The sequence below is a fragment of the Watersipora subatra genome, chromosome 11 (assembly GCF_963576615.1).
Source record: "Watersipora subatra chromosome 11, tzWatSuba1.1, whole genome shotgun sequence".
Taxonomy (NCBI): domain Eukaryota; kingdom Metazoa; phylum Bryozoa; class Gymnolaemata; order Cheilostomatida; family Watersiporidae; genus Watersipora; species Watersipora subatra.
This window is the reverse complement of record NC_088718.1, coordinates 45,975,331-46,047,419: the sequence shown is the minus strand read 5'-3', so window position 1 is coordinate 46,047,419 and position 72,089 is coordinate 45,975,331. Positions and strand designations below refer to the sequence as shown.

At 35.4% G+C, this 72,089-nt stretch overlaps 2 protein-coding genes, 1 long non-coding RNA gene and 1 pseudogene across 3 annotated transcripts; 1 reads left to right on the top strand and 3 right to left on the bottom strand.

Annotated features, from left to right (window-relative positions):
* Positions 1 to 5,718: 5,718 nt before the first annotated feature.
* Positions 5,719 to 6,727, top strand: LOC137408856 (uncharacterized). Its single transcript, XR_010980152.1, has 3 exons — positions 5,719 to 6,033; positions 6,341 to 6,515; positions 6,621 to 6,727. It is a non-coding gene; the product is annotated as an uncharacterized lncRNA (long non-coding RNA).
* Positions 6,728 to 11,849: 5,122 nt separating this feature from the next.
* On the bottom strand, positions 11,850 to 12,434 carry LOC137408141 (uncharacterized). The gene has a single exon (XM_068094530.1). The coding sequence runs from the start codon at positions 12,432 to 12,434 to the stop codon at positions 11,850 to 11,852; it is 585 nt and encodes a 194-aa protein (XP_067950631.1).
* A 1,138-nt stretch (positions 12,435 to 13,572) lies between these two features.
* LOC137408651 (gastrula zinc finger protein XlCGF57.1-like) lies at positions 13,573 to 14,688 on the bottom strand (annotated as a pseudogene).
* A 5,875-nt stretch (positions 14,689 to 20,563) lies between these two features.
* LOC137408140 (zinc finger protein 569-like) lies at positions 20,564 to 37,882 on the bottom strand. The gene is made up of 6 exons (XM_068094529.1): positions 37,798 to 37,882; positions 36,687 to 36,743; positions 36,515 to 36,577; positions 26,669 to 26,725; positions 26,495 to 26,557; positions 20,564 to 22,357 (listed from the first exon to the last, which is right to left on the bottom strand). The coding sequence occupies exons 1-6, from the start codon at positions 37,880 to 37,882 to the stop codon at positions 20,901 to 20,903; spliced, it is 1,782 nt and encodes a 593-aa protein (XP_067950630.1). The 3' UTR covers positions 20,564 to 20,900.
* Between the last annotated feature and the right edge of the window lie 34,207 nt (positions 37,883 to 72,089).

Below are 72,089 nucleotides of genomic sequence, written 5' to 3'. Positions count from 1 at the left end.
TGGGCCCTTTGATTTTTCTGATATATATCAATGACTTACCATCTTGTCTTCAATCACAGTGTCGTCTTTTTGCCGATGATGCAATACTGTACAACACGAGTGACAAATTAACGCTTTTAAAACAAGACCTTTCTGCATTAGAGGCTTGGGTCTTTAAGTGGCGAATGAAATTTAATGTTGACAAGTGCACGTTCTTAAAAATTGGTAAAAGCATTAATAGCCACCCTGGATATACTTTCCATGGACAAAATCTAAATAAAGTGTCTTCTTTTCCTTATCTCAGATTACAACTACAAGCAGATCTAAAATGAAATGAACACATACACAAAATAACAACTAAGTCTACACAGAAGTTGGCAATGATCAGAAGGGTGCTAAAATCTGCAGATACCCCTACAAAAAAAATTGCCTATTTTTCTTTAGTAAGGCCAACACTAAAATATGCCTCACAAATCTGGGATCCCTATCAAAATAAACTTGTCAAACAGCTTGAAAAGTTGCAAAATAAAGCACTACGATTTATTTTTAACATTAACGGCGAGATAAGTTTTACAAAATTACGAGAAGATACAAGTGTTGAATCCTTACAAGAGAGAAGAAGAGAGGGTAGGCATAAACTGTTTGTAAGATGTGCTGTCGAGGGCATAGAACCACCATTCAAATGCGAAAACATAAGATACAATACCCGCCAAAAATCAAACACCTATACTCCATATATAAGAACTAATGTATTCTACCAGTCCTTTTGGCCCCGTACACTAAGAGAGTTAAGATCCTGATAAGATGAATATCTTATTTTGAAACCACTTATTAGTGTAAACACACAGTGTTCCCAGCCCCTTACACACCTGCTGTGCGGTCTGAGTGGGAAAATATAATAATAATTTAACCGCATCCCATGTAAAATCTGTTCCGTGATGACATTTGTTAGTTGCTTAGAATTTATTATCAGCCAATAGTGATTGAATCATCATATTAATATAAACATCGTTCTTGATATTCAATGACAATGAAATAATGGCTATCGCGGTGAATGAACAAGGTCTTCGGTTTGATCATAAAAATAATTAGTTTTGCTTACCTAGCAATAGTTGTAAATGGTTCAGAATGGTTGAACTTATAATGGTCAACACGATCAGTTACTGTTTTTATTTGTTGAGGTGATAAAACTACTAATTAACTGAGGTTAGTAGCTCAGGCACACAGCTCATGCTACTAGTTTGGGCCGCTATTACTAAGCTTTCTGGCGGACTATGACGTTTAATTTCAATTATCCAATCACAGTCTGTGAAATTCCTTGTCACAATGACAACAGTGATCGACTTGTTTATTATGCCTCCGCCATTTGATGAGTATGTAATTTAAACAAGAAAGTCTATAACTAACGACATTACAGAGTGCCACGTTCAAACATGCAATACATAAATATTGAAGAATCTTTTGCACACATCATATTGCACAAGTTGAGAAAAGTAATAGAATTTATTTCTATGACAGATAGGGTTGTCCTACTCTCTGACTATAACCCATCAAATACCTTGATAAATATGCATTGGGAAGCCGAGATATATCTCTACCAGTTGATATATATTGCTTGCAACAAACATGTGATGATATTATAGCCTAAGGCCATGTGCCTAGCCTGTCTTGACAAGCTGTTGTTTTTGCGTAGTTGTCTCACCGTCAAGCGGCGAGCAACAACAGCTTGTCACAAGACGTACTGCACCTGATGCATCAGGTGCACTCATTGAGAGTTGTCCTCTTCCGTCTATGTGGTTAAAGCATCAGACTTGTAAGGCCGGCGGCATACTTTCGGCACATTAGCATGGCTTGACCTCTTAAAATGTTGTGGCATTAGCGATCGTAGTTGTATGAGAGAGATATTGCGAGCCACAGATCCCAAAATCAAACGAGCTTACTTTGACGATTCGATATGCGAGTAAGGTTCTGGGTTACATAACATTTGTAATTACATGTGGCTTGCGCGTTAGACGGAAATTATCGATGGTTAGTTAGGAAAGTCGTCAGCTGGCTCTACCAGTGTCGTATAGGGAGAGTTACATCATTTTCGAGAGTTCCAAACAAACTTGCTTTGCTATACATGTATGAAGTTCTGTTGAAAATTAAGGTGCCGAATCAGAAACACGACTTATACACAGTCGAATCACCATTTTTTAGCCTTTTTATATACCACAAAGATCGTCAGAATTTTTTGATTTTTTCATGTATAACATGAAGAACTTATATGTGGTTAGTTAGATTTACACCAGGCTAAACGCAAAATTCCGTTTATCTGACAGCATGGAGTTATTTCGATCTTTTCCCCTTAATTTTTTATCATTTGAAATCTAATTGTGTTTTCTTGGTCTTGGTCAATCGAACCCTAAGACCTCGATCCCTGAGGGAAAAAAAGGCCATCATGTACGTATCAAGATCTAGTTCAAATGTTTTCAATAAAAGTCAAGTAATATTCGAAGTAAGTAAAATCATGACTATAAAAAGTGCGTTAAAAATTTCCTCGTAGGTCGCGAGAAGTTCTCGGTAAAAAACTGTTATGATAAAATGTTTTGCTGGCTGGAACAGCCCTAGGTACGTCATTGGATACCGATCTGGTATGATGTGAGTGTGTGTCATTGTGTATATTGTTAAAATTATTGATTAAAGACTCATGCACACTGCTGGAGAGAATTTTTATAAGTAAAACCATTCGAGCCGACTTCCGTCTGTTCTTAAGCAATTCCAACCCTAATTTGTCTCTGGCCATAATTATGCTTTCCACCCCTTTAAGATCCGCAATAAAACGCACAGCGCGCCTCTGGACATTTTCCAGTTGTGTTTCATGTTTTATGAGGTATGGATCCCATACCTCACAAGCGAATTCCAAAACGGGCCTGCACAGACTAAGATATGCAATTTTTTTGACGTTTCTGGGTGCTCCGTGTAATACTCTCCTCAACATCCCTAACCTTTGATATGCTCTAGAGGTAATGTCATCTATGTGTATGTCCCATTTAAAGTCATTAGAGACATTCACTCCCAAGTATTTTAAAGATTCCACAATCTCCAAGTGTACGCCATAAAGGGTATACGATAAATTAACTTGGTTGATTGGTGGCTTCCAGCCAAACAAATTTACCTGGCATTTTTTAACATTAAACTCCATTTTCCATGTGTTAGCCCATCGCTCAAGAGATAAAAGATCTTGCTGAAATAAAAGCGTATCACTAAGCGTTGTAATTGGACAGTATAAGAGAGCATCATCAGCAAAAAAGCTTATAGAAGAATGTTGAAGAGAACTTCCAATATCATTAACATAAACTAAAAACAGTGAAGGGCCCAAAACAGAACCCTGGGGGACTCCGGATGTAACTGCCAAAAAGCTTGACCTACTTCCTTGGATAACCACTCTCTGAAATCGATCAAACAAAAAATTTTCTATCCATTTGATTATTGACTTGTCAATTGTAGTACGAAGCAATTTATCAATTAACAGACCATGGGAGACTTTATCAAAAGCCTTGGAAAAATCCAAGACTGCTGCATGTACTGATGTTTCATTATCAACAGCCGCCATTATTTCATTTGATGTAGAAACAAGCTGAGTAGCACAGGAGAGTCCTCTCCTGAACCCATGTTGGTCAGGGCTTAAAAACTCCTCAAGTATTGGGCCTATATTGCTAAGAATAATATGCTCCAAAAGTTTGCATGATATACATGTTAAAGACACCGGTCTAAAATTTCCAGGGAGCTCTTTGTTCCTTTTTTTAAAAATTGGTACAATATTTGCAGTTTTCCAGATGTCTGGCAAAACTCCAGTATCCAAAGAGTATTGATAATTAGTGTTAAAATTTCAGCGGTATTATTTATATCAATACTAAGATCGTTTTTTGTCAAGCCATCTGGGCCCGAAGCTTTGCCATCTTTAAGACCTTTCAACATTACTATGACACCATCATTAGAAACAACTATCTGTCTTTTTGCTACCCCATCACTATAAAAAGTAGACCTGTGGTCTGTTTTTGAAAATACGCTTTGGAAAAATGTGTTAAAAATCTCAGCTGTCTCTGAGCAAGACTTGTCCTTAAAAGCTAACGTACCGCTACCACCACTCCGGCCACAGTTTCTTCGGTGAAAAGAATAAAAAGGCTTACTGTCCCCCTTGCTTAGCGGTTCAAAAAGAGTTCTAATATAATGCTCATGTTCCATTTTTCTGAAAACCTTTTTGTTTGTTCGTCTGAGTATCTTGTACTCTTCAAGGTCCTCTAGCAAGCCCGATCTTTTAGCTTTGTTATACATCTTTTTTTGTTGCGTAACAGCTGTTTTGGCCTCTTTATTAAACCACATAGGCTCATTTGGTTTCGAATTTTTGATCTGGTATTTGGGAACAAACCTTTCAATTGCCATCTGTAAATCACTCTGAAAACAGTTCCAAATCACATTTATATTTGCATTATCCCTAATTAGATCTTTTACTTTCACCAGTGTATTATCCAGATGTTTTATGACAGCTGGGGTATTAGCCTTTTTGTACAAATTTAAAAACTTTTTTGAGGTAGTAAGATGGCTTTGGACTGACTGGAGCTGTAACTCCACCATGAAATGGTCACTCAGGCCAGGCTCAACAATATTCAGATTGTCAACCAGCTTCTCATTATTAGTAAGAACAAGGTCCAAGATATTTCCTCTAACGTGAGTCGGCTGTGTCACCAATTGGTGGAGCCCATAAAACAAAACTAAGTTTAAAAAACATTTGTGTACTTCTCTTTGATTTGAACCGGGCCTAACGGCCATATGCTCCCAATCTACATCTGGAAAATTAAAATCTCCAACTATCATCACAAAGTCACCAGCAAACTTCTTGAATATAAAATCTAACAAATCACTCAAAGGAACGATCGAGTCTTTTACCATGATAGGTGGAATATATACGCAAAGTATAATTAATCTAGAATTATTATGTGAGTCCAGTTCTACTTGGACACAAACGGCTTCCACTGGGAAAATCTCGAAATCAATACTGAAATATTGGTGAGGCAATGAGGGCTCAACCGCAATCAAAACTTTACCCCCGTGTATACTTCTATCCTTTCTATAAATTGTTTTGTTTGATGAGAATATAATTTCATCATTTGTAAATGTACTATCAATTTGCGTCTCCGTGAGACAAAGTATATTAAATTGATAAGAAAGGATATGCAGTTCGTTTAACTTGCCCTTAATGGATCTAGCATTTGCCAGCACCAAATTTAGATGTTTGTTTGCACAATTTTCTTTTTTACTATCTTGTATGTGTTTTCGGGATTTTCTTCTCGAGTCTTCATCAATGTCTTGTATAATTGAAAATCCTCGGCCCTTTCCTCCTTGGTCATGTCAAGCTTAGCAAAAAGACCCCCCTTTTTAAGACCATTTATCCTCCTGACTATCTCCCATTTTTCCTCCTTGGAGGTAGTGCTTATTTTGATAGGCCTAGGCTTACTATTTTCGTGTTGACTCTGATCAGCGCCCGAAGTTACCTTAGGTCTACCGAGTCGGTACATGTTTTTCTGATCTATGCATTTTGATAGATGACAGTCTTTGAGAAGATTTTGCAATTCCTCAACTGTTTCCTCCTTGGTCTTAAATTCTCTGATACCAAAAATTATGAGTTTTAAGCAGCATCTTCGTCATAATGGTTAATTGTTGGGCTGTGAGATACTCAAGGCAGATCAGAGTTAGGCTTACAGGTTTTCAGTTCTCAAAAGATCCTAAAAGAAGGAATGCATGGATTGTTATAGTGGGCAGGTAAGATTCACGTTGTTTTTAGTGTTTGTATAGATTTAGATATTACTATTAATTTAATGTTTAACTGATTAGTAGGAAAGCTAAAGATGGTTGTAGACTATTATTCACAGCCATGGCTGGCCTATGTGAACAGAGTAATTTTTTATTATTTTATTTAAACAGTGTCGATGTGAAAATTACAGGTTGGATTATGGAAGTAGCAAAAGGAATCCAAAACTTCTGCGGCAAACTGTTTCTTCTAAACTTTGTGAGGTTAGCCAAAATATAATATAAAACTATCTTGTTATACGTATATCGGTTTTTAAACCATGTTGGTATTCTTATTGTCATTGTAATTATTGCTGTTAGTTGTTAGAATACATTTTATAATTATCATATATGCTATTCATAAGTTTAGTTGTTTGTATAGTACCACTATTGTTTTTTGTCATGTTTTTTTATTGGTATATTACCAAAGTTTTCTTATCTGTTGTATTGCTTTGCATTTGTGTTATTATTGAAGTTAATAAAATAGCATATAGTATTTTGCATATTGCATTTACAAGCTTCCTTTATTCAGGCTGCGAGTATGGATGAGAGGGGTCGACAGTGTTGCCTTGTGTTGGATGAGATGGAGATTACTGAAGCCCTTGAGTATGATGCTAGCAACAGCTCCGTAATAGGAGGAGTGACATTACCTGGCCATAGTGGCCTTGCTAGTCATAGTTTAGTGGTTATATTTGGAGGTTGGTGAGGTTAGTTTCTTGTTGATTGCATTTATTACTTTCTTTTTTGTGTCTGCAGTTTTACCACTAATATTACATGTACTTTGAATCCAAGTGTTGGCTGTATCTTTGCAGGAATTACTGAAATATGGAAACAAATTATCGCATTCCATCTCACTGGTGAATCTATTTCCGGGACAGTTTAGTTTCTCTTATTATTGATGTCATAACACATGCAAGCGATATTGGTCTGAAAGTTGTTGCTGTTACTTCAGACACGGGGTCAAGCATTCAAGCGATTTGGAAGATTGATATTGATATGCCATTTATATTGAATATTGATATGCCACGTCAACTGCCCACTTGTCATCCTATATTGCAGAAATTAGTGAGGAAGTTTGTGAATGTTAGACTTCATATTTTATGTCAAAAACATACCTCCACCTCACAGTCAGTGTAGTTTGGTAGCAAAAGCATGGCCATGTGAACATTAGCTCAGAATATTCATCAGTTGTTGACATCAGTGTTGTTGAAATTTGATGCTTTCTGTATTTTTACGGTACTCATTCTTGTTGACTAGTATAATATGTATATATGTTATAAACATGTGTAAGTCAGCCATTGCACACAAAATACTACTTTGGCGTACCTTATTATAGTACTAGTACTGTAACAGCTTAGCTTCTTTGACTTGTTTATTCGAAGTTAATAATTTGTTATTGCAACATTACTATGGAAGATTTTTTATGTAGTTTAATATGCCCTTTTAGTATTCAGTTTTATTATAGAAAGCTGTTCAATTTTTATGTTGTACTTCATACTTCTTGCACGTTTAATTAAAATCATTGTCCGTAATAAATTTGCGGTTGGCCATTAATTTGCATAAAACAAGCCTGTTTATAATTTTTATGAACAATAAATTGGCAAGTGATGGTATTATAAATATAATTATCATTGTGAATACATTAAATTGTTTGTTTGGCCGCCCAAAGTTGTGAAATTGCAAGTGCACACAATTTAGCTAAAACATTCTAGTGCAGATAATAGGAGTTATTTACTATGAAGCTCGAGCGCTAATAATTAGTAAAATGTAGTTGGAAATTCCAAGTGAATGAGTTTAGACTGCAATTCTCAGTACTCAGCCGCCGAAAATTACTAAAAAGTTGGGGGGGGTTCAGCCACACTAGTAAATACGGGCCTGCTACCACTACCACTGACCAATAGAGCCAGCTGACGACTTTCCTAACTAACCATCGATAATTTCCGTCTAACGCGCAAGCCACATGTAATTACAAATGTTATGTAACCCAGAACCTTACTCGCATATCGAATCGTCAAAGTAAGCCCGTTTGATTTTGGGATCTGTGGCTCGCAATATCTCTCTCATACAACTACGATCGCTAATGCCACAACATTTTAAGAGGTCAAGCCATGCTAATGTGCCGAAAGTATGCCGCCGGCCTTACAAGTCTGATGCTTTAACCACATAGACGGAAGAGGACAACTCTCAATGAGTGCACCTGATGCATCAGGTGCAGTACGTCTTGTGACAAGCTGTTGTTGCTCGCCGCTCGACGGGGAGACAACTACGCAAAAACAACAGCTTGTCAAGACAGGCTACCATGTGCCGTGCTTAGCAAATTGTTGGTGCTTTCAATTTAAATTTTAAGGTGCATTTTCATTTTATAGCTATGTTTAACGATGTTGCTTAATGCACTCATTGACATGTTTGTTACAGTTTGCAGCTAACACTAGCTTTTTATAATTATACGGTAAAAGAGGAGTTATGAAGGTCGATCAGTTGTAAGCTGTGTTAAGATAACTGCAAGCATTCTATCAAATAATATATAATAATATTCATCTGCAAATTTTATGTTGCATAATGATAATCTATCAAATACTACAGATTTATATTCAAGAACAAGCTACATAAACCAACCATACTTATAATACTACTATAGTACAATCAGAAATGAAAATTAACAATTTTGAAACAAAAGTATTTGCATCGCTTGCTTGGCCAGTTGCATTCTGTTTGTTGCTTTCGATGGTACGAACATCTTCTGGCTATTGTGGCTTTTACCTGGTTTCTGTGGCTTCAACACCTTCCACATGGGTTTTCGACCTCAAATATTCTTCTGCACCGCGGGACTAGTCGATATTTGTGTCCAAACAATCTTTTGCACAAATGTTGAACTTTTGCTGCATCGCTAATCACAACTTTTAGCCTAAAAGTAGTGGTTCATATGCCATCGTATATCTAAACTGTCTTTTCGCATACATGGACGCCGAAGTATCAAGTTCGCGTCAAAAAATCAACTTCTACTAGCCTGATACCGTTACTAATGTCTATACAGTGTTGATTTCAAAATTTTGATAAAAACATGAACACCTTCAGAGTTGGAAAACAAATTTCGATATGAACATAAACAATGAAAGAATTAATTTTCATCGATGTAACTGAGTCATTATTACCACCATTTTGGGGACGCTTTTCGACTGATCAATTGCTATTATGGGTTCGAAAAGATCAAAGAATGTCGAAGAGGCATTCATATGTAAGTGGCGTTCAAATAGAGGTTTTACGGTGTATTAAACGAGTGGAAAAACAGTGGGCACAGCTTATACACTCTGTATAGCTGTAACGGAAAAACAGTCTTCAAAGCTCGGGTCTAGCCTATACATGTTGTCAGCTTATAGACAATATTTTCCATAATTAAACAAGTATTGAAACCAGAATCTTTATAGTTATCTTCAGTTGTTATTACTACAAAATTGTGTTTTAACTTTAAAGCTGGCCAGCAAGATACACAATGAGGCTGGATTTCAACAACAAAATCTAATAATAAACGCAACAATAAACCTAGTTGTTATGTGAATTATTGCACAGCAGGTATGTAAGAAATTTCATGCACTATAAAGGTTAAACCTTTGCAGCAAATATTTAATTCAAAAGTAATTGATTCCATGTATTCTAAATTATTAATTACTAATTAATTAAATTATTAATTACTACAGTAATTGCTTCAATGTTTCCGATGTCAGTAGGTTTGGTCAGGAGGATCAGCCAATGTACCCATCTCCAAAATGTTGCAGTTGTTAGTCATGTTCACATCGGTTCAATCAAACTGAAAAACTGAACAGAGGCTTGTCATTCAATAGAACACAGGCATGCAATTTATTTTTGACCACAAAGCTGCGTATATTTTACCACAACTAGATGAGTAAATAACTCAATGTACAACAGATGCAAATACGCATAGAAAAAGACACTCCCTATACAATTTTTACATAACCAAATAAGAGTATACGAGTGTACCAAGTACAGTTGAACATGTACAGCTGTATGTCCTATAATGAAATGGTTTCTATCAAGTATGAGTCTTTACATGACTTCTTAAGCCCGGTTCCCATATACACCGCAAAGCACCGGCGACAGCACCGCAGGCTATTGCGGTAAAATGGGAACCTACACGCCGCGGATCGCAGTGCACCGCCGGTGGATGCCGGCGGTCAACGCAAGAGTTTGCGCGTGTTCAAATTTCGCAGAGTCGCAGGCAAAATCTGACCCAAAATGCATTGTACAGGTGAAGGTCATTCCTTTCAACACGGCGTAGCAAAGAGACAAGCAAGGCTAATGCTTATGAGGAATGTCAATTGATATCGTTGGTTCAGAAGTACCCAGCCTTATTGGACAGACAAGGTGAATGTAAATTATTATAATAGTATGTTGATTAATTTATCGTAGTGGTAGAAAGTAATTTATTAGTATGTATTTATGAAACTACTTAAATTGGTGATATAGCTTTCAGCATCACTAAATAACTTGGTGCGATAAATAAATTTAACTCTTTTTAAAATAATTATTCGTTTGAGTATACATTGGTTAGTTTTATTTCAATAGTTTATTTATTTTAACCATTCTAGCGATGGATGCACAAAATATTCGATGGAATATCTGGGAGTGCCAAATTTACTGATGTAGTATGCGCTCACACGTAGATATATATATATATACTATAATAATGCACTATAATAATACTGCTATGTATTATTAATAAAAAATACTTGTATGTGTTATTATATATAACTGCATTTTAAGCTGCTTATATATGTATATACATTCTATGGTGTATGTATGTAGAAGTATTTGCTGAATATGTGTGTATAGTATGAGACATTTTTGTGACTTGAATTTATTATTGCAGACCAGTTCTACTAAAGGCCAAATAACAAGGCAAATGCCTGGCAAGAAATAGCAGCACAGTTGCCTATGAGCGCGCAGGAGTGTGAAGTGAAGTTTAGAAACTTCAGGACAAGGTTCTCAAAAGACTTAAAAGACAGAAGAGGTAATTGAGTGTTGTGGACTAGCATGCTTTCTTTAACTTGAACATTTTCAATATTGTTTTTAAAACTAAATATCAACCAGCTGAATTTTAAATCTCTCTAGGTGCTTCTGGATGTGGAGCAGCAGATGTGGGGCCACCAAAGCCAGAGTTTGAGGTGGCAAGATTTTTCATAACCTACATCAAACACCGAGAGCCGAAATCAAACTCAGCTGTAAAAGTCAAGGCTGTTGCTGATTTATTGACAACAGAGTCTGCTGACCCCTTATCACTTGACCCTTTGACGACAGACCCTTTGACGAAAGACCATTCGACGACAGACCCTTCGACGACAGAGTCGCCCTCGTCCAACAGCAGTATTTTTTTCACCAACCCAAGCCAGGAAAAGACCCTGGCAAAAAGCTACAGACAGCCAAGAGGTAATATAAACTATTTGACAGAGCCTTTTGTGTTAGTTCTTCACAACTGCTCACAGAATACTTTTTTAGTCTTTTCTAGCTAACAAATATTAATCAGATGAGCAATTTATTTACCCGATTGATCGGGCTATACTTGCTGCAATACAAGAACAACAGCAGAACGACAGGGATGAGGACATGCTCTTCTGCATGGCACTAGTTCCGAAGCTGCGGAAATGAAAAGGGCTCACAAAATCAAAATGTCATCTGGACATATTGACACTTGTTGCCAATGCAGAGATAAATGCTGATAAAGCATCAACCACACAACAATGAACCGCTACATCAATCATTTGCCTCTCCACTTGATATGCAATTTTGTAATAAGTATTTATGGTATCACAATATTTATTTACATATATATCATATTTATCGATATACATGTATATTATTTATGTATTTTGGTGTCATAATGAAAAGAAAATAATAATTACATTACTATACTTTACATCATAAAAAATATAATAACTACATATATAATAAGTTGCTTAGTCAAGCTTTTTCCCGCAACTATTTACATATTCCACTTGCCAGCTCAGGCTGCCTTCAGCGCTGTTGAACTAATTTTTAAACTGCTCCCTTACAAGTTTTGCATTGGTTGTGTAATTAGGGCCAGCTATGCAAACTAGGTTGACTAGTGTGGTCTGTTTCACTTCTTTCCAGTCTCCCGGGACTACATCGCCAATGCTATCATAACTGTCAACAAACCCGGTCGGTATGTAGGTGGCATTGTTCGTTAAGCCTAAGTAATTGTGCAGGCAAACGCAAGCCTGCACAATTTTGTCGACTGTTTCTATTGCTGCCCTGATTGGCCTGCGGAAAATCCGCCAGCGAGCGGACATAATGCCAAAAGAGTTTTCGATGGTGCGCCTCGACGCTGACAGACGGTAATTATACACCTTCTGGTCTTGTGTGAAGTTTCTACCTGGATATGGCTTCTTCAGCCACGATTTCAGTGGAAGTATGTCATCACCTACTAGTGTGTATGGTAGCAATGTTCCATTCACCGATTTTGCTGAAGGGAGGTCGTGGTTCGCATCATTGAAGCCGTTGAAAAATGATGACTGGATAAAAATGGCGGCGTCGTTATCTCTCCCAAAACTGCCAATGCTCACATATGTGAACAGATCATTGGCATCACACATCGCCAGCAAAATAGTACTATGGAAATGTTTGCAATTGTAATACAATGATCCACCACATTTAGAGGAATCTATCATAACGTGTTTTCCATCTATCGCCCCCCAACACATTAGGGAAGTGCCACTTCTCTGTGAATTGTTCACCGATGGTGGCCCTATCTTCCTTGGTCTTTGGCGTACAGAGGTAGGTTGAATAAAGACCATCCCATATGGCTCGGCAAACTTCTTTGATAAATTTGCACACAGTGCTACGTCCAATTCGAAAATTGAATGACTGCGACTGTTGTGAATCACCTGTAAAAGAATTTGCAGCAGTAAGTTTTATGTTGACGACCCAACAGATATACATGATATATTATCAATAGTGCTGATTGCTTCGGTAATAAAATCTGTTCACATAAAAAACAAAGCAATACATAAAATAAACCTTAATAAGAACTGGTTGAACAAAAATGATAAATATGGCCACCTGTAGCTAGATACCGGATGGTAAGTGCAAGTCGTTCCTTGTGGGCGATCACCTTTCGACTTCGGCATCGCCTTTCTTTCATATGTGGTGATACCAAACTGAGCAAATGCTCAAACCGTTTTGGTGACATCCGCATATATCTACAAGTACGGCAGATATAAGCGCAGTTCAAGTTAAAATAGAGCCCATAGAACACACGCAGGTGGAAGCGAAGATCAACAGCTTCGTACAAGCATCTATTAAGATATTCGCATATTTCTGGTTGTTTTTAGTATTAAACTGTTAAAATACTCATTTCGGTTGGATGAGATGGCTCTTGGCTGGCCCAGAGTCATTTATCTGGTGTCGCATAGTCAGGAGGGCTTTCATGATAAGAACGACCATATAAAGGTGAATAATACACAATTAATTGCCATCAAAAGGTTATTTTCACGAATAACAAAGCGACCAAACATTTTTTTTTATAAATACATCTACGTCCTTCATACCTAAAGAAACACTATCTGTCGCCACTTGCCAGTTCTCTAAACAGAAAATGAAACTGTCAGTGTGTTTTTCGGCGTTTACATATACTTTGAACCTAAAAGCTCCGCAATTGTGGCTGTCTTCTTGCTTTTCGTCTCAAATGAAGTAGTACGAGCAATTTTAACCTCCCTTTGAGAGCGGCCATTTTTAAGAAGACCTTGACATTCCGAGGCTGCCTGACCATACGGTCACCAGCGACGCAGTTTTATGTGAACATAGAACCGCGCTGAGCACCGCAAGTGTTTTGCTGCGCAATTTTACCGCCGGAGTATCGCAATCGATATGGGAACCAGGCTTTAAGTTATAGCGTTCAGCAAACCGTCTACTGCAAGTTTTACACTGAAATGGCTTCTCTCCAGTATGAATCCTTACATGATTTGTTCGATTACGGCGATCAGCGAATTTACTACTGCATATCTTGCACCGGAAGGGTTTTTCTCCAGTGTGCGTCCTCGTATGATCCGTTAAAGTACAACATTGAGCAAACCGGTTAATGCAAATCTCACAATGAAATGGCTTTTCTCCGGTATGAGTCTTCATGTGTGTTGTTAAATTACACCGTTGAGAAAACCGACTACTGCAAATCTTGCACTAAAATAGCTTCTCTCCGGTGTGAGTCCTCATATGACTTGTTAGATTAGGGCAATGAGCAAACCGTCTACTGCATATCTTACACTGTAATGGCTTCTATCAAGTATGAGTCTTCATGTGTATTGTTAAATTAGAGCGTTCAGCATACCGACTACTGCAAATCTAACACTGAAATGGCTTTTCTCCAGTATGAATCCTCATATGACTTGCTAGATTACGACGATCAGCAAGTTTACTGCTGCATATCTTGCACCGGAATGGTTTTTCTCCATGCGTCCATGTGTGTCCATAGCTCCATGTGTGCATTCTCATATGATCCGTTAGAGTACTACATTGAGCAAACCTACTACTGCATATCTTACACAAAAATGGCTTCTCTCCAGTATGAGTCACTATGTGTCTTGTTAAATGATGACGAAGAGCAAACCGACTACTGCATATCTTGCACTGAAATGGTTTTCCTCCAGTGTGTGTTCTCTTGTCTGTTGCTAGATGACTGCGGCGAGCAAAGCTAGCACTGAATACCTCACGCTGAAGAGGTTTCCTTGCAGTGAGACGTTTTATCTTTGTCTTTACAGCGGTAGTGCATAACAATCTTCCAGATACATCATTTTGATCTCTTGGAAAGGATTTCTGTCCACATTTTTTACCTACTAGAAATTCCACTGTCATACAGCCCACGACCAAAGTGATATTGGAAAAAAGAAAGGGTACTGATGGTTGAGAAATGCAATATTAGCAGTCAAATAGGATAACTGCAATGGTAGCTGTAATGTACAGGGTGTTATTATATACAACAAATAGTAATAATGAAAGGAAAAGATTATATGTTTATATCTCTCCTCCTGCAAAAAAAGAAATGCAATATTGGCCAATATTAGAAGTAAAATGCATTGATATTATTAGAATAACCAATATTATTTATATAGTAATAATAAAAAACCAATGCACAATTTTGTTTACATTTCAAAACGGCATAGCTAACAATATCACGAAGTTGTGATATTTATATAGATTTTTAGAAAATCTGTACTACGTAGTCATTGTCCTGTAGTCATCCAAACTTATAATTAATTATTGCAATAATCTCATTAGAACCGTTAAAAAAAATATCATCGTCATGCCTTTACGTACACTGGGTTAGATTTTTAGAAAGTCTGTACTACGTAGTCATTGTTCTGTAGTCATCCAAACTTATAGTTAATTATTGTAATAAGCTCATAAGAAACGTTAAAAAATATCATCGTCATTTGCTTGCCTTTACTTATACTGCGTTGGACACCAGTTAGAATGGGAAAGTATTTAAATGGGTCAGATCTAAAAAAGATAACGATTTGTGAGTTTCTAGCCGCAATTCCTAAATCAGTTGCGGAATTTACACGTGAATTAATTTCGGAGCCTACAATATAACTGCGCGTTAATAAGACCGTTTCTACGCAACTACAAAACTGCTAATGCTAGTTGCACTGAGTAGTTGTTGTAAATGGTTTTTAGTTTATTTTTGAATAGAGCTTGTACATTGATAGTATTATTACAAACTATTACGTATGTACTACATTGCAAAACGATTATTTTATATGACTACAGCAGGTTTTGGCTTGCCCACAAAACAGTTTTACTTTTTCTTCTAATTACAATACAAATTTGAACCTGACCTTTCAGCAATTTTAGCTAGGCTAGCTACAAAACAGTTATATTTCTATTAAATACATGGTGGAACCTGACTTTTTAGCAAATATTAGTCTAGCTACAAAACAGTTATAGTTCTATTAAATAAATCCATTACGTCCATGGTACTACTGATAACATATAATCGCCAACACAGCTACACAGTTTTCAAACCGAGTTAGGAACTGCGGGCTAGAAACTCACAAATCGTTATCTTTTTTAGATCTGACTATTTATATGTGTTGGCAAATGAAAATGAAAAAATTGAAATCAAAAATGAAACGATTTCTGTACTCCTATGTTAATGGCCAAAACCTTCGGCAATTCGACAATGCTATAGACTGGTAAAAAGTGCACGTTATTTTTTCGTGAAATGCGCAAGACATCTTCATACTTCATCGTTCTATTATCTGTCCCTCGACGTTTTAATTTCCGGTCTTAACTTTTATTAAACCAAGCTTTTCAAGTGTTTTGTGGCGATTTTCGTTGAAATTAATCTGTCTATTTGTGTATAATCCGATCAGATGGGTAAGTTTTAAGATATTATCGAAGGTTTACAAAGACTTGGTAACATATTTAAATAGGTTTAAATGTGTTTTGTATCGTTATTATACTTTAACGACTTTACATTCCGATGCTTAAATTTGTTGATGAAATTTCTTGACGAGGGTTCGTCTCATTGTTGATGAATAATTTTCGTAAGTTGTGTGCGCATGCATTTATCATAAAAACTCCCACACTTCCGCTCCGCTCGTGTGTTCGTGGGATAATACAAGTTGATAGTGTTTGGCCCACAAGCTTAGTAGTATGGTATACACCCAATAATTTTCATATCATAAAAACGTCATTTAAAACCTATAAGTAATATGAAAAGATTCTTTAAGAGTTTTCATTGCAAATATGAATAATATATCATATGTAACGATTCAAACACACGATATAAGGTCAAGGACCAACCATCAGATGCAATGCATTTACGATGAAAGAATCTTTTTGTACATCAATTTCTTTTTATTTCATTCTAAACTAAAATATATATATTTTTTTATATCTGTATTTACCAATGTTTCATAAAAGCTCATTGCACTCATTGATATGTTTGCTGCAGTTGGCAGCCAATGGAAGAGGAGTTACGAGCGTCGATTAATTGTAAAATCAGATTACTGCAATGATGTTATCAAATAATATGCTACCAATCTGCAAATGTATATGTTATATAATAATAATAATCTAGCAAATGATACAAATATGTATTCATGAACAAGTGCCATCAACGAACCGTACTTATACTACATGCATGAACCAAAATTAGCATTTTTGAAACTAAAATTGTTCCATCGTTTGCTTGCATAGCTGCGTTCTGATTATTGCTCTGGTGGGACGAACATTTTCTGATTGTCCAATACCTACCCCAATTTCCTCTGATTTCCACTCTTCTTTTGAACTGCTGAACTAGTCGATATTTTCGACCAAAATGCTTTTTGGCAAAGCGAACCTTTTACGCGTTGCAATTAGCACAAATGCGAAATGTAAAAGTTTTGCTCGCCAAACTTAACCATTGGCCCAAAACCAGTCATTCATCTACCATTATATATGTAAACCCTTTTTTTATATATGTACACTTCGCAAGTTCGAAGACTGTGTTTAAAAGGACAAAGAAATCCTATTCGCTCGAGACAATTATTAATTATTTCTATGATTTGCTTCAAAGTTATAAAGATAAAAACGTAAAAAGCTTTTGAATGAGACAACCATAGAATTAATTACTATTGATGCAAACGATTTATTATTAATACAATTTTGTGCCCACTTTTCTACTGATCACTTGGTAATATTGGTTCATAAAGATCAACGATTGTCCAAGTGGCGGTCAAATTGAGGTAGCGTTCAAATAGAGGGTAATGCTCTATTTTTCAACATTTCTCTCATAGTGGCGGTCGAATAGAGGAGACGTTCAAATAGAGGCGGTGTTCAATTAGAGGTTCTATGGTAATCAGCAGTTTAATCAGAAATGTACCTACATGGAATTAGCTGGTAAATATTGTTAATAAAGCAAACCTAACAGGTTTGTAAGCATTTACTAAATGAATTCTAACAAAGACTATAAAAAGCTTCCAAAGTGAGTTTAAACGTATGAAAAAATGAAGCTCATAAAGCGTCTCATCCAATTTTAGTCTGACTGCAGTAAAAAGCTAACTTGAAGGACAAGTGCTATCATGTGACAAACTGACAGAGAAAATTGTTTACATTTCTATGAAACCAATAGGTAACTTTGAGCTTGAGTCATGATCTGGTCATCTATGCTTTGGTCTTGTGTTTGTGAAGACCATAAGCCAAACGTGTTCAACAGACAAACTCAGCTTATAAAAATCATTTAAAGCCTGTCGCTATATTTTTCTTCAAAGATTTTCCAAAACGCTTCACAAAATGTTAAACTCTTTCAAACAAATACAAAACAAAATATGTTATTGCCCATCTTATTTATTAGCATATACACATTTAAAATGACCACGACCACTGTAAATGTTGCATCGACAGTGTTGAGATGTTGTACCGATATATGAGTGTGAAGACCAGCGGTGCACATGTTAATATAGCAACCATAACAAACAGGACTGGCTATAAAAAGCTGAATTCCTCTGACAACTAGTACTAAAAAGAACATCTATAAAAAAGGTCTGTGGCTTAATAGAGAATGACACAATAAATTATAGTCAGATTTAGTATTTTAGTTTTACTAATAAACCAGTTTGTGAGACAATAGAGGAAGGTAATTATTATATTTACTCAGCTAAGAGGCACTGGACTTCTGAGCTAATCAACAGAAGTTAGTATTATTATCTAATAAATCTTTAACTAACGAGTTGGGTAGAGATTATAAGCACCACCATCAGATCCTGGTTTTGTTATCACTTCAGCAACTCTTACAATAAATATGAGAGGCCATCTAGAGAACATAACAATGAGCATTGTCTCGTGTCTTTACTAAGTTGACGTGAATCCAATGAAATTATAATTGCAACATAATTAATTACCTTCATCACTGTCAGTGTTGATTGATGAATCGCCAGGGTGTACTTCAACTTCAGTATTTGTAATAGAAAATACCCATAAATTACGAACTACAAGCAGAGTTACAGTTCAACTAGGTATGAGGATCAGCCTAGAACATGTTTGCTCTAAACCGACTGATAAAAGCATGATGATAAAATAACATGTAGTTATGATACTCTATGGCTATAGCGGAACTAGTTATAGCAAAAACGGAAATACAAGACTTATATCTACAAAAAACAACATTTATGGTTGTAACAATAACAATAGCTGTTAAGTTGATAGAAACATGGACTAAAGAGGAATTAGAATTAGAGGAAATGACAAAAGTAAACATGGCTACCAAGAACATGAATAAACAAGAAATGGGTACAGATAACAGATGTACATAGTACAGTATGTTCATAGTACAGATGGTCATAGATGGTATGACTAAGAAAAAGCATGTGTAAGGAAGATACAAAAACATAACTATAAGTTATCGTTAATCTTTATCTTATATATACCATAAAACCTCTATATGAATGCCATGGCGATGTATTTTCCAACCCTTTCCTAATAATGGCATTTTATTAGAGGTACATATGTACGTATCTGGTTGTACGTGCTTGTATGCGTATGCCTGTGTATGCATCCGGTTGTATGTAAATGTGCGTGCATGTACATGTATGTCTGTGGAAGTATGTATGCATGTGAAATTATGTGTATGTACGTAAATGTGTTTTATAAACACTCACTACGTTTACACTAGCTAGAAGCAAAAAGACGAATGCTCCCTATTACACCCTTCTCCTTATCTATTTAGCTGTTCTTTAGCTTCTCAACAAGCTTAGAAAACCAACCCATCCTGCAAGCCAGTGTGACAGGCTTTGCTTGGAAAGCCTATGTTTTCTTTATCCCAGTTTCCTGCATCATACGCAAGTGCGCGAGAGAGGCCTGCCCATGCAACGGTATATACGAGTATGTAGGCCTATGTTTATGTAGGAGTGTGTTTGTACCAATATAGACATGAATGTACATGCATGTTTACATGTGCAATTTTTTATGCATCACGTTTTGCACAAATGATGAACTTTTGCTGCATTGCTAAGCACAAACTTTAGCCTGTAAGTAGTGGGCCATATACCATCGTGAATCTAAACTGTTTTTCACATACATGTAAGCCGAAGTATCAAGTCCGCGCCAAAAATGAACTACTATTAGCCTGATACAATTATTAATGATGTCTATAGTGTGGATTTCAAAAAATTGACGAAAAAATGAACACCTTCAAAGTTGAAAAACGAACTTTGATATGAACATAAACGATGAAAGAATTAATTTTCATCGATGTAACTGAGTCATTATTGCCACCCTTTTGTGCATATTTTTCGACTGGTAAATTGCCATTTTGGGTTCACAAACTTCAAAGAACGTCGAAGAGGCGTGTTAAACGAATAGAAAAGCATTAGGTACAGCTTTTAAACTTTGTATACTTGTAATGGAAAAACAGTCTTTAAAGCTCGGGTTGTAGCCTATACATGCTGTCAGCTTATAGACAATATTTTCCATAGTCAAAAAAGTATTTACAACATAATCTTTATAAATATTTTCAGTTGTTAATACCATAAAATTGTGTTTTCTAACCTTTAAGCTGGCCAGCAAGATACACAATGAGGCTGGAATTCAACTACAAAAGCTAATAATAGTCACAACAAGAAGCCTTAGCTGTTATGTGAATTATTACTCAGCAGGTATGTAAGAAATTTCACGGACTATAAAGATTAAAGCTTTGCAGCAAATATTTAACTGCTAAAGTAATCGATTCCATGTTTCCGATGTCAGCAGGTTTGGTCAGGTGGATCAGCCAATGTACCCATCTCCAAAATGTTGCAGTTGTTAGTCATGTTCATATCGGTTCAACCAAACTGAAAAACTTAACCGAAGCTTGTCATTCAATAGAACACACGCATGCAATTTATTTTTGACCACAAAGCTGCGTATATTTTACCACAACTAGATGAGTAAATAACTCAATGTACAACAGATGCATAAACACCTAAAATTACACAACAAAAAGACGCTCCCTATACAATTTTTACACAACTAACTAAGAGTGTGTGAGTGTATCCAAGTACATTTGAATATGTACCGTTGTATGTCCTATAATGAAATGGCGTCTATCAATTATGAGTCTTCATGTGTCTTGTTAAATTACACCGTTGAGAAAACTGTCTACTGCAAATCTTGCACTGAAATGGCTTCTCTCCGGTGTGAGTCTTCAAGTGTCTCATTAAACTACGGTGTTCTGCAAATTTACTATTGCATGTCTTGCACAGGAATGGTTGTTTTCCAGTGTGCGTCCTCATATGATTCGTTAAAGTACCAGATTGAGCAAACCGACTACTGCACATCTTACATTGAAATGGCTTCTCTCCAGTATGAGTCCTCATGTGTCTTATTAAATTATGGCGATGAGAAAACCGTCTACTGCATATCTTGCACTGAAATGGCTTCTCTCCAGTGTGAGTTCTCATATGATCCGTTAAAGTACTACATTGAGAAAACCGACGGCTGCAAATCTTACACTGGAATGACTTCTCTCCGGTATGAGTCCTCATATGACTTGTTAAATTAAAACGTTCAGCAAACCGACTACTGCAAATCTTACACTGAAATGGCTTTTCTCCGGTATGAGTCTTCATGTGTGTTGTTAAAGTACACCGTTGAGAAAACCGACTACTGCAAATCTTGCACTGAAATAATGGCTTCTCTCCAGTGTGAGTCTTTATGTGTCTTGTAAATTTGGAGCGTTCAGCAAACCGTCTACTGCAAATCTCACACTGAAATGGTTTTTCTCCAGTATGAATCCTCATATGACTTGTTAAATTACGGTGATCAGCAAATTTACTACTGCATAACTTGCACCGGAATGGTTTTTCTCCAGTGTGAGTCCTCATATGATCTGTTAGAGAACTACATTGAGCAAACCGTCTACTGCAAATCTCACACTGAAATGGCTTCTCTCCAGTATGAATCATTATGTGTCTTGTTAAACTACACCGTTGAGAAAACCGACTACTGCACATCTTGCACTGAAATGGCTTTTCTCCGGTATGAGTCTTCATGTGTGTTGTTAAAGTACACCGTTGAGAAAACCGACTATTGCAAATCTTGCACTGAAATGGCTTCTCTCCAGTGTGAGTCTTCATGTGTCTTGTAAAATTAGAGCGTTGAGCAAACCGACTACTGCAAATCTTACACTGAAATGGCTTCTCTCCAGTATGAATCTTCATATGACTTGTAAGATTACGGCGATCAGCAAATTTACTACTGCATATCTTGCACCGGAATGGTTTCTCTCCAGTGTGCGTCCTCATATGATCCGTCAGAGTACCACATCGAGCAAACCGACTACTGCAAATCTTACACTGAAATGACTTCTCTCCAGTATGAGTCTTCATGTGTCTTGTTAGACTATGACAATGATTAAAGCCACTACTGCATATCTTGCACTGGAATGGTTTCTCTCCAGTGTGTGTTCTCACGTCTGTTGCTAGATGACTGCTGCGAGCAAAGCTAGCACTGAATATCTCAGGATGAAGAGGCTTCCTTGCAAGGAGACCTTTTATTTCTGTCTCTACAACGGTAGTGCATAACAATCTTCCATATATATCATTTTGATCTCTTGGCAAGGATTTCTGTCCACAATTTTTACCTATAATACAAGTTGAAAGATTTTGACTCACAAGCTTAGTAGTATGGTATACACTAAAATATTTCATATTATAAAAACGTCATTTAAACCCTATAAGTAATATGAAAAGATTCTTTAAGAGTTTTCATTGCAAATATGAATAATATATCATATGTAACAATTCAAACACACAGTATAAGGCCAACCATCAGATGTAAAGCATTTATGATGAAATGATTTTTAGTACTTCTAATTTTTTATTTTATTCTAAATTTGAAGTAATATTTTTATTTTATATCTGTATTTACCAATGTTTCATAAAAGCTCATTGCACTCATTGATATGTTCGCTACAGTTTGCAGCCAATGGAAGAGGAGTTACGAGCGTCGATTAATTGTAAAATCAGATTACCACAATAATGTTATCAAATAATATGCTACCGATCCGCAAATTTATACGTTATAGAATAATAATCTAACAAATGATACAAATAATTATTCATGAACAAGTACCATTAACCAACCGTACTTATATTACATGCACAAACCAAAATTAGCGTTTTCAAAACTAAAATATATCCATCGTTGCTCGCATAGCTGCGTTCTGATTGTTACTCTTGATGGGACAAACATTTTCTGATTGTCAAATACCTTCCACAATGTCCTCTGACTTCAACTCTTCTTTTGCACTGCTGAACTAGTCGATATTTTCGGCCACACAATTTTTTTGCAAAGCGAAACTTTTACGAGTTGCATTTAGCGTAAATGCAAAGCGTAAAAGTTTTGCTCGATAAACGTAACTATTGGCCTAAAACCAGTCATTCATCTACCATCATATATGTAAATCGTTTTTTATATATGTATACTTCAAAGTATCAAGACCGTGTTTAAAGATGTAGTTGCGTCAAAAATGAAATTAGGACCCATAAAAGGCTAAAACATCAGCTACAATTTGATGCCATTTTTGTCTTTGTAGACCAACCCTGTCCAGAGATATTTGCGTTTGAATGAGGCCCTCTTTTAAAAAGCTCACGTTCCAGCGGGTGCCAATTTCGTGACGTCACTAGCTTGTTTTCTGAAACGAAACCACGAGCGATAAATATGAGGTCGCTTCGTAAGCCAATCACGATCGCGAAATTTTTATATAGACCGTAATAAATGTTATCACTCGTAAAACGCGTTGTCTGTGATCTCGAAGATTCTCATCGCTAGAGAATTCATGCTCATTGTTACTGATTCAACGCGTTTCAACAATTACTAAGTTATACATAGTTTTAAAATGGCTTCAAGTTCGAGCGACCGCTACTCAGAGTTATCTGAGCAACGTTTAGTAAAAGATTAGAGTAGACAGCCTATGGCCAAAGCTGACAGGCGTCAGCAGCGTTTTGCTGCAGAAGAAGACAGAATGGAGGTAAATTAACTTAGAGTCTTCTATACTTTAGTAAATGTAATATTTTTTATAGTCATAAATACATATACTAATTAATAAAATGATAATTCTTTGCTATCTCCAATCATCGTTTCATAGCTTATCTGCCGTTTTACCTAGCTATAATATTTTTTTCGAATTTTCTTTGGTAAATTAGAGTCATGATTACAAATTATTTTCACACGTAGGAAGTGGGTAAAATCGATTGATCATTGCAAATCTTTAATTTCCAGAACCAAAGCTTCGAATCGTTGGCTTGGCGTACTTGTGCCTTTATTAAATGTTTATTCGTTTTTAGAATTACACTCGCAATCTATTTAACTCCCAATTTGGAAGCTGTCAATAGATACGCTTTAGAATGACATATCTATGAATGACATATTTATTGCATCTACTTTGTTTACATTTACTTGTTTTACTGATTACAGAATGTTTATGTCGTCCCACCAGCCGAAGAAGCTTTGTCAGTGTGGAAACTGCTATAAAGGAGAAAGCAAGACTTGAATGCGTGCTGGATGATGTTTTGTTTGAGTTTGTTGCAGTAGATGAATTTGTCTTATTGTATCAGCTAATACTTTGTGAGTGGCCACGACTTGATGAATATTTTTAATAAAAGCTTTATGCCGAGATGAAAATATTTTTGCTTGTAAAAATTATATAATAAAATAATATTGTTGAAGATAATGCAAAACATGATTTGCAGAATATTGTAGTGAATCGGATATGGTATATGGGTGTCCGCAGAACTGGAGAATGTGAGTTCAAATCCAGTTTGCAGCAGACTTCTCATCCTTAAAACTCTATCCCTGTCTATATTCTTTTCAAAGAGGTGGCTTGCTAGTAGTAAGTAACTAGTAAGAAACTAGTACGTAGGCAATAGGTAATAGGCGACATAATGTGGGCGGGGCTTATGGGAGGCTGTATATCGTTTATATGGGTAGCTGCAGAACTGTGCTGATACAAAGACCGTGTTCTACATAAAGTGACTAGACAGAATTACCGTAGACCGGTAGAATTGGTAGTCGGTACCCAAATGTTTACACAACATTTGGAGAAAGTGAGTAGAACAAACTTTCAATTTTCGTTATTTGAGGCCTTTTAAACATTCATAATAATGCATCTGTAGCAGGATTTAAAATTTTATTCTAGCCAACACGAGCAAATACAAAATAAGATATATGCCAATAGAGCCGCGTAAGACTAGACTTTTATCGCAAATAGCCGATGTGAATACGAGAGATAGAGAGAGGTTGCCAAACGCGTGACATTATTTTTGGCGAGGCTGGGCACGTTTTTGTGGCCTGAGCGTTTTTACGGTGATCAGATTTTTTCGGTTTTAATCTTCAAATATCTTGGCAATGCGATCGCGTAACACAACGAACAACATATCAACTGATAGAGAAAAAAAAATGCTTTCTTTTAAGATCAACTTAAATTTTGACGCAACTACATCTTTAAAGGGACAAAGAAATACTAGTCACGTTAAAGTTATTAATTATTTTTACGATGCTGCTTTCAATGTTTAAAGAAAAAAAATTAAAAGCTTCTGAATGGGACAATAAGAGAATCGATTACTATTGAAGCAAACGATTCATTATGAATACAATTTCGTGGCCACTTTTCTAATAATCATTTGATAATATTGGTTCATAAAGACCAACAATTGTCAGAATGACGGTCAAATGGACGCGGCGTTCAAATAAAGGGTGACGGTATATTTTTCAACATTTCACAAATAGTGGCGGTCAAATAGAGGTTACGTTCAATTAGAGGTTTTACGGTAATCAACAGATTAATCAGAAATGTACTCACTTGGAATCAGCTGGTACATATTGTTAATAAAGCAAACCTAACAGGTTTACAAGCATTTACTAAATGAATTCTAACATAAAGACTAGAAAAAACTTCCAAAGTGAGTGTAAACGTATGAAACAATGAAGCTCATAAAGCGTTTCATTCAAATTTAGCCTGACTGCAGTAAAAAGCTAACTTGAAGGACAAGTGCTATCATGTGACAAACTGACAAAGAAAATTGTTTATATTTCTATGAATACCAATAGATAACTTTCTGCTTGAGTCATGATCTGGTCGTCTATGCTCTGGTCATGTGTTTGTGAAGACCATGAGCCAAACGTTTCCAACAGACAAACTCAGCTTATAAAAATCATTAGAAGCCTGTCCCTATATTTTTTTCAAAGATTTTCCAAAATGCTTCACAAATTGCTACTCTTTCAAACAAATACAAAATAAAATATGTTATTGTCCACCTTAATTATTAGCAAATACATTTAAAAATGACCACGATCACTGCAAATGTTGCCTCGACAAAGTGTTGAGATGTTGTACCGATATACGAGTGGGAAGACCAGCGGTGCACACGTTAATATAGCAACCATTACAAACAGGACTGGTTATAAAAAGCTGAAGTCCTCTAACAAATAGTACTAAAAAGAACATCTACAAAAAGGTATGTGGCTTAATAGAGAATGACACAATAAATTATAGTCAGATTTAGTATTTTAGGTTTGCTAATAAACCAGTTTGTGAGACAATAGAGGAAGGTAATTATTATATTTACTCAGCTAAGAGGCACTGGACATCTGAGCTAATCAACAGCAGTTAGTACTATTATCTAATAAATCTTCAACTAACCAGTTGGGTAGAGACTATAAGCACCACCATCAGATCCTGGTTTTGTTATCACTTCAGCAACTCCTACAATGAATATCAGAGGCCGTATAGAGAACATAACAATGAGCATTGTCTCGTATATTTACTACGTTGAGGTGAATCCCATGAAATTATAATTGCAACATAATTAATTACCTTCATCACTGTCATTGTCGCCTGATGAATCACCAGGTTGTACTTCAACCTCAGTATCTACAATAGAAAATATCCATAAATTACTAACTACAAGAAGATTTATAGTTCAACTAGATATGAGGATCAGCCTAGAAAATGTTTGCTCTAAACCGACTGGTAAAAACATGATAAAATATTATGTAGTTATGATACTCTATGGCTATAGCGGAACTAGTTATAGCAGAAATGGGAACACAAGACTTGTATATACAAAAAACAACATATATGGTTGTAACAATAATAATAGCTGTTAAGTTCATAGAAACATGGTCTAAAGAGGAACAAGAATTAGAGGAAATGACAAAAGTAAACATGGCTACCAAGAACATGCATAAACAAGAAATGGGTACAGAGAACGGATGTACATAGTACAGTATGTACATAGTACAGATGGTCATAAATGGCATGACTATGAAAAAACCTGTGTACGGAAGATACAAAAACATAACCATAAGTTATCGTTAATCTTTATCTTATATATACCATAAAACCTCTGTTTGAATGCCATAGCGATAAATCTTTCAACCCTTATCTAATAAAAGCATTTTATTAGAGGTGGCCCTTAAATAGAAAGTGATGATGCATTTTTCGACTAACTCGTCAGCATTTTGAAAAGATAATCATAAACCTTTGACGAGGGAAACAAATGTCGCTTATATTTTGCAATCTTCTTTGGGTAGAGCGAAATCAATGCCGTGGGCTGCACCATTTTTGCCGGACCTATTTTATCTACTTTTAGGTGTCTGACAAGTTAAAACAGGAACTACTTTGAGGAAAAAATATTCCCCAAATACAGTTATTAATTATTTTTATGGTGCCTCTTTCAAACTTTTTAAGACAAAACGGTAAAGCTTCGGAGTTAGAAAACGTCATCGAGTACGCCGTAACAATAGTTGCTACTTTGTTGTACGATGTTTCTGAAGAGTACTCTCATTGTTCATCAAAACACTTTAAAGTTTTCAGATAAGATTGCAAACCGCAGTAAGAATAAATCTGAAAATAGTGTGTGAAGTTTGGACCTTAGAGACTTCGTCAAGGAGTGTAGTTCTGATGATTGTAACGATTGATATTCTCAGGCTCTCAGGTACACTCTTGCTAAACCAATTGCAACCACTATAGCAAAAACATTAATTTTGATTGATATAACTGAGTCATCGTTAGTAACAATGTGCGAACACTTTTCAACTGATCATTTTTTAAATGTGTTCGTGAAGACCGATGAATGTCAAAGTGGTGGTCAACTAGACAGGGTGTTTAATTAAAGGTTGGCGCTGTGTTCTTTGACCATTTTTCTATAAAGACGTTTTTTAGCGGTTGCTTTTAAATGAAATGGGGTGTTCAAATAAAGTTTTTACATTATCTACAAATAACGGCAGGTTTAGCATTGGCTGACACTAATACAACGTAAAGCTCATAATCTCATTTTGTCTATTTGTGCAATTGAGTGAATGACCCAAAATGAGTACGATTGTCTAAAATCGTATAACGTAAGGGTGAACTGATAAAATTTTTAAATTACAGCTATTTATACCAATATAATCATACATTCATTGTTCTACAATATATTTTATAACAATACTTGTATTCATCGGTTTAAACCAATGGTAAAAGATTGAAAAATAGAAAAAATTGCATTACAATGGAATTGAATTCACAGCATGCAGCTTGCTAGATTACAGCTTTAACACCTCCACAATCGATTATCTTTCAGCATTTTGGAATGATTGTATGAATAGTTACTACACCAGACAAATTTTCGTGGCACACTAGACAGACTAGACTGCCAGAGCTTGAGTGATATTGATTTTAGAAGAACAAAGAATCATTTTTAGAGACAAAAACACTCCAAGGTGTAACCTGATGCAGTAACTTTTGATGACGAAAAACAGGCTTGTAAACTGCGATGACAATGCCGACGGATTAAGCAATGTGTGACAATGAGACAAAAGCGTTTCTGTTGGCTGCCACTCTTAACATTGTTCACCATGTAGCTGCCGCGATACAACATTATGGTTACCGACATGGTAGATGAAAATAGGATAAATATAGGCTTTCCAAAAAGGGAGATGATGATCCTCTCATTGAGATGGATGAGGTAAAGCCTGCAGCTAAAAGCATGACAGCCTTACTCAGAGACTTCAACATCTAAATCGAGAGAACATCTGCAATGGGAACCTTCTACAACGACTACATCCATTCTGTGCAAGCTATATTGTCATTCATTCGAGCAGAGAGATCTGCTGACTGGCAACTCTACCTGGATAGCCTAATGTCAATGTTACCTACCTTTTTGCAAATGAGAGCGTAAACTACTCGAGATGGCTACCGGTGTGCCTCACTGACATGATTGATTTAGAGGACAATGCACCTGAAGTCCATAACTCATTCACCAGAGGACTGTTTGCAATCACAGTAATCGAACAGGTAACAGATTTGCAGGTGTTCCAACTGACCAAGTATTGGAGCGAACCATGTAAGATTGTAAAGGTGCATGGAAAGGCACCAGTCAAAATAAGAATGCTAGGACTAATTGGTTCTCCACATCACACATCCGACCCTACTTCTATGCTGCCCAAAGAGATCTTTGTGGCATGGGCACTCAGGACCTCCAGTCACATAAAAAAGAAGCAGATTCAACAACCAGTGAAGATGAAACTGATGTCCAAGCATTTCTAAGCATCCTGGAACAGGCAGATACCCAACATGATGAATTTATTCGCGGAGGTATATTTCGCAAAAGTTGCCATTCCATGCATATTCGCGGATTAATTTATTCACAGCTGAAAATTGTCACTTTCTATGAAGAGTTAACTCTATTACGTCTACCAATAGAGTTAACCCTACGCATGCGCGGCTGCGCGTATCTTTTTCTTTTTCACGTATCTTAGCTTACAACCACGGGTCGGATCAAGCTAAGCTAAAATTGTTTTGCTGCGTTCAGAGGTTTTCACGAATAATCATAGATTTGGAGGCCTTTGATGAACCAACAATTTGTGGTAAGTAATGAGCTTTTCACTTTTACTAAATTAGTTGAATTTTATTTTGGTTCTTCGGTAAAATGCAATATTTATTTTTTCCATCCCTATTGCTTCATTAAATTTGTTTTAGTGTGAGAGAGAGATTTTTCATCATACACGGTAGCACAATGATTGCAAGGGCGGTAGATGTCATTCTTGGAAAATAACCAGTCATTCAGGGAGGTCTTGAAATTGAGGTTGAAGTGGCCGCAGCTGCTAATGAGGAGAATATATCTGTTTGTGAAAAAGGAACAAAAACGCCTTTAAAAGCACAAATCTTTGGCCAACCGGCAGAACTTCACAATAGTAAGTCTCGAGGAGAGTTCTGATGATAACTTCATTACCAGTCATGTAGTAGCGAGAGAATCGCCTTTAACATCTACCCAAGACAGTGACATCGACAGAGCTGCTCTTACCAAAATAACTAGTTAGAGAGCATCATTACACGCTAGTATTCACTTATCAAGAGTACCAGTTCAATTTTATTGCTAGACAAACGCCATATGGACTAAACTGTTTATATTTACTCTATTCATCGCATATAAAGTTTTATTTGTATTTGTACTAATTTATTTGTACACTCAAGTTTGTAATAAATTATAATATATCTATACATGAAATAAAATATATAAGTTAATCATGTTTGCTGCAGCGATATCAAGGAGTTGTTGTCGATGAGGGGGTTTAGGTTGACTGGTTGCTTCTCTGCCAATATTCCTGCCTTGATGAATATTACTACTTGTCTCTAGTTTTCGTAATCGGAGTAGGTTGTTTCATTCTCAATCTGCAGTAAACACAAAAAAGAAAAAATATTAACGAGTGTTAAGGAAGTACACAAACGATAGCTGAAGTATTTAATGAAAGTGATTAGTTTTTAAAAAGAATTAACTAATGCAGTTAATAATGGAAAAACGTATCTGCACTGCAATCAAATACATACCATAATGTCCAGATCAGAATCATGATCGTCCTCAACTTCGGTATTAGAGATTGATGGAGCCGATTTCAATGTAAAAAGGCTAAAATAGCTTTTTTGCGATGATAAAACCATGCAGAACAACTTGTGAAAACGTTGAATAATTTTGTAAAGTTTGACGCAATGGCAATAAAACTCGAAGCTCGGCGATGATTTTAAAGAAGTTTTGGAACTCGGCTACGTTTAGTACTTCTGCCTAGAGGCTATTTTCGCGATGACGCCATTCTGCATATCTTGTGACAACCTTGAATAATTTTGTAAATAAATGTGATGCATTGGCAATGGTATTAGCTCAAAGCTCAGGCAATGATTTTAAAAAATGTTTTGGAACTCAACTACGTTTAGTATTTATATTAAAAACTACCTTATAGCGACTAGTTTTCAATTTGATGCAGTAGTTATTCTCCCTTGTGATTAAAAATAGAACTAATTATTCACAGAATATTATAATTCGCGGAATTGACTGTTCGCGAAATCGCGAATTTTTACGACCAACGAATACTTTCATCCTGTAGGGTATATGCCTATTTAGATCAGGCCCCACTTTAGTCAATCTCACAATAGGAAAGCTGGATACAAAAGGAATTCTGGAATATGAGACATGTGCTATTCCATTGGCATTATTGAACAAAAATTGTGACAGGGGAAAGTCTATTAAATCACAGCTAGCTAAAGAGTAAGAGAGTTTGATGGCAGGCACCAATGTCCCTGTCTACAAAAACAATGAAAAATCCCTTGTGATTGATGGGATGTATTTAGCACAAACGGTGAAAAGGCTCTAAAAATGTTGGTCTATACACTGCAGAACTGTTAGCAAGAATAAGACGAGAGAGTGAGGGTTTTGCTAGGATGGATATTGTGTTTGATGTTTAGCACCTTCAGTCAGTAAAATCAGCAGAAAGATAGTGTCGAGGTGAACAGAAAACGTGTAACATTGAGATCGGTGCCGAGGTTCGTATCCCAACCTTAGCAGGTTTGGATACACAACCAAATTTTTTACGAAACTGGTCCTGTGTACGATCCTGTCAATAGTACGGAAAAATTACCCTCAGATTTAGAATCAGTAACCTCTCAGCTTTCCAATGATACATGAGACATTAAGCGACGAGGTGAAAAGAAAACGCGTGACATTGAGATCGGTGCCGAAGTTCGTATAACAAATAATTGGGTAGCTTTCCAAAGTAATATAACCAACAAGAACAATTTAGTCTCTTTTTTGATTAACACATGGAAATGCTAACAACAGATGATGATTGCTGATACAACCCTGATATTGAGTGGAGTTTCAGCTTACAAAGTCACAAAAACATCGTCACAGACTTATGATCAGCTGATATCCAATCATGATGAAGCTTATACTAAGCTACTGTTGTATGCTGCTGATGCTTTAAAGACATCAGATACAGTAGTTGTCAGAAGTGTTGAAACAGATGTGCTTGTATTGGCAGTTCATCACTTTAAATCTATTGCCAATGATGGCCAGGATGTGATGGGATGTAATTTGGTGGCTAGTCATGAGACTTCACAAGCGATATGTCTCAGTCAGGCATCTGGTGAATAGCTTACCCACACCCATCCCCACAAATATGCTAGTAGAATATCCGAGAAAAGGGCAGTGAATACCATAAAAGAGACTGCAATAGATATGTCAGAGTTGGGAGACAACGACTGCTGCAGTAAAGAAGTCATAGCAAACTGCATGCAATTCATTGCAAGGCTGTATGGCAATTATGACAATGTCACAGACGCCGGGTATAACATATTTGCCATCAAAGATGTCGATAAAAAAGGGCAGTTGCCTCCAAGTCAGAATGCTTTGACCTATCATATCGTTTGGGTTAACTACCAAGTCAGATTATGGAACCAGACATTGAAGCCCATTATTAGCTTCACATCTCCTAAAGGAAAAGGCTGAGATGGACAGCTTAAAGATGTGGTTGCATCAAAAAATTCAATTTAATGAAATTAAGACCCATTAAAGGCTAAAACATCAGCTACAATTTGATGCCATTTTTGTCTTTGTAGACCAACCCTGCCCAGAGATATATGTGTTTGAAGGAGGCCCTCTTTTAAAAAGCTCATGTTCCAGCGGGTGCTTCTTTCGTGACGTCACAAGCAAGGTGTCTGAAACGAAACCACGAGCGATAAATATGAGGTCGCTTCATTATCCAATCATGAGCGCGAAATTTTTATATAGGCCGCAATAAATGTTATCACTCGTAAAACGCGTTGTCTGTGAGCTCGAAGATTCTCATCGCTAGAGAATTCATTCTCATTGTTACTGATTAAACGCGTTTCAACAATTACTAAGTTATGCATAGTTTTAAAATGACTTCAAGTTCGAGCGACTGCGACTCAGAGTTATCTGAGCAACTTTTAGTAAAAGATTTGAGTGGACAGCCTATGGTCAAAGCTGACAGGCGTCAGCAGCGTTTTGCTGCAGAGGAAGACAGAATGGAGGTAAATTTACTTAGAGTCTTCTATACTTAAGTAAATGTAATATTTTTATAGTCATAAATACATATACTAATTAATAAAATGATGATTCTTTGCTATCTCCAATCATCGTTTCATAGCTTATCTGCCGTTTTACCTAGCTATAATATTTTTTTCGAATTTTCTTTGGTAAATTAGAGTACTGATTACAAATTATTTTCACTCGTAGGAAGAGGGTAAAATCGATTGATCATTGCAAATCTTTAATTTCCAGAACCAAAGCTTCGAATCGTTGGCTTGGCGTACTTGTGCCTTTATTAAGTGTTTATTCGTTTTGAAAATTACACTCGCAATCTGTTTAATTCCCAATTTGGAAGCTGTCAATAGATACGCTTTAGAATGACATATCTATGAATGACATATATTTATTGCATTTGTTTTACTGATTACAGAATGTTTATGTCGTCCCACCAGCCGAAGAAGCTTTTTCAGTGTGGAAACTGCCATAAAGGGGAAAGAGAGACTTGAATGTGTGCTGCATAAGCTATGATGTTTTGTTTGAGTTTGTGGCAGTAGATGAATTTGCCTTATTGTATCAGCTAATACTATGTGAGTGGCCACGACTTGATGAATATTTTTAATAAAAGCTTTATGCCAAGATGAAATTATTTTTGCTTGTAAAAATTATATAATAAAATAATATTGTTGAAGATAATGCAAAACATGATTTGCAGAATATTGTAGTGAATTGGATATGGTATATGGATGTCCGCAGAACTGGAGAATGTGAGTTCAAATCTAGTTTGCAGCAGACTTCTCATCCTTAAAACTCTATCCCTGTCTATATTATTTTCAGAGACGTGGTTTGCTTATTTCACTTCGGTAGTATTCGGTAAGAATACTACAAGTAAGAAACTAGTACGTAGACGGTGTAGGCAATGATATACAGCCCCGCCCCAAAGATAGGCGACATAATGTGGGCGGGGCTTATGGGAGGCTGTATGTCGTTAGTATGGGTAGCTGCAGAACTGAGCTGATACAAAGACCGCGTTTTACATAGTTGACTTGACAGAATTACCGTGGACCGGTAGAATTGGTAGTCGGTACCCAAATGTTTACACAACATTTGGAGAAAGTGAGTAGAACAAATTTTCAATTTTCGTTATTTGAGGCCTTTGAAACAATCATAATAATGCATCTGTAGCAGGATTTAAAATTTTATTCTAGCCAACATGAGCAAATACAAAATAAGATATACGCCAATAGAGCCGCGTAAGACTAGACTTTTATCGCAAATAGCCGATGTGAATACGAGAGATAGAGAGAGGTTGCCAAACGTGTGACATCATTTTGGGCAAGTCTGGGCACGTTTTTGTAGCCTGAGCGTTTTTACGGCAATCAGATTTTTTCGGTTTTAATTTTCAAATATCTTGGAAATGCGATCGCGTAACACAACAAACAGCATATCAACTGATAGAGAAAAAAAAAGCTTTATTTTAAGATCAACTTAAATTTGACGCAACCACATCTTTAAATGGTCAAGTGTACGAGAGGCAGCTTTCGAGAATTGCAACGCACGGCTTTTCCGGTCGAATTAGGTTGAAAAAGGTTTTAACCAGATTAGCTAAAAGTAATAATGAAAGCAGAAAAAGAGAAGCCATAAGATTTAAGTGATGAAAAGTTGAAATTTAGTGAAATAGTTAAATATACATAGTAAAATCAGCTTTAATTAGTTTTAAATGTGTGTTTAGTAAGCTAAACTTATTTGAATTTTGAAATGAATTCAAAGCTTATGTTGTACATACGTCTTGAAGGCAAGAAATCCTTACCGTGTGTACTGCATTTCAAACACACATTATGATGCTGCATTTTACAGTATTGCAGATCATATTTACTAGGTGCACTTAATACAATGCAGCTACTGTAGGTAACTATAGTTAATAAAGTAAACATACTATTTCGTTACTAATTTTCAATATGTACAACATTTTTATAAAATTTTGGACGATTCTCACCATTTTTTGGCATTGTATAATTACGATGGTTTTTATTACCCTACATACAACTTTTCCACCAAACGATGTCAACCTTGGAACAGATCAACATCGTATCCCGATGGTACACTGTACTTTACAACATTTATCATTAAGCAAAAGTTGATAAAAGTAAACCTATCCCGGGACTAACCTATGAGAAACATGACGATAACAAAGCTCTTAATATGTCTCAGGGTCATGAGTGTTCTACTAAAAGAGTATTCGAAGTCCTGTTGAAAACAAAAACTCAATCTGTTATTAAATATGTTAGGCTGATATCATATTTACCTTTACCACAGTGTGTGCTGACTGAACGACTCTCTGGTTCTAGATTAAGTTCAATGTCTAAAAAATAACCACTGTAGATGTGTAGATACAATGAATGATCTGATTTGTACAAAATATCTTGAACAAACTTTTATAGAAATCAAATGTGACTATAAACTCAGTGACTTTTGCAGTCAAAGGTTTCAATATACTAAAAATGACTCATACTTTCTTAGCTCTCATAGATCTGTATTTAGCAAATGATATCCTCAAACTCATTAGTTCAGAGGAGTTCAGATTAGTTCAGTTGGAGGCCACAAGGCATTTTTGTGTCGTTTTTATGGTAACGAGGTACGACAATGGGGTATAACGAGTCTTAGGTTTAATAGAAAGAATAAAGCATCCCATAACTTGTTTACTATACCTACAGGAGATATTGTTGTCAAGCAGTGATCATTTGCCATTAAAAGGTGAGCAGAAATACATAAATAAGATTTTCTTTGCGCCATGCGCAATTAGCCAAATCAGCCAATCAGCTCCATTACCATAAACCTTTGCCTTTGTTCTATACGGGGCGTAATTGCTTTCACTGATAACACATAGGTCCTCACTCTGTTTTTGCTATAGCCTTGTCAAAAACTGTCGTCAACGTGAATAGTAGCAGCGAAAATTAAATCTTTATTTAAATTGATTACCACAGCTAGCTTTTATTTCATACTCATACACTTATTACCTATACTATGTTATACTATATTAACTACAAGTATAGTTAATATGTCTATGAATATACTGTAACCTATTGTAGATATAATCATTTTGTACTCACTCATGTATACTGTATATGCGTACTGTACCCATATTGTGCACTAGTGGTATGTATGAGACAATTATATCTGTTTAATATACAGTACTCAATTATCAATGTATGGACACAACTAGTCTGTGTTAGTCCAACAAACAAAGGTCAACTGTATATCACCTTTAGTAAAATAAACCAGTTTAACCATTCAATTCACAAGCGCTTGTCAAAGCTTATCACCAGTTATCACTACTATTTAATTAATCTTAAACTAACCAGTTGGGTAGAGGTTATCAGGACCACCATCATATCTTGGTTCTGTTTTTATTTCTGCAACCACTGCAATATTTATGAAAGTTCATTTAAAGAGAATGATAAGGAGAAGTTTGCACATATATCATAATAAGATGTCATGAATTTCATGAAAAGAATTCTTCAATAGAATTACCTTCATCACTATCTGTGTCGACTGATGACTCATCAGGTTCTACTTTAACCTCGATATCTACAATATAATGTATTTATAATTCATTACCTACAAACATTGATTTAGTGGAGCTACACAAAAGGACCAGCTTAAACAGTACTTTAAGCTGGCTGGTTAAACCATCACATTAGAATAGTGTGTAGTTACAATACACTGGCTTGAATTTTTAAATTGCAAAACAATAATTTTTCAAACGCTACAAAAACATACTTATGAACAATTAACTAGCGTCCAAACAATTTCTTTAACGGAGCAAAACATTGACGCGTTACATTTCACACAAGCGATATACTTTTAGCTGCATCGCAAAGCGCAAGTTTTAGCCTAAAACTAGTCGTTCATATACCATCATAAATGTAAACCGTTTTTCACATACATCGAAGTATCAGAACCACATTAAACAAGCAACCACTATTAGCCTGATACAGATATTAATTATTTCTATGATGTTGCTTTCAAAGTGTTAATGAAAAAACAACGAATGCATGTGGAGCTAAAAAAACGGACTTCGATATGAACAGAAGCAACAAAAGAATTAATTGCTATCGATGTAACTGAGTCATTATTAGTACGATTTTGAGGACAATTTTCTACTGATCACTTGCTACTATGGATTCAAATAGATCAAATAATGTGAAAGCAGTGGTCAAATAGGGGTGGCAGTGAATTGAAGGGTGGTGCTTGATTTTTCAACTGTTCTTCTATATTGGCGGCAAAATGCAGGTGCAGTTCAAATAAAGGTGGCATTCCAATAGAGGTTGGCGTTCAATTAAAAGTGTTATGTTATGTCTACCGAGAGGCGGCGAGAACATAGCTATACTAGACACAACAATCACAATAGTGGTCAGGTTTGCTTATAGAAAACATGGTTATAAAGGAAATAGAAATGGAGAAAATGAACAAGTATGGCTACAGAGGACATTGATAAATAGAAAATGGTTACAGATAACGTGGCTATAGACGACATTACTAAGGAAGAAATGGGTACGAAAAAGATGAATACATGTTGCAAAAATTCTCAGAGACAATAATTTTTATAATAAACATAGTTTAGTGAAACTCTCTAACTAACCGGTTGGATAGAGACTGTCACTCAAACCATCTGCTTCTTTCTTCGGTTTTACTAACACAGTGTTCATGGTGTTCACGGCAGGCATTATCATAGAGAGATCAGTTTACCTAAAAAAGATAGTGTAAGAATAGATTAGATAACATCCGTGTTTCCATGCAAGCAATTGCGGAGAACTAGCTTTTTATGAATGAAGTATACTTGTAAATTTAAAAAAACAGTTCACGCTGTAGTTGGACAGATGACAAACATTGAAGTAGAAACTTATTATTACAAAAAGATACCGTAAAATCTATATTTTAACGCCGTGGCGCTTTATTTCTAACTATTTTTATGTATAACAGCCGATAGCAGACTGTGTATATACCAGTGCAATCCCAGCATAAGAGCCATAATACAGACTATATATTACAGCCGATAGCAGACTGTGTATATACCAGTGCAATCCCAGCATAAGAGCCATAATACAGACTATATATTACAGCTGATAGCAGACTGTGTATATACCAGTGCAATCTCAGCATAAGAGCCATAATACAGACTCTATATATTACAGCTGATAGCAGACTGTATATAAATTCAAGCAAAACTCTTACAAGAGCCAATAAATCAGACTCTATAACAGCCGATAGCAGACCGTGTATAGACTAGCAAGCCAATATGTCGAAGTTACAAAAGAGATGATTGGTACTTGAATAAATTTATTGTGATATCATAGTATGCCTCAACATACTAGCCAAGTCTTGACTGCTTTTCAAATGCAAAAACAACTGTTTATATAAGCGAGCAGAAGCAAACACAACATATGATTGGTGATTACAAGTAGTTTAAATTTGTAGGTCAAAACGGCAGTTAATTTTCGAAAAAAACAAACACTATTTACAAATAAATACATAATATAAAAATTTTACTTCATTTTTGTAATACATTAATATGGGAAAAGAGTTGATAATAAAACAAAGAACCAATGAATATTCATTCTTGAAGTTCAGAGGATTTTCTGCTTGTAAGTCCAAGACAGCGGGTGCTTTATAATTCCTAAAGCGGTCGCATTTTAGCTTACGTTTATTTCATAGAATCATATGTATTACATGGAATTTGATATCGTTAGTTCGATAAGTAAGCCCTGATTGATTCGCTAGTGTAGTTTTAGCCTTGGCTCCATTTTTTCTTCGGCCCTTCTCAGTGCCACCGACATTTAATGAGGAGTTGTGCTTTCGCTTAAGTAGTGGAAAGTCTTTTTCGTAAATTTTATGCAAATTTACTACAAGTGCAGAAAAAAGTTGAGGCCAGAATATATTGTGAAAAGTATTGGACAACGAAGAGGTTCGTTCCAAGGAAAGCAACAATCAGAACGCAGCTATCCAAACAAATGATGGAAAAAGTTTTGTTTTAAAAACATTAATTTTTGTTTCTGAGTGTAATACAAGTAAAGCTGCACAACAATTATAAAAATTAATCACATATAATAACTGGTTTGAACAAGTTAATCTTCGATTAAGCTTAAATTTAATCTAGGAAAAATAATACAGCTATATATAAATTAATTATATAAATGAGACAATGATTGGTAACAGGATTAAATGTAAGTACAATGTACATACATGCAGCGCTGGACAAAAGCTTGGACTCATCCTTACATTTCTCAAGGGCCTTACGTGCATTAGTTTAAATTGTCATATAGATATCAATTTTAATCCTATCAAGGCCACTTGTGGTTCAAAATGATGCTGAACTCTTACTGATTACACAATACATATTAAATAATAATATACATATTACGTAATATGATTAAAGTATTTAAAGATTAAATGACTAATTTGTCCATTTTCCCGCAAAAATTGGCTGTATTAAACACACCATGAAGCCGAAATCCAACCAGGATGAGGTTTTTCTTTTTATTCTTTATTGAGTTTGAGGAATCTTTGGCATTTTAACAAAGAGTGTGCAACAGACAAAGCCTTCCATAGCATATAAAAGTTGCATCAAACATTGGACTTCTCGTACACTAATTTTCCGTTACTTTATACACTACATGCACACATCATGCCAGCCATGCTTTCTGAAGATAAGCAAGGAGTTATTCTACACTTGCACAGAAAAATATGCCTGCCAAAAGGATAGTCAAAGAAGTTGGGTAAGAAAGGTGTAAGATCGACTGTGAAGTGATGGAATGAGACCAAAAGCCTTAAAGCGCATTCCAGATCCGGAAGACTTCGAAAATGCTCTTAGCGCTATGACAGAACACTTGTCAGGGTGTCTCTTGCTTATCGTCATAAAACCAGCCAAGAATGGGCTAAGAACTGGAAGGAGAGTACAAGTGGCATTGTTGACCCTAGAACAGCAAGAAGGAAACTTTTGGCCAGTGGTCTTAGGGGATGCAAAGCAAAGAGAAAACCTCTGCTGACAGAAAACCTCTGCTGACACAAAACCATCAAAAAGAGTTTGGAGTGGGCTAAGTTGCACCTGTTCTGAACACATGCTCAGTGGAAGAGAGTATTGGTTTCTGATGAATCAACTTTCACTACACAGAACCATGCAGGTAACGACTTTGTGCGCCGAAGACCAGGAGAAGAGTACCGACCAGAATGTATCCTCCCAACAGTCAAGCGCCCAATTTCAGCGATGGTTTAGGGATGCATGAGTGCATCAAGAGTGGGATGATAGAAAGTCTGCGATGGTATGATGAATGGAGCAAAATACGTTTCAGTGTTGGAAGATGCTAACATGTGCTCAAGACTTCTTTACCGACGGAGAATTGTGGTGGTTCCAAGATGACAATGCGCCGTCACCGAGCAAAAAAAGTCCAACCATAATCTCATTTCTTTTCTGAAAGGTAGATGAGCTGTTTAACATTGCACATTTAAAAATGAGCTCAAAAAAGCACGATAACAACGCTAGCTTGTGATAAAATCGCACTCTTTTGAGCTCATTTTTCTCGGCGTTCAGTCTATTAAACATGGTACAAGCTAAGAGCAATTTTAAATAGTTTATATACCTTTCATAAAATACTGAGATAATTTCACAGGATGAATTTAGATAATAATGGGGTTTAAGACACCAATCTCTATTATTCTAAATCGGACTAAACATCCCTAAGTTTCGTTCCTAAAAAGCTAAAAGCGTTTTAGGAAGCTTCCTAAAAGCCGTTCCTAAAAGCCATTCCATAAAAAATATATTAAACAATTACAAAGGAATCACATCATGATCATCACCTCGGTTGCATTTTATTTGAAGACCAATTGGCTCAACTCAGTTAATCCCACGACCAAACAAGAGTGAAACGATTGATTGGGAGAATTATGATAAATGCACATGTGCACACAACTCCCGAAAAACTATCCGTTAACCGCCGTCACCAAACCCTTGCAACGAAATCCTATCAACCAATTTAACTATTTGTCAGTAAAGTCGTTTAAGTATAATAATGATACAAAACGCATATAAACCTATTTAAATATGTTACCAAGCCTTTGAAAGGTTGACGCAAATTCCTAAAACTAACCCATCTGATCGGATTATACATAAATAGACAGATTTATTAGGACGAAAATCGTCACAAAACGCTTGAAAAGCTTCGTTTAATAAAAGTTAAGACCGGAAATTGAAACGCCGAGCGACAGAGAATAGAACGATAAAGTCTTGCCACAAATCGCCACAAAACGCTTGAACAGCTTGGTTTATTAATAGTTTCGACCGACCTACGAAACGCCAATAAAGCCAAGTGACAGATAGTAGAACTGTTTACTGTGTACTGTTTGTCTACTGTTTGAGGCGTAGACCGATATACAGGTACGAAAATGTGGTACACAGTTTTTCAGCCTACGTTTTTGTCCAATTACCGAAGGTTTTTCAAATTATCTAGAACATCAGCCAGATTTCTTTACATCTTATCTACAAGGTAGGGCGTTACTACAACGCCCTTTTATGACAAGAATATTTCTTTATTTCACTCCAGTTTGCATGAAACTTCTAGACGCGTAAATGCTAACGCTTGCTCTCTGTTACATATCGCTGTCAAAACCATTCTACATTCATCACAACACAACCAACTTTCAAACTGTATATTACACATCAGTTTGCCGTTTAATTTTTAATATTGCATTTCAGAGATATAATAAACATATTTCTTTATTGTAGGCATTGTTGTTGTTAGTTAAATTACGTACAGTAGGTTAGGTCTACAGCTTGAATTAATATTTATTTTATTATTGGAAAACATAAGTTTGAGATAGTTGAATATTTATTTTATTAATATTTATTTATGTTACATATCGTTGTCAAAACTGTTCTGCATTCAACACAACCAACTTTCAAACTGTATATTACAATATATTTTACTTGCAATATTGCATTTCAGAGCTATAATAAACATATTTCATTATTGCTGTTGTTAGTTAAATTACGTACAGTAGTTTAGGTCTACAGCTTGAATTAATATTTATGTTAACCAACAACCAACTTTCAAATTGTGTATTACACGGCAGCTTGCCATTTCACTTTTAATATTGCATTTCAATATAACAAGAGATTTAATAAACATATTTCATTATTGCTGTTGTTAGTTAAATTACGTACAGTAGGTTAGGTCTACGGCTTGAATTACTGTTTATTTTATTATTGTAAAACATAAGTTTGAGATAGTTAAATATTTATTTTATTAATATTTATTTATGTTACATATCGCTGTCGAAACCGTTCTACATTCAACATAACCAACTTTCAAACTGTATATTACAATATATTTTACTTTTAACATTGCATTTCAGATATATAATAAACATATTTGATTATTGCTGCTGTTAGTTTAATTACTTACAGTAATTTAGGTCTACAGCTTGAATTAATATTTATTTTAACCAACAAACAACTTTCAAATTGTATATTACACGGCAGCTTGCCATTTATTTTTAATATTGCATTTCAATATAATAAGAGATATAATAAACATATATCATTATTGCTGTTATTTAAATTACGTACAGTAGTTTAGGTCTACAGCTTGAATTAATATTTATTTTATTATTGTAAAACATAAGTTTGAGATAGTTAGTTATTTATTTTATTAACTCATTCGCACCCAGGCGCGAGTTAACCCGCATATTTATAATGTAGCTATGCACCCAACGCGAGTTAACTCGCGTCTGAAATTTACCAACTCCTTGCATCGTTATTTTTGAATTATAAAAGAATATTTTTGATTAGTTAGAAAGACAAATTTCTGGCCAATCAGACAAACTTTAAAATATGCCTCTATGACGTCTCCGGCCAAAGTTATAACCAAATTAATACACCCATCTCAGTTTCTATCAAAACCGGAAATCGTCATGCCGACTTGAAATTTTATCGTTCGTGATAATTTTTTTTCAACTCCAGAAGTAAATATGCAGATTCAGAAGTGGTAAGACATTCAAAGACTGAATAAATCAAATCAAAACATTATTTTTAGTGCTTCAAAGTTTTTATTAACTTTTAATTTTGCCAATTTGTATCGTTATGCTGGAATAAAAATGCACTCTTCACGCTGCCAGCCGTAGTAGGACTAACGTTATCTTTCAGTTTCGATAGGATCATATTGATTCTTAGAGCTGTCTATGAAGTCTGAAAAGTCAAAAACAGAGTTATTGAACATATTTTTATTATTTGAAACGTTTTCATGATGTTTTATTTGAGTTATATTGGCATATAGATTTGCTATGATTTTGTTTGAATGATGAGGCTCGTGAGGGAAAGTTCGAAGTTAGAGTTTCATGATTTTCATGTTCATCACTAACTGCATATGTATAAATAATAATCATAAATATGTATTGTCTGTAATAAATGAGTAATTTCAGTCAAACTTTGTATATTTTGTAATTTTTATGGTGCAAATCTAACTTTGTTTCAGCAAATGACAATTTTTTCAAAATTGGAAATTTCCTGAAACTACCTTCTTTGAGGCACGGATCTACATAAAAGAGATACAAGGTGTCTATATGAATGTACCATATTTTGAAAGAGGAGACTTGGTTGGTTCTTTTGAAATTTGATTGAATAAATTATCTCAAGTCTGTCTCCTGTAGTGGTAATTTGAATTACGACAATTTTCTGAAAAATTTGCGGTATCTGGGGCTGATCGCCTAGAAATTCGTTGGGTGCGAATGAGTTAATATTTATTTCTGTTACATTTCTGTTGCGCCTTTTTAGAGTCGTGCTCCCTCAAATTTATTTTATATCATCTCAAACAAGTCTCATTTACATTATACTCTGTCAATTCCTGCTGAGAACTACTTTTTCGACAACCAACAGTACCCTTTCTTTTTTCCATTACTACTTTGGTCGTGGGCTGTATGACAGTGGAATTTCTAGTCATATATAAAAATTTGTATTAATCAACTTAATTGTTTAACTCAATCGCAACCGACTAATTTCTAGGCGATTAGTCCTAAAAACCGCCCATTTTTCAGAAAGTTGCCATAATTCAAGCTACTACTACAAGAGACAGACTTGAGATAATTTACTCATTCAAAATTCACAAAAACCAACCAAGTCTCCTCTTTCAAATGATATTACATTCATATAAACAACTCATATCCATTCATATAGATAATCTGTGTAGCAAAAAGGGTAGTTTCATAAAATTTCCGATTGGGAGAAAATTGTTCTTTGCTGAGACAAAGTTAGACTTGCACCAAAAAAATTGCAAAATATACAAAGTTTGAGTAAAATTTCTTTTTTATTACATACAACACACAGTTATGAACATCATTTATACATATGCAGTTAGTCATGAACATAACATAAAAATCATGAAGCTCGAATTTCGAACTTATCCTCATGAGTATCATCCTTCAAACTAAAGCATAGCAAATCTACATGTAACATAACTGAAATAAACCGTTACAAACATGTTTCAAATAACAAAAATATGTTCAATAACTCTTTTCTTGACTTTTCAGACTGCATATACAGCTCTAAGAATCAATATGATCCTATTGAAAGCGAATGATAACTTTCGTCTGACTAAAGTTGACAGCCTAAAAAGTGCATTTTTATTCGAGCATAACGATTCAAATTGGCAAAATTTAATGTTAATAAAAACTTTGAAACAATAAACATAATTTTTTGATCCGATTTATGCAGTCTTTCGCTGTCTTACCACTTCTGAATCTGCATATTTGCTTATGGAATGGAAAAAAATTGATCGAGAGCGATAAAATTTCAAGTCGTTATAATGATTTCCGGTTTAGGGAGATGTCAATATGGGTGTAGCGTTTTGGTTATAACTTTTGCCAGAGACATCATTGAAGCATATTTGTACGTTTGTCTGATTGGCCAGAAACTTTCCTTTCTAACTAACCTAAATTATTCTTCTATAATTCGAAAATAAAAATACAAGGAGTAAGTGAATTTCAGAGGTGAGGTAACTCATGTCAGGTGCCTAGCAACGTTATAAATACGCGAGTTAACTCGCGTCGGGTGCAAATGAGTTAATTAACGCGATCATTTTGCAGCTCTAAATATAAGTGTGGTTCATCTATATCACTTGTTCATGAATATATATTTGTATCATTTGATAGATTATCCTTATATAACTTACAAATATGCAAATTTATAGCATGTTATTTAATAGCATCCTTGCAGCTATCTTAACATGACTTACATTGGATCGATGCTCGTAACTCCAATTCTATTGCACAGAAAAAGCTAGTTTTGGCTGCAAATTATAGCAAACATTTATGAGTGCAATAAACTTTTGATCAACATTGTTAACAATAAATATAAAATAAAAATATGTCTTAAAATTTAGAATGAAACAAAAATTGAAAATGCAAAGGACACAAGCTATAATATCATCGCAGGTCAATCGCAAGCAATAGATATAAACTGGTAGTGATATTTATGGTTTCTCGATGCATATTTATTAAGAGATATTTGACAAGTTAGAGATAAGTTAGCAGATTTATTGCATCCAAAAGGTTTAATATTGCTTCACCAGAAAAGGTGAGCAAAACATGCAGGATATTCGCTTCGCCCGTATGATGACAAAATGCATCTTTCGAAAGGCCTGGTGAGACATTTAAAAAAACATACCGCCAGCCTCTATTTGAACGTCGCCTCCATTTGGCCGCCACTATAGAGGAAGGGTTGAAAAATAGTGGGCCATGGCTTTTGATTAAAGGTTTTACAGTATATTGATTTGAGGATCAGCGACGGTGATAGGTTAAAGTCAACTTTTTAAATACACTATCAAACATTGTGACAAAATAAATGTTCTATGTTTTGATATACTTTGGCGGCCTCAGTGTTTTATACTTTTAGTATTACAGTTACCAGTCTTTGTGGCTTATACTGACCTTCTCTTTTTTGCGCTATAACTACTTGATAATGGTATAATAGTGATTAACTTGTTAATGTATGTGATAAACAATGCATACAGCATTATAGCAGTAAGCTATCAAACGGCTCAACAACCAACTGGATTGATTCAGAATTGTAGGTTTTGAATTATAAATACAATAACAGGGATTAACTTTTGGACCTAGCAGTAAACTGGCGTAGTACAATCACTTCAAAAGGATCAGCGTGAATTGAGATCAGTGCAAATATGGCGAATATGTTAAATGCTGTGAAAAAGGATGCTCTAAACTTAGTATAAGAAATCGCCATGATCACCTTAGATGCTAACCTCTACTGTACATGTATGTATATATATATATATAATATATATTTCTCAAAGCATGTCTGTCGTCTGTCATTCCGGCTATAGCTATTATTAGAATGGCTGTAGCTGGACAACAATGCTGATGCAATGTCATGGCCTACCACCATTAGAAGCCTAGTGCATATTAACTAGCTAACTGGAATTACTAGTTTAGAATTTGTAAGCTCACTAGCTTACTTAGTTTATAAGCTGATTTTTAACACCTGGGCAATGCCGGGAGGCACAGCTAGTTAGTTTATCTAACCAGTTTACACCAGAACATTGTTTTCCATGCATGTCACTTTTATGTATGAATCCAGTCTTGTTAGCAATAACTGATAGAGTACTTTCAAGTTAGGCAGGCAATAAGGGTAATCAGAATAGAACCTGAGTTTGAATAATCCTAGTTTAGGTTTAATAATATTCCACTTTTGTTTTGTTATTGTAAGACAGACATTGATAATGCTGTTCTTATCAAACTATTGGCTATTTAAGTACGAGATCTCAAGTTGTTGGATATTCAAGTATATAATGAAACTAGCTGCATTTCCGTCAATGTACAGCGACAAAAAAAGATTTTTTTACAACAAAATATTTTCAATCGGCATATAAAGCATTTATTATTTTAATTTCAAATGGAGGTGTTTTACAAATTCTGTGTTTCATAAGTTTAATTAGGTTAGTTATAGACATTTATTTATACCTATAGCATTTTTGGGAAGTCTGAGAACATAATTTTCTTGTAGTTCAAGTGTGTTAGCTGAAGCATGAATATTTTAACTACCTGTTGTTAGAGATAGGTAACAATTATGTGCACAACTATTCTATAGTATGGTAAGTAAGCTGTGCATAGTGGATAAAACGCCTGTCAGTATAACTGGAGTTTCCGAGTTAAATTTCGTGCAAAGCAGTTTTTTCATTCTTAAAACTTTAGCGCTATAATTGAACATTTGGACGACAGACCAACAAATGACAAATAAGCATTGAACTTCTATATACTGTACATAGATGGAAATGTAGTTCAAGTTTTATCCATCCATGTATAATGCTTGAATTCTGTGATTTTGAGTCTAGGGCATATTAACACTGGTCATCAGCAGGTGAAGCCCATGAATAATCTCAGACTGACCACAAACTCGAAACTGGAAACAGGAAAATAGGCTGTTGTAGGAGTTTACTTATAATCCTTTACTTTTTATTTAGTGTAAACTGTTTAACATTAAACAAACTTGCCACTTTTATAGTCAGTCCCAAAATATTACCTAGTATTAAACTACGCATATTTGATTTTTATTTATAATAAAAAAGCATTTAACTTTTGAGTTTCTTTAAAATATTATAATTGTTTCGATTTGGACTAGTTTACGCATGTTGCTATACTCATGAAAGAACTTTAGCGCTGCTACTTGTAAACTCATCTAAAGGAAGGCGTAATAACATCAACGAAATTCTTTTACAAATAATGATATAAAAAATTGTTTACATTTGAGGTAGTTCACTCATGTTTGTCATGCTCATGAAGGCACATGCACACTAGTAGTGCTCGATCACAAATGCATATCTGTATCGTTATGACTACCTAATTAATATAAGCTGAGCTATCTATAAAACTTGCTACTGTGTTCATGGCATTAGTACATCCTCACAATTAATATGTCTGGAGATTTTAACTTGCAACCGACAAATTGGTGCGTATTGTCACTGTACCTACCATTTTAAAACTTTTTGTAAAAACAAAGTCAATGATGAGCCACTGTCAATTAAAATAAGAGTTATTGTGGCGTTCAGAAACAAACAATATTAAATACTACGCGATTTTGTTACTGCCTTGTTGTAAACTTTGGCTAGAATACAAAAACAGTGTGTGCAGAGACTATTACTGCTGCAACAAAACACAACAATAGACCACATTTTCAGACTTCTGATACATGCACAGTTATGTAATGGATGAAACACTAACACGCATAATCTGCACATAAATTAGGCAACAGTTTCATTATTAGTTCAGACCGACCAAAAGACGTAAATTTATATAAACATCATTTCGACACAAATCAAAATAATAAAACGAGTTAAACTGCCAGCAAACAAATTCTTTTCACAAAAGCAAACAAGAAACTTGAGGCTCCGGCAAAAACTTTGTATTGTCGTGTTATATATATAGGTCTATAGAGAGCGTCACTAATCCCCCACTAATCGGCAAAAACTGTAAATAAGATGTCAATATTTATTAGTAATGCACAACCAATTCCACCTACTTTATGCTAGTAAAACATAATCAAGCTATCTGACATAGTCAACAAGAAATGAAAAGTTTGTGTTCTAATTTTTTTGCGAAATAGTTCTTTTACTTTAACTTACCAATGAAATTTGTACTAAACAACTATGCGTTTCAACGCACGTGTGCCTACAATCACACATCGCATGCGCGATTGTTTGGATCGTCACGACTGCCAGGCGGAGCTTATTTTAGCACAAAGCCATGTATGCCAGATCTATTTGGGAAATGTAAAGAAAAATAGAGAAATGCATAAAAAAAATATAAATCTCAAGAAAATTGGTAAGATTTGGCATGAGATATTAAATAATAGACAAAAACAGCAAATTCCCCGTCACGTGACCAGGTTTTGAGCCACTCCAGTTATACGGCCGAGTATAACTGGAGTGACTCAGAACCTGGTCACTTGACCAGGGGGGGGGAATTTTCTGTTTTTGTCACATGTCTTGCACATGCCCAGTTGCATTTAATCATGTATAATGATTAATATTAGACACTGGCCACAATGCTATATTCTATCACAGCAATAATTATTGCAATAACCCACTACTAATTACAAAATACTGGTTGACTTGCAAAATAATAGGTTGACTTGCAACAAAATTCACATTACAGTTATTTGGTATCAAAAGATTCGCGGTGTCTTACTCCGTTGTGTGGTAGGTGCCAAATATGTGGAAATGTGATTAAAAGCTCTTAAAAGCTCAAAAACAAAAAGCCGCCGTAGATTGGAATCTCTTGATTTCGATGACGTATCCGCGCCGTATGGTTATTGTCTTGTCACGTTATGTTCTCGCGTGTATTGAAAGGCCAATAAAAAGCTCAATATCAAACTTATCGTAGCAATAGTTTATGATAAACACTTCGGGTTTTACCTAAGACCCCGTATCAAATATAGATGCTCGCTACTTTACAGTTTCGGCTTGGCCATTCCGTTCGACTATTCATGTCTTAGTTGCGATCATAAAAAATGTCAAATTCTGAAGAGTTAAGACCCTGGCGTTTCGAGCCTGACGCTCTATCTGAAGAAGATCCTCAACAGAATCAAACCTCCCAGCAAGTAAGCACCGCCACTAGCCAGCTCTTATGTGCCAAGCTAGCTAGTAGTAATAGTTTTAGCTTGAGAGTGATAGAACGAATATTATTATATATGATTTTAATGATGATAATTATCGCTTCAATATTGCGAAAAAATAATTACAGATTTTTCTCGAATGACAACATTAACAATTTTAATATTTAAATCTAGTGCTGCACTGATATACTGTTGGATAACATCGACCTGATGTATTAGCTATGGTTGCATAGGCATATCTGTTCATTTCTTTAGTAGCTAATACCACCGGCTACAGAGTGGTGTGCCTGCAAGCGTTGTCAAGACATGCCATCTCTTCCTGAATGTTTGTGCTGAGTTTGCGTATTGTCTCCTTGACCGAGGGAAGCATGAATGCCTGTATATGCATCCTGGTGTAAACGAATTTGTGGCGTCTGCACCCCTTGAGTTGAGGTGGAATAATTACCTGCGATATCATAGTGAGTTGGATATTCATTTAATGCCAACAACACCAAGGCTATGCTAACGTGTCAAGCATTATCTACAATTCTTGTGTTACACATTTAATGCATCAGTTGAACACACATATTCTGAACTCGTGGAACACAAGGAGAACTGGTATATTTGGCTTGTACACTTACTACAGTAGAGAGTGTATTAGTTTTATGATTTTATTATATAAAGATCGAGATTATTTTGATGATCAGCAATTATTGTTTTTCAATAATTGTTTTGGTAGATAATCTATTCCCATTTGGAGAGCCATCGCCAAATGCTCGGAAAAGGTTGTGTGCATACCGCAATCTTGTGTTTTGGTTTATGCCGCAAATCTTGTTTGCAAGTCTGCAAACTCTTCTTCATCATCCGTTGGTGGGAAAAGAGCCCGAATCTTAGACACCAAGCAGGCAGGTAGAGGCCGTCGCTCATTGCGACAAATTTGCGGCATAAGCCAAAACACAAGCTTGCGGTATGCACACAACCTTTGTAACAACATCCGTTGTAATGGACCTCACTCTCAGGCCGTGGGAAATTAGATCGGACTGGCACCGCTTGAAGCCTTCCAGCTCCATGGTGTTAGAGCTGGTGGTCTCTGTTGACTGCAAAGTAAAGAAAGTTACGACCAACAATTACTTTCACATTATTTGAATGAACTATTTAGCTAGATGAGCAACTTCATGTTTATGTATTGATAACTACTAAAAAAAATTTGGGTTTTTGTCAGGCTGTGAAGTAAAAACTGTCAAAGTTTTACCTTGACAAGATGGCTGCTGACTATTAAACCGCAGCTCTGATCCATCATAGTGTAGGCTCTGTATAGTGCGCAATGCCCCGGACTATCGCATCTACCGTCACCTGCCAAATCAAGCTCCCAATCGATTGCTGCCATCAATCCCCCGTTATGCAGGGTGTACTGCTCAGCAATACACTGTAAAATATTGTAAAACATCATTATACAAGATTAATTTGTATCATTATCATTAGTCTAAGAATGTAGAATCCTCTTCCCCTTTTTGTGCTATATTATGATGAAGAATCAGAATTTTGAATTATAATATATTTTGCTTGAAGGATGACATATTTTTCATTTCAAGAAAAAAATTGTTTCTAAATGTCGTTATTCAATTAGTGTGCCAAGCTTTTACTCACATTTTCCAAGTTTATGAGTAAATATTAACACTCATACCATGTAAGTATTCTCTTTGTTGGTAGAGGCAAACGCTGTGGCTTGGTATTGCGATGTTCAGGAGCGACAGAAAACGGAGGTTCTGCGTAAGGCATCCGCCAGAAAAGAGTGATGCAGCTGCCAGCAGGGGGTTGATGGCGTGAGCTCTGTTCACCCTGGCAGTTGTTTCCCAAGTGTACGATCGGTGACAGGAGGCACATGTAACCTTGAACTCTACCCATCCGCCTTCTCGCACCATCGTGAATGAGCAGGGGAGGGCGCAGGTGTGACAGTGAAATAGTCGCTGGAGTGCTGTCACACTTACTATTATTTTCTCCTCTTTGAAGGAGGATTCGGTTCTGAAATCACAACACAATAGTTGACTTGCAATAAGATTTGTACAACATCATTTCCTGTTATTATATCATATTTGCTTGATCAGAAAAAGAATAAATATATAGCCATGCAATCATGACACAGATTTTACAAAACCCTATCAGAATCCATGATATTGTAAAGATAAAATGTGAGTAATAACTCTATGGATATTTTTATATTTTGTCAAGTTTGGTTTAGTTCAGCTCTATCTTACATGTAATTGGAGAGCGTTTGACGCTGGCCAACATAGCGCTCAAACTCTTCCCAGTCTTCAGTGGTTGGCACAAACTCTTCATCTAATACTAATAATAGTCAACTAATAATATTAATATGCTATTAACGATGATACCAGAAAATGACAATAACTATTTTATATAACATATCTATAAGAGAGTGGGGTTAAGAAATTTGGCGAAATTAATCGTGAAACAACATTATTTTATCAATTATATATTAATATATTACGTTTTACAGATAGATATGCAGTATGAATTAGTTTTGTTATTATAATAAGAATAATACACGTAATTAAAAAGATAAAATACTAATAATATCATATTACAATTAAATGACATTAATATTGTTATATTAAATATAGATTAATACAGTACTATTAGGAGAATACTAGATAATAACCCGAGTTACAACTACTAATACAAGTAGTTCATAAAATAAATTACTCACGTGCTTTGGTGATATGTGGAGTATGCAAACAGGTTAGAAAACATGTCGTCTTTGAACTGGCGAAAACAAAGGTAAGAGTAAGCAGGCGAATAAATAAAGTTTGTCACATCCAGCATCACCCAGTTGCTCCACGCCCGGTGAAGGTCTGGTCTTTTCTCAGCTCTTGGCCAAAAAAAGGTGCTTCTCAGCTTGGCAGCTGCACAAACACTATGTGGCGCGTTAGACATTATGACGAATTGAAATAAACAAGTTTAATATGAGAAAGCGTGTTTGCTATTTGCGATAGATCAAACTTGAACTGAAACTAACATCATCTGATCATGTGACTTACAATTCCCGCTATATGGCGCGAAAAATTTCTACAGCATTTTTCAACCATCATAGCGGACCAAAAGGCTCATCATTTTTATCAGAGAATGATATGCAATCGTTCAAGCTAAGCTTAAAAAATTAAACATATTTTTATGCTATGTTTTGAGATATCAGTGCTCAAAGTTGCAGCATTACGATGCCGATAAAATAGACGAGTAAGAACAATAGACATGGTTTTTATCGCAAGCGTGAAGTATATTTGTGAAAATAGTTCGATGAATAAGGATGCATGAAAGTGTAAACATAAACTATCTCGCACACATTTTAGCCGTTTTAGCACACATACGTCACATTTTAGCCGTTTTGGAAAACGAATCAAAACTTGGGCGGTCTCGTGTGGCTGCGATTTTCTGTTCGTTTTTTAGCTTTTACGAGCTTTTAATCACATTCCCACATATTTGGCACTTACAACACAATAGAGTAAGACATGGCGAATCTTTTGATACCAAATAACTGTAATGTGAATTTTGTTGCAAGTCAACCTTTAAGAAATATAAGATAAGATATTATGCAAAAATGTGCATAAATAGTTGAGGAATCTTGCATAAGATTGTTGTACACAGAGAGGTATTTGGAAAATGTATAGAAAAATAGAGAAATGTATAGAAAAAATATAAATCTCGAAAAAATTGGTTAGATTTGGCATGAGATATCGAATATTAAACAAAAACAGAAAATTCCCTCGTCGCGTGAGCAGGTTTTGAGCCACTCCAGTTAGGTCGGGTATAATTGCAGTGGCTCAAAACCTGGTCAGTTTCTGGGTCGTTTTGTAGAGGTGGAGCTTAATCCGGAAATGCAAATGTTTTGTCGGCACTAAGCGACGATGTTTTAAGCAAGTGCCAATTTTTAGTCGGTTAGAAATTGAGTCTGTAATCTTTTTATTTTTTGTAACAAAATAAAGCATAAACATCGTTTTAGGCAAATCCTTAATCAAAAATATGAGATCTTTTATCAAACTAGCATAACGTATTGTTGTGGAAGTCAGCGCTGACTAGCCACTAGCAAGTGGGTTCTGCGTACAAGTTGTCTTATACCGAATGAGTAATAGCTCTCATGCACAACTGTAATTGTTGCAAACAAAGGGTCTGGTGAATAATGGCTTTTATTCACACAAGCTCTATAAACATGAAAAGGTGTAACAATTAGAACAGTTCACTACAATCAAGCGTAATGCTGAAATGAGTTAAAGAATAAATACTCAAAACAGTTACACTTGTAAATGTAAGAATGTTAAGCAATATATACGTTACCAAAGATATACAAAGCTGCACAAAGGTAAGTTAATGTTACCGCACTGTTCTTAATGCAGATTATGAATGTAACTCTCAGTCTTTATTTCAGTCGTTTGTACTCTGTATCGCTAGCTCTGTGCTCTTTGTTTTCCCGTCTTAACACTGAAGCACCTTTGCTTATATAGCAAGGGCTGAGTGTTAATCAACGGGCTTTCCACGAAAGCTGGCTTTTAAATTATAGGGCTAATCTGAGAATAGCTAAATGCTTATGGCAATTAAAGCAGCTCACCTTAGTAAATCCATCACAGTATTCACATAGTTGTTTATCGTAGTTTTGTCGTGTTAAATGAAATAGTAACATGCTCACGAAACGGAAAAAAATCTTCTCAAAAATACATCATTAATTATTCTGTATTCGTTTATACAGTGTGTATGAAAAATATCTAACATACATTGTAATACTAGAAATTCCACTATCATACAGCCCACGACCAAAGTAATAATGGAAAAAAGAAAGGGTACTGTTGGTTGTTGAAAAAGTAGTTATCAGCAGGAATTGACAGAGTATAATGTAAATGAGACTTGTTTGAGATGATATAAAATAAATTTGAGGGAGCACGACTCTAAAAAAGCGCAACAGAAATAACAGAAATGTAACAGAAATAAATATTAATAAAATAAATAATTAACTATCTCAAACTTATGTTTTACAACAATAAAATAAATATTAATTTAAGCTGTAGACCTAAACTACTGTACAAAATTTAAATAACAACAGCAATAATGATATATGTTTATTATATCTCTTATTATATTGAAATGCAATATTAAAAGTAAATGGCAAGCTGCCGTGTAATATACAATCTGAAAGTTGTTTGTTGGTTAAAATAAATATTAATTCAAGCTGTAGACCTAAATTACTGTAAGTAATTAAACTAACAACAGCAATAATCAAATATGTTTATTATATATCTGAAATGCAATGTTAAAAGTAAAATATATTGTAATATACAGTTTGAAAGTTGGTTGTGTTGAATGTAGAGCGGTTTTGACAGCGATATGTAACAGAAATAAATATTAATAAAATAAATATTTAACTATCTCAAACTTATGTTTTACAATAATAAAATAAACATTAATTCAAGCCGTAGACCTAACCTACTGTACGTAATTTAACTAACAACAGCAATAATGAAATATGTTTATTATAGCTCTGAAATGCAATATTACAAGTAAAATATCACGGGCTAGCCGGGTCACGCAAGATTTTCGCCACGCACATACAAAACAAAAACAACAGGGTAGACACACTTTTCGCGGTCTTCCGCACGAATATTCAAAAATACGAACATATGTCAATTCTATCGGCCAAACACAACCTACTAATGAATGAGCAACCTATTAATGTATCCGAATACTTCATATAAAATGAGCCAACCATATTACATAATGGTTAATACCCACTTTTTCTCTGGAAATATGCCTGCCCGCGGTTTTTGGCCAAGAATAACCAGGGTTCATTATACACCAAAATGTTTCTCACGGGTTCCGGAGGTAGGCCGTACTGTAAATTAAGTTCGGGTGTCCATATAAAGACCCGGGCCCAAATGAAGGCTACAATATAAGCCAATCACAACACAGTTCAACAACCATGCAATACCCAAATGCTCGTCCGCTTGAATTTACTGCAAACTCTGTTTTGACCGCAGTTGAATTTGATTGGCTTAAAAATAGTTTATATTTCGGTACGGGAGCAATAAACCCACCCGATAATGCCAATAACGGGCTACCTCCGGAACCCGTGAGAAACATTTTGGTGTATGATGAACCCTGGTTATTCTTGGCCAAAAACCGCGGGCAGGCCTATTTCCAGAGAAAAAGTGGGTATCAACCATTATGTAACATGGTTGGCTTATTTTATATGAGGTATTCGGATACATTAATAGGTTTCTCATCTATTAGTAGGATGTGTTTGGCCGATAGAATTGACATCTGTTAGTATTTTTGAATATTCGTGCGGAGGACCGCGAAAAGTGTGTCTACCCTGTTGTTTTTGTTTTGTATATGCGTGGCGAAAATCTTGCGTGACCCGGCTAGCCCGTGTAAAATATATTGTAATATACAGTTTGAAAGTTGGTTGTGTTGAATGCAGAACAGTTTTGACAACGATATGTAACAGAAATAAATATTCATAAAATAAATATTTAACTATTTCAAACTTATGTTTTACAATAATAAAATAAATATTAATTCAAGCTGTAGACCTAACCTACTGTACGTAATTTAACTAACAACAACAATGCCAACAATAAAGAAATAAGTTTATTATATCTCTGAAATGCAATATTAAAAGTTAAATGGCAAACTGATGTGTAATATACAGTTTGAAAGTTGGTTGTGTTGTGATGAATGTAGAATGGTTTTGACAGCGATATGTAACAGAGAGCAAGCGTTGGCATTTACGCGTCTGGAAGTTTTATGCAAACTGGAGTGAAATAAAGAAATATTCTTGTCATGAAAGGGCGTTGTAGTAACGCCCTACCTTGTAGATAAGATGTAAAGAAATCTGGCTGATGTTCTAGATAATTTGAAAAACCTTCGGTAATTGGACAAAAACGTAGGCTAATAAACTGTGTACCACATTTTCGTACCTGTAAATCGATCTACGCCTCAAACAGTAGACAAACAGTACACAGTAAACAGTTCTACTATCTGTCGCACGGCTTTATTGGCGTTTCGTAGGTCGGTCGAAACTATTAATAAACCAAGCTGTTCAAGCGTTTTGTGGCGATTTGTGGCAAGACTTTATCGTTCTATTCTCTGTCGCTCGGCGTTTCAATTTCCGGTCTTAACTTTTATTAAACGAAGCTTTTCAAGCGTTTTGTGACGATTTTCGTCCTAATAAATCTGTCTATTTATGTATAATCCGATCAGATGGGTTAGTTTTAGGAATTTGCGTCAACCTTTCAAAGGCTTGGTAACATATTTAAATAGGTTTATAGGCGTTTTGTATCATTATTATATTTAAACGACTTTACTGAAAAATAGTTAAATTTGTTGTTAGGATTTCGTTGCAAGGGTTTGGTGACGGCCGTTAACGGATAATTTTTCGGGAGTTGTGTGCACATGTGCATTTATCATAATTCTCCCAATCAATCGTTTCACTCTTGTTTGGTCGTGGGATGATTGCACTTACATGTATGCAACGCGGTATTACATAAGTTATTGAATATTTGTGACTATGTTCTATACTTCTGCGTAAAGTGACACTGTGAACAAAGGTGTGAAATGGTTTTGTGTCAGTTGCCTACCATCACTGGTGATACAAAATTCCAACCAACAAGGATCTAAATTATCAACCGAAGCTAAACTGGACCAAATCACCTTATCAATCCAATCCCTTAATGAGAAAAATCAGGCAACCAAGTTAGAAGAGCATGAAAAATCATATGCTGAAGTTCTTAAAGTCAACTCTGATAACATTAAAAAAACGCTGAATGTCAACACTAATACCCAGACCATTCTGCAAAAAACACTGGACATATCAGATGCTGAATCTCGTAAACTGAATGCCATTCTATATGGTTTGCCAGAAGATAACAACAAATCTGCTTTAAATCAATTTACAGAGTTCTTAAAAAAGGACTGCTTCACTCAATCCACAAATCCAACACAAGCACTCAGACTTGGGGCAAAAATTGAAAACAAATCACGTCCAATAAAAGTCAAATTTAATGATGAAAATTCAAAGTGGGAGTTTATCAAGAGGGTTAATGATCAACTCAAAGGTCAAGGATTCTTTTGCAAAGTGGACAACACCAAGGAATACCGAGACCAAGAATACAAACTAAGACAACAAGTCAAACGTTAACGTTAACGGATAATTTTTCGGGAGTTGTGTGCACATGTGCATTTATCATAATTCTCCCAATCAATCGTTTCACTCTTGTTTGGTCGTGGGATGATTGCACTTACATGTATGCAACGCGGTATTACATAAGTTATTGAATATTTGTGACTATGTTCTATACTTCTGCGTAAAGTGACACTGTGAACAAAGGTGTGAAATGGTTTTGTGTCAGTTGCCTACCATCACTGGTGATACAAAATTCCAACCAACAAGGATCTAAATTATCAACCGAAGCTAAACTGGACCAAATCACCTTATCAATCCAATCCCTTAATGAGAAAAATCAGGCAACCAAGTTAGAAGAGCATGAAAAATCATATGCTGAAGTTCTTAAAGTCAACTCTGATAACATTAAAAAAACGCTGAATGTCAACACTAATACCCAGACCATTCTGCAAAAAACACTGGACATATCAGATGCTGAATCTCGTAAACTGAATGCCATTCTATATGGTTTGCCAGAAGATAACAACAAATCTGCTTTAAATCAATTTACAGAGTTCTTAAAAAAGGACTGCTTCACTCAATCCACAAATCCAACACAAGCACTCAGACTTGGGGCAAAAATTGAAAACAAATCACGTCCAATAAAAGTCAAATTTAATGATGAAAATTCAAAGTGGGAGTTTATCAAGAGGGTTAATGATCAACTCAAAGGTCAAGGATTCTTTTGCAAAGTGGACAACACCAAGGAATACCGAGACCAAGAATACAAACTAAGACAACAAGTCAAACGTTAACGTTAACGGATAATTTTTCGGGAGTTGTGTGCACATGTGCATTTATCATAATTCTCCCAATCAATCGTTTCACTCTTGTTTGGTCGTGGGATGATTGCACTTACATGTATGCAACGCGGTATTACATAAGTTATTGAATATTTGTGACTATGTTCTATACTTCTGCGTAAAGTGACACTGTGAACAAAGGTGTGAAATGGTTTTGTGTCAGTTGCCTACCATCACTGGTGATACAAAATTCCAACCAACAAGGATCTAAATTATCAACCGAAGCTAAACTGGACCAAATCACCTTATCAATCCAATCCCTTAATGAGAAAAATCAGGCAACCAAGTTAGAAGAGCATGAAAAATCATATGCTGAAGTTCTTAAAGTCAACTCTGATAACATTAAAAAAACGCTGAATGTCAACACTAATACCCAGACCATTCTGCAAAAAACACTGGACATATCAGATGCTGAATCTCGTAAACTGAATGCCATTCTATATGGTTTGCCAGAAGATAACAACAAATCTGCTTTAAATCAATTTACAGAGTTCTTAAAAAAGGACTGCTTCACTCAATCCACAAATCCAACACAAGCACTCAGACTTGGGGCAAAAATTGAAAACAAATCACGTCCAATAAAAGTCAAATTTAATGATGAAAATTCAAAGTGGGAGTTTATCAAGAGGGTTAATGATCAACTCAAAGGTCAAGGATTCTTTTGCAAAGTGGACAACACCAAGGAATACCGAGACCAAGAATACAAACTAAGACAACAAGTCAAACGTTAACGTTAACGGATAATTTTTCGGGAGTTGTGTGCACATGTGCATTTATCATAATTCTCCCAATCAATCGTTTCACTCTTGTTTGGTCGTGGGATGATTGCACTTACATGTATGCAACGCGGTATTACATAAGTTATTGAATATTTGTGACTATGTTCTATACTTCTGCGTAAAGTGACACTGTGAACAAAGGTGTGAAATGGTTTTGTGTCAGTTGCCTACCATCACTGGTGATACAAAATTCCAACCAACAAGGATCTAAATTATCAACCGAAGCTAAACTGGACCAAATCACCTTATCAATCCAATCCCTTAATGAGAAAAATCAGGCAACCAAGTTAGAAGAGCATGAAAAATCATATGCTGAAGTTCTTAAAGTCAACTCTGATAACATTAAAAAAACGCTGAATGTCAACACTAATACCCAGACCATTCTGCAAAAAACACTGGACATATCAGATGCTGAATCTCGTAAACTGAATGCCATTCTATATGGTTTGCCAGAAGATAACAACAAATCTGCTTTAAATCAATTTACAGAGTTCTTAAAAAAGGACTGCTTCACTCAATCCACAAATCCAACACAAGCACTCAGACTTGGGGCAAAAATTGAAAACAAATCACGTCCAATAAAAGTCAAATTTAATGATGAAAATTCAAAGTGGGAGTTTATCAAGAGGGTTAATGATCAACTCAAAGGTCAAGGATTCTTTTGCAAAGTGGACAACACCAAGGAATACCGAGACCAAGAATACAAACTAAGACAACAAGTCAAACGACTTAGAGAGGACAACAAAGAAGGTAGTTACCGCATTCGTAGTATGAATATCCAACAAAAGGATAAAACAACGGGGGAATGGGGAGTACTGAAACCTGTAGACAACAATCACACTGTAGTGTAAAACTTTTCTCAGCTAATTGCAGATCTGCCAAAGGTAAAACGCATGATATTGCATCACTAACTTTAGGCTAAAATATAATTTGCTTAACGGAAACACATATTGACAGCACAGTTAACAATAGAACACTTATCGATAGAGGGGATCTCATTTTCCATAGGAAAGATCGAAATATTAATGGTGGCGGTGTTCTCATCGCTATAAATGAACAACTACAACCCAAGCTGATTAAACTTCCTGAAACTGAAGATGAAATTATCTTTGTAAGAATAAAAGACTGTATATCTATTGGGTGCTATTATAGACCTCATCAAGGCAGACCAATTAACTCATTCATAGATTCAATTAATTATGTATTTAACAAATATCCACAGGACCATATTTTGATTGTTGGTGACATGAACTTTCCAGGGTTTGACTGGAAACAAGGTATTATTAAACCAAATACTCAATATAAGCTACTACATCAGCAGTTTCAGTCTTTCCTAGATGAAAATAACTTGTTACAAATTATCAATGACTCTACTCATGTCCTAGGAAACACTCTAGACCTTATCTGCACTACAAATCCATCAGAAATAAATGCGGAAATAATTACTCCAGGTATTAGTGATCACTACATTATCACTGCTGACATACAACTTAGCCAATCGAACAAGCGTGTGCATATGCAACCGAAAAAGCTCTATCAGAAAGTAGACATTGACCTTTTTCAGGAACTTCTGTTTCCTACACAAGCTAAACTAAGTGTAATGCACAATGTCGAAAAAATGTGGGAGCTGTTAACTGAACAACTAATAAATGCGGTCAATAAAACAGTCCCAGTCAAAATAATACACAAGGCAAATGAGGAAGAGCCTTTATGGTTCAATAAAGAAGCTAGGAAACTAGTCAACAAACATAGAAAAACTTACAATCTGTTTAAGAAAACATCAAACCCATTCTATCTCAAGCGTTACAAAGAAGAACGGAGGCTTGGTAAACATAAACTTCGAGAAATTAAACAAAATTACTTGTACAACAAAATATGTAAACCTCTGGAATCGGGAAATAGTAAGCCTTTTTATCGTCACTTGAAATGGATGCAAAGCTCCACCAAACCAGCTATGAAGCTTATTGACAATGATGACACCATTACTGAAGAGCCAGTTACATGTGCAAACCTGCTCAATAGTTTCTTTCACAAACAATTTTGTACTGAAGATCAACTTACCCCGATTAATCAACGTACACAATGTGATAACGATAACATCTCCATTACTTATGAGGGCGAATTGAAATTATTATATAGCTTAAAAAATGGAAAATCACCAGGTCCAGATGGACTGAGAAAGGAAGACCTTACAATTGATCCAATAATGACTGCCAAATGTCTCACATTTATATATAACGAATCATATAAAACATCCAAGTTACCAACCAAATGGAAATTAGCTCATGTAGCACTACTCCACAAGCGTGGGGCATACAACCAAATAAACAACTATCGGCCAATTTCACTGACAAGCATCCCTTGTAAGCTCATGGAGCACATTATTCTACATCACCTCAATGATAAACTTGATAAAGTACTGCACAGTAGACAACATGGTTTTAGGCAAGGCCTTTCTTGTGAAACTCAGCTGTGTAGTACTTATCATGATATTGCATGCAGCACCGACCAGGGAAACACCACTCATGCCGTAGTATTAGACTTTGCAAAGGCCTTCGACAAAGTACTTCACTAACTCTTGATGAACAAGTTAGCCAGTATATCTGACATAGATGATAAAATTCTTATGTGGATACATGCCTTCCTAATGGCCAGAAACAAAGGGTGGTAGTTGATGGACACAAATCTGATGAACTAGCTGTGACATCTGGAGTTCCACAGGGATCAGTGCTAGGTCCCACACTGTTTTTAGTTTATATTAATGACTTGCCCCAGCAAGTTGACTGCAATATTAGTTTATTTGCAGATGACACCTTGATATACCAACCCGTAAACTGCCATGCTGATAAACAACGATTTCAGGTAAACATTAATGCCCTGGAATCATGGGCTAACAAATGGAAAATGCTATTTAATGTATCTAAGTGCTCTGTCATGGTTTTTAATAACAAAAATGACTCTCCCTCAGCTGAATACTTCCTAGACACTGAACAATTAGAAATAGTTGAAGAAACCAAATACCTAGGTGTTATCCTACAATCTAACCTGAAGTTTGACAAACATATAGACTCCAAAGCCAGAAGGGCGAGACAGCAGTTAGGCATGATTAAGCGTGTGCTATATGAAGCTCCTGAAAAAGGCCAAACTCTTAGCATATACTAGTAGTAGTATGTAGAGAGCAGATCTACACACGTTTGCACTTAAAGTGAGATTTTGGGTACATTTTAGCCCGAGAACCTCGGAGAATGGTGTTGTCTGATGGAAAGTTTGGGGGGGGTAGGTGTGTGAGTGTTGGGAGCTAAGGTTATGAAGTTTGAGAGGAATTGTGGGAAGGATGCGGTGCTGGTCGAGAGGAATTGTGGGAAGGATGACGTGAAGAGGGCGATGGTTTCGGGTTTCGATGCGATGGGTTTGGGGTTCGGGTGTCGACGAGTTGAGCGATCGATCGTCGAATGGATGGGGTTGGGTTGGCGACCGGTGGGGTGAACGGTGTTATGTCGTTTCGGTTGAATGAACGCTGGATTAGTGGGGGTGAATATCTGGGACATCGAGGGCTGGTTGGTTTTCCGGAGTGGATCTCGCGGATTATCGAGGAGAGCGAGAGATTACCGGATGAGTGAGGGGGTTAATATCTGGGACACCGAGGGGATGATTTTCTGGAGATTGTTATATATTTGAAACATTGAATATATATGAGAAAGTGTTTATGTACAAAGTTATTTTTTTGAAGATTTGATGTTTTTGTAATGTTGAAGCTCTTGAATGGTTAAGAATCTTAAGGATTTTATTTTCGAGTTTTTTTGTATATATGTAAGATTGAAATTTGTTGGAGAAATTAATATGTTGAATGAAAGATCAGTTTTATTACAAAATTATTCACTTTAAAAGATATATTTATATGTATTATTCATTATTTTCCATCATCATTTCGTTTCAATAAAAATAAAATAGTTTATGTTTAACTTGAAATATATGAAAATGTTCAAGTAGATAGGTCACAATAAAGATAATATAGTATAAATGAAGCATTGAATATATATAAGAAAATTTTCATGTACAATCTTTAAAACGAAGTTTGTATCGAGTTGTTCATCAATCACTCATCGTCATCGGAAATAGTTATGATAGCAGGATCCTTTTTGCATTGTGCCGAACTCTCGTAAAATCTGCTTGCTTCTTCATGTCCCATGACTACTACATCGTAGTATTTGCGAGTATTGTGAGATGTTACTAGCCCCTTGTATATAATGATACCCGGATAATTCTCTTTCAACGAAAGGGCATACCTCGAAGGCATCGTTAAAGTTCCTTGAACTTCCTCTCCATCAACTTTGGTTGAAAATGCTACAGTTGGTACCACATCCACCTTGCCTTCAGCATCTTTGTATTCACTTGTTCCAACATTGTGATAGTAGAAAATAGATGGTGCTTTGAACTCCTTGAGATGACGAATCTCGAAATGTTGTATAAGTTTTTCAAAGTCTCTTCGTTCTCAGATTGACTAGAGTACGTTTCATGTCCGAGGGAGTTGAGGTTCCTTCTGTTACTCGTCTTAAGTCATGGTAACTTCCCTGTCCGTTACCCTTAGGTTTTAATCCAAGATATACCATAATACTTGGATAAGACAGCGATCCATCTAGAAAGCGTTTTGGAGCAAATACAGCAGTAGATTTACTAATCCCATTTTCCACATAGTTGAAGTGAATGATACAGCACGCTCCATGGAACGAATGAGCTTCTTCCGTTTTTGTCACCTCATTATCAATCCTACTGAAAGGTCTGTCATTCTCTGCAGTGATTTTGCTTCCATTAAAGTAGCCTTACTTAATGTTCTTAACTTGTCTGCCACATCTTTTGCCTTTTGCTCCAAATTCGTTTCGATTTGGTTGGATTTCTCCTTCTTCGTTGGAGGAGTCGTGTTAGAAAGAGTTACAGGTGAAATTTTCTTTTTCGAGTTCTGAATATGTTTAGGGATATATCCATTTTGCTGGTGAGGTATGGGAATCTACAATAGCATTGATTACAGTCAGACTACAATATACATTCAAACCAACTCATTCAATTAACTCAGAAGAACCAAATTCATCTGTTTTAATCTGAGTAGGGATATAACATACACTTTGCTAAGATATTGGAGTTTGCAATTGCAATGAATACATTCAGCCTAGAACACATAGTTACTACTCAGAAGAGAAGATTCATTGTAACATTCCTACATAACATCTAGATTGAATTTGTAGTACTTACTGTAAACCGTAATCTTTTGTTGAGATCTTGATAGAACTTTTCACGTAAGAGAAATCGACAAGCTTTTCGCTTCCGGTCGCTTATTTCCATTCCATGAGAGCAGTAACTCCATCGCTTCACACATTTATCTGCACATTGTAATCGTTCTTGAAATATCCTTTTTCTGTTGTCTCTGGTACTCATTGTGAAGTTATGAACTGAATTGAAAAGGCATATTCGCCCGAAGGTTTTATAACAAGTAGAAGTGTTGACGTGGTTCATTAATTTTGTGACCTAATGATATATATAAACAGATTTCGCGAAATTCAATTTCGCGAAATTCATTTTCACGAAATTCAATTTCGCGAAAGTTGACTATATAATATATATAATGTGTAATTTCGCGAAATTGAATTTCGCGAAATTCACTTTCGCGAAGTTCAATTTCGCGAAAGTTGACTATATAATATATATAATGTGTAATTTCGCGAAATTCACATTCAGCTACAAGTACTCAGAATAAATAGTATATACATTCAGCTACAAGTACTCAGAATAAATAATATATGCATTCAGCTACAAGTATTCAGAATAAATAATGTATGCATTCAGCTACAAGTATTCAGAATAAATAATATATACATTCAGCTACAAGTACTCAGAATAAATAGTATATACATTCAGCTACAAGTACTCAGAATAAATAATATATGCATTCAGCTACAAGTATTCAGAATAAATAATGTATGCATTCAGCTACAAGTATTCAGAATAAATAATATATACATTCAGCTACAAGTATTCAGAATAAATAATGTATGCATTCAGCTACAAGTATTCAGAATAAATAATATATACATTCAGCTACAAGTACTCAGAATAAATAGTATATACATTCAGCTACAAGTATTCAGAATAAATAATGTATGCATTCAGCTACAAGTATTCAGAAGAAATAATATATGCATTCAGCTACAAGTACTCAGAATAAATAGTATATACATTCAGCTACAAGTACTCAGAATAAATAATATATACATTCAGCCACAAGTATTCAGAATAAATAATGTATGCATTCAGCTACAAGTATTCAGAATAAATAATATATACATTCAGCTACAAGTATTCAGAATAAATAAAATATACATTCAGCTACAAGTATTCAGAATAAATAATATATACATTCAGCTACAAGTACTCAGAATAAATAATGTATGCATTCAGCTACAAGTACTCAGAATAAATAATGTATGCATTCAGCTACAAGTATTCAGAATAAATAATATATACATTCAGCTACAAGTACTCAGAATAAATAATATATACATTCAGCCACAAGTATTCAGAATAAATAATGTATGCATTCAGCTACAAGTATTCAGAATAAATAATATATACATTCAGCTACAAGTATTCAGAATAAATAAAATATACATTCAGCTACAAGTATTCAGAATAAATAATATATACATTCAGCTACAAGTATTCAGAATACATAATATATACATTCAGCTACAAGTATTCAGAATAAATAATGTATGCATTCAGCTACAAGTATTCAGAAAAAATAATATATACATTCAGCTACAAGTACTCAGAATAAATAGTATATACATTCAGCTACAAGTACTCAGAATAAATAATATATACATTCAGCTACAAGTATTCAGAATAAATAATGTATGCATTCAGCTACAAGTGTTCAGAATAAATATACTTGTAGCTGAATGCATACATTATTTATTCTGAATACTTGTAGCTGAATGTATATATTATTTATTCTGAGTACTTGTAGCTGAATGCATACATCATTTATTCTGAGTACTTGTAGCTGAATGTATATATTATTTACTCCAAATACTTGTAGCTGAATGTATATTTTATTTCTTCTGAATACTTGAAGCGAAGAAATAATATATACATTCAGCTACAAGTACTCAGAATAAATAGTATATACATTCAGCTACAAGTACTCAGAACACAAGTATTCAGAATAAATAATGTATGCATTCAGCTACAAGTATTCAGAATAAATAATATATACATTCAGCTACTAAATTTCCGTCGTGAGTCCAGTCTGTCAGGAATGTCTTTCTTCTATGATATTCATCAATCATTAAAGATTCACGTTCGTCGATGGATAGATTTTCATTAACATACTTGAGATAATCTTTTGGAGATTTCTGTTCAAGCTCTTTTTGTATACTCAGTGATATAAGTGAATTGTAATTATCTGGGTACTGAGGAATCGTCATCCTAGAATGATGAAATCAAATTGTAAAATATCTTCTCTGAAGTATATATGCATAGTCAATTTACATTCTAACTACATCATTCAGTTTTTTTATCTTACACTCAATAGAAAGTTCAGATTATTTAATGAATGTGTTTTCTGTTTCACTACTCCTCATTGAGATTTCCATACACAGTGAGATACAAAACCTACACTTCAACAAATTCACTTCACTTCAAAATCAGTCAAAATTGAAAGGGGGATTGAAAACTTGTATAATATTCGATGCAACATCATGATATCGTTCCGAAGAATCCTTAGTTGATGTCGTAAACATTTTCTGAATTTTTATTCGTTTGGGGATGAATGTATTTTGACATATCTTTTGAGGATTGAACTCTTCTTAAATAAAGTTGAACAAACTAAGCAGATATATTTATCAGTTGAAACGAATGATACAATTCTTTGTGAAAACTTGAACAGCTGTGAGGCAGAATTCCAGATGTAAAAGTTAAAAACTCATTTTACTATTCTCTCTACTATTATTCAATTATTAAAACTTTCCACCAATTAATTCTAAAACAACTTACCCCGTCTGATTTGCTCCACTCTCCTTCTGAATGGGTAGTTTTCGGATAGATTTCCTCTCTATATTCAAAGTTCAGAGAGATATAATCCAAACTTCTGAGAGAAGATTATATGTAGATATCCAAAATTTGAGATATATAATCCAGTCAGCCATAGAAATATTTCGAAGATCTGAGAATATCGACTTTTGTTTACGTTTTGACTACAACAATACGGTGGACTGCTCGAGTCGTCATTAGTTAATAACAGAGAATGTACGTATCGCCTCTACCCTATCTATCTCATTGGAATGATGTAATTTTCCTGTTCATCAAGAAGAGACGAATCTTAAAATGGAATCCAAAACTTGAAAAACTTCTCAGTTGCTATCTATATAATGTAACCAATGACAAAAGCTGAACGACAAACGAATTGAATATTTTTGAATAATTACAAAAAAAATTCACTCATTCAAATATTCCCCCAACTAATCCAAATAACACCAGAATCTACTCGCATCACATTCTAACTGATATCTTCAAAATATGGAAAAGACTGTGAAGTGATATATAATACACAATCTTTCGATAAAATCATGACAAAATACTTTTGGTAAAGAGAACCCTGTTATCATTCATCAATCTTTGAGAGAATAAATGATACATACTACATTTATTCAAAACAATACATATATTCATTTTCTTTATATTCTCTTCAAAACGAATACTTACCTATACCTACCTTAGTACAATTCCTCCATCTGTCCATTGGGCCTTCTTTTTTTTGCTCATCCCTCTATTTACTGGGCAAGAGACTGTTATGGAATGGTTAAGCCAAACCAAACAGGAGAATTCCATAGGCAAGCCTAGGAAAACACTCAGGTCGATTGCCAAGGCGCTTGTCCACACGACAGCCTGAACACAGCGACACTCAACGAACTTAATCGCGAGTAGCCGGCTAACAGAATTCTAGCTGAAGCATACAAGCCTTATGGTATCAACGCTCGATTGCCCCAAAATCTCAATCTGTATATAAGTAGGCATCAGGAGCAGGACTAAGTGATGAAAAGGAAAATTACACTGAGCAAGCTTCTTATACAGAGTATTGAAGAATAGTGGCGTATCCAACAGAATCAATGAAGCGAAAATAGTAAACAGATTTTCGCGAAATTGAATTTCGCGAAAGTGAATTTCGCGAAATTACACATTATATATATATTATGTAGTCAACTTTCGCGAAACTGAATTTCGCGAAAGTGAATTTCGCGAAATTACACATTATATATATTATATAGTCAACTTTCGCGAAATTGAATTTCGCGAAAGTGAATTTCGCGAAATTGGATTTCGCGAAATTACACATTATATATATTATATAGTCAACTTTCGCTAAATTGAATTTCGCGAAAGTGAATTTCGCGAAATTACACATTATATATATTATATAGTCAACTTTCGCGAAATTGGAATTCGCGAAAGTGAATTTCGCGAAATTACACATTATATATTATATAGTCAACTTTCGCGAAATTGAATTTCGCAAAAATTACACATTATATATATATTATATAGTCAACTTTCGCGAAATTGAATTTCGTGAAAGTGAATTTCGCGAAATTGAATTTCGCGAAATCTGTTTATATATATCATTAGGTCACAAAATTAATGAACCACGTCAACACTTCTACTTGTTATAAAACCTTCGATCGAATATGCCTTTTCAATTCAGTTCATAACTTCACAATGAGTACCAGAGACAACAGAAAAAGGATATTTCAAGAACGATTACAATGTGCAGATAAATGTGTGAAGCGATGGGGTTACTGCTCTCATGGAATGGAAATAAGCGACCGGAAGCGAAAAGCTTGTCGATTTCTCTTACGTGAAAAATTCTATCAAGATCTCAACGAAAGATTACGGTTTACAGTAAGTACTACAAATTCAATCTAGATGTTATGTAGGAATGTTACAATGTATCTTCTCTTCTGAGTAGTAACTATGTGTTCTAGGCTGATTGTATTCATTGTAATTGCAAACTCCAATATCTTAGCAAAGTGTATGTTATATCCCTACTCAGATTAAAACAGATGAATTTGGTTCTTCTGAGTTAATTGAATGAGATGGATTGAATGTATATTGTAGTCTGACTGTAATCGATGCTATTGTAGATTCCCATTTCTCACCAGCAAAATGGATATATCCCTAAACATAGTCAGAAAAGGATGGAAGAATTTGGTTCTTCAGTAAGTATTACATGTATTTATTTCCTTAGTTCAACTGAATGAACTAATTTGTCTGAATGTTTTAGTTTTACTATAAGTCCTATTTTGTCATAGTCTGTCTGTATGTCCAATTGGGATATTCTTTCAGAAAATACAACTTTTCGAGACTCGTCATCTCAAGGAGTTCAAAGCACCATCTATTTTCTACTATCACAATGTTGGAACAAGTGAATACAAAGATGCTGAAGGCAAGGTGAATGTGGTACCAACTGTAGCATTTTCAACCAAAGTTGATGGAGAGGAAGTTCAAGGAACTTTAACGATGCCTTCGAGATATGCCCTTTCGTTGAAGGAAAATTATCCGGGTATCATTATATACAAGGGACTAGTAACATCTCACAATACTCGCGAATACTACGATGTAGTAGTCATGGGACATAAAGAAGCAAGCAGATTTTACGAGAGTTCGGCACAATGCAAAAAGGATTCTGCTATCATAGATATTTCCGATGACGATGAGTGATTGATAAACATCTCGATACAAACTTCGTTTTAAAGATTGTACATGAACATATTCTTATATATATATTCAATGTTTCATTTATACTATATTATCTTTATTGTGACCTATCTACTTGAACATTTTCATATATTTCAAGTTAAACATAAACTATTTTATTTTTATTGAAACAAAATGATGATGGAAATAATGAATAATACATATAAATATATCTTTTAAAGTGAATAATTTTGTAATAAAACTGATCTTTCATTCAACATATTAATTTCTCCAACAAATTTCAATCTTACATATATACAAAAAAAAACCGAAAATAATTTCCTTAAAATTCTTAACCATTCAAAAGCTTCAACATACAAAAACATCAAATCTTCAAAAAATAACTTTGTACATAAACACTTTCTCATATATATTCAATGTTTCAAATATATAACAATCTCCGGAAAATCAACCCCTCGGTGTCCCAGATATTAACCCCCTCACTCATCCGGTAATCTCTCGCTCTCCTCGATAATCCGCGAGATCCACTCCGGAAAACCAACCAGCCCTCGATGTCCCAGATATTCACCCCCCACTAATCCACCGATAATCCGCGACGATTCGGCCGACTAATCCGCAACGATTCCCCCGACTAATCCCGCGATAATCCACGTTTAATCGGATGACTCATCCCCCACTACTCGGATGACTCATCTACAGATAATCCGCCGATTACGCCGGGAGCGGATCCATACCCCCTCGAATTCAACCCCCTACTCTACACCACAATTTCCCCCCAAACCCCAACATCTCATTCAACTCCACGCAATTCAATCTACACCCCTAGCCAATTTAATTCGCAACCCCCTTTTTCTATCCCCCCGCTGGATCCGTCACTTTTTTGTGTAGATCTGCTCTCTACATACTACTACTAGTCTTTGCAGGCCACATATTGAGTATGCCTCCACTGAGTGGGACCCTTCTACTAAGCTACAACAACATGAACTTGAAATGGTGCAAAACAACGCACTACGTTTTATATGTAAACTGAAAGGAAGAGATAGCATCACCAAAGCTTTAGATACTTTAAATATGCAAACACTATGTGAAAGACGGAAGGTCAGTAGACAAAATCTGCTAATGCGACTCCTCTCTTCTGACCAGAATCACAACTCATTAATTACCTCCTATGATGAATTAATGCAGGACCGAGTTAGTACGACTGTCACACGAGCTGCTGGAAGAGGCGATCCTCCTACTATATATGCAAGAACGTCTGTTTACCACAACAGCTTTTTACCAAAGACTGTTCGTGAATTTAAAAACTGTACATCACATCAACAATTATTTGCTAATATGGCAATAAATTACAATATTATCTAGTGTTAACAACTGCTCAACATATGAGGCGTGCTGCTTGCCGCAACCGGCTCTAGTACGTTCTATGAAGAAGATGTAAGATGTAACGAAATAAAATGCACATTGAAACAATTGTCTACTTTGCTACCATTCTGAGCGCTAAAGAAGATTCTATTTCATTTTAGTGTAACTATTTATGTTAGTGTATCGTAAGACAAAGATTGTGAAAAAGCAACAGAAGACATTAGTCTATCTTATATTTACTGCAAACACCGACTTCTCCAACAACCAACTTTATTTAGATTTTGAACATGACCGCACTCTGTAGGTATTTATTTGTCAATTTGCTTATATATTTATTGTTTATCT

Excerpts from the sequence above, each read along its gene's own strand:
- LOC137408141 (XM_068094530.1), bottom strand. The coding sequence starts at position 12,434 with ATGTGTGATGCCAATGATCTGTTCACATATGTGAGCATTGGCAGTTTT.
- LOC137408140 (XM_068094529.1), bottom strand. The coding sequence starts at position 37,882 with ATGCCTGCCGTGAACACCATGAACACTGTGTTAGTAAAACCGAAGAAA. Across the intron at positions 36,744-37,797 it reads TGACAGTCTCTATCCAACCG|ATATCGAGGTTAAAGTAGAA; the intron begins GTTAGTTAGAGA and ends ATTATATTGTAG. Across the intron at positions 22,358-26,494 it reads TTATAGTCTCTACCCAACTG|AGACAGAAATAAAAGGTCTC; the intron begins GTTAGTTGAAGA and ends CTACCGTTGTAG.